Below are 55,140 nucleotides of genomic sequence, written 5' to 3' on the forward strand. Positions count from 1 at the left end.
ACATAGACTTTATTTGGTTACTTACACTGACGTATATTAGAGAAAGATGCGTAAGTAAAACTTCAAATACTATATAGCATGAGGGGTCTAGTTTTGTTCGTGAAAATCTTACAAACATAAATATGAAATCGGTTCGAGGTTAAATCTTCTAAGGGCATGTACAGTGGAGAGACACCAAAACGGTTCTCCAAGCACAAAAGACAACTAAGAGACTCTATTGTACAATGGAGTGTCTATAAACGTAGTCTATTAATAAATACAGAATTAAATGTATTTGTATAGCATTAGATCGATAGAACAGACGATAAATTCGTACAGTGGGAAGTGAGGCGTCTGTTGTTACTTGGTTTACGAGCCAGAGGCGTCTCTTCACGCAGAGACGGCTCTAAGATTATTTTGCAAATAACCCCCTAAAACACCTTAAGAGCCCCCACATTAAACACCACTGTGCATGCCCTAATTAGTAGATATAATGAAAAGGCGAACTAAAATGCTTCTTAGGATCCGTGCCACTGCATGTAAGCATGTTGCACGCGTTGGTATGCACCTCACGAGCGTGCGCATTCAATTTGGTCGTGCCCTTCGTTTTGCATCTGTTGTGTTTGCATGCGTTGATCCAGGAACCTGATGCAAATAATAACTCATACAAGCTTTTCATTGTGCAAAGTGTGTGCCATAAAAATGTGTGGATCACAGTGAAAGCGAATTAGGCTTACACCTATTTCCTAAACTAATTTTGGTGGTTGAATTGTCCAACACAAATATTTGGACTAATTAGTTTGCCCAAGTTTATAAGTTCTACAGGTACCAAAGGTCCACAATAAGCCAATAAAAAGACCAAGAAAAGAGTTCAACAAAAAGAGCAAAGGGACAACCGAAGGCACCCTGGTCTGGGGCACCGGACTGTCCGGTGCGCCACCGGACATGTCCGGTGCACCAGGATTCTCCACGCGCTGAACTCCTCGCCTTCGAGAAAACGCAGAGTCACTCCGCTATAATTCACCGGACAGTGTCCGGTGCTCCAGGGATGAAGCGACTCTGAACTCGCCAGCTTCGGGAATTCGCAACGGCTCTCCGCTATAATTCACCGGACATGTCCGGTGTACACCGGGCTGTCCGGTGTATCTGCAGAGCAACGGCTACTTCGGCGCCAACGGTCACCTGCAGGCGCATTTAATGCGTGCCAGAGCGCGCAGAAGTCAGGCACGCGCGAACAGGCGCACCGGACATTCTACAGTTCATGTCTGGTGCGCCACCGGTCATCCAGGCGGGCCCAGCGTCAGAGCTCCAACGGTCGGAACCCTCACGTTCGGGTGACGTGGCTGGCGCACCGGACATGTCCGGTGTGCACCGGACTGTCCGGTGCACCATTCGACAGACAGCCTCCACCCAAACGGCTAGTTTGGTGGTTGGGGCTATAAATACCCCAACCACCCCACATTCAAGTCATCCAAGTTTTCCACTTCTCAACCACTTATAAGAGCTAGGCATTCAATTCTAGACACACTCAAGTGATCAAATCCTCTCCATTTCCACACAAAGCTTTAGTGATTAGCGAGAGAGATTTGACGTGTTCTTTTGAGCTCTTGCGCTTGGATTGCTTCTTTCTTTCTCACTTGTTCTTGTGATCAAAACTCCATTGTAACCAAGGCAAGAGACACCAATTGTGTGGTGGTCCTTGCGGGGAAGTTTTGTTCCCAGTTTTGATTTGAGAAGAGAAGCTCACTCGGTCCGAGGGACCGTTTGAGAGAGGGTAAGGGTTGAAAGAGACCCGATCTTTGTGGCCTCCTCAACGGGGAGTAGGTTTGCGAGAACCGAACCTCGGTAAAACAAATCCGCGTGTCACACTCTTCATTCGCTTGCGATTTGTTTTCCGCCCTCTCTTTCGGACTCATTATTATTTCTAACGCTAACTCGACTCGCAGTTGTGTTTATATTTGTAAATTTCAGTTTCGCCCTATTCACCCCCCTCTAGGCGACTTTCAATTGGTATCAGAGCCCGGTGCTTCATTAGAGCCTAACCGCTCGAAGTGATGTCGGGAGATCACACCAAGAGGGAGATGGAGACCGGCGACAAGCCCACTACGAGTCACGGGAACACTTCATCGGAAGAGTCCCGCACCAAAAGGAAGGAGAAAAAGAAGGACTCCTCCAAAGGGAAGGGGAAGGAGAAGAAATCTTCTTCCCATAAGTCGCATCGGAGAGGCGACAAGCACAAGAGGATGAAGAAAGTGGTCTACTACGAGACCGACACTTCATCAACATCGACCTCCGACTCCGACGCACCGTCCGTTACTTCTAAGCGCCAAGAGCGCAAGAAGTATAGTAAGATCCCCCTACGCTACCCTCGCATTCCTAAACATACACCTTTACTTTCCGTCCCATTAGGCAAACCACCAACTTTTGATGGTGAAGATTATGCTAGGTGGAGTGATATGATGCGATATCACCTAACCTCACTCCACAAAAGTATATGGGATGTTGTTGAGTTTGGTGTACAGATACCATCCGTAGGGGATGAAGATTATGATGCGGACGAAGTGGCCCAAATCGAGCACTTCAACTCCCAAGCCACCACTATACTCCTCACCTCTCTAAGTCAAGAGGAGTATAACAAGGTGCAAGGGTTGAAGAGCGCCAAAGAGATTTGGGACGTGCTAAAGACCGCGCACAAAGGAGATGAGGTGACCAAGATCACCAAACGGGAAACGATCAAGGGGGAGCTCGGTCGCTTCCGTCTTCGCCAAGGGGAGGAGCCACAAGACATGTACAACCGGCTCAAAACCTTGGTGAACCAAGTGCGCAACCTCGGGAGCAAAAAGTGGGATGATCACGAAGTGGTTAAGGTTATTCTAAGATCACTTGTTTTCCTTAACCCTACTCAAGTTCAATTAATTCGTGGCAATCCTAGATATACACAAATGACCCCCGATGAAGTTATATGTAATTTTGTGAGCTTTGAGTTGATGATCAAAGGATCAAAGAAGATCAACGAGCTTGACGGCCCCTCCACGTCCGAAGCACAACCGGTCGCATTCAAGGCGATGGAGGAGAAGAAGGAGGAGTCCACCCCAAGTCGAACATCCATCGACGCCTCCAAGCTCGACAACGAGGAGATGGCGCTCATCATCAAGAGCTTCCGTCAAATCCTCAAGCAAAGGAGGGGGAAAGACTATAAGCCCCGCTCCAAGAAAGTGTGCTACAAGTGTGGTAAGCCCGGTCATTTTATAGCAAAATGTCCACTATCTAGTGACAGTGACAGGGGCGACGACAAGAAGGGCAAGAGAAGAGAAAAGAAGAGGTACTATAAGAAGAAGGGCGGCGATGCCCATGTTTGCTGGGAGTGGGACTCGGACGAGAGCTCCACCGACTCCTCCTCCGACGAGGACGCCGCCAACATCGCCGTCACCAAGGGCCTCCTCTTCCCCAACGTCGGCCACAAATGCCTCATGGCCAAGGATGGCAAAAGGAAGAAGGTAAAATCAAGATCCTCCACCAAATATAAAACATCTAGCGATGAGGACGATGCTAACAATGAGGAGGATAACTTACGTATTCTTTTTGCCAACCTAAACATGCAACAAAAAGAAAAATTAAATGAATTAATTAGCTCTATTCATGAGAAGGATGATCTCTTGGACTCTCAAGAAGACTATCTTATTAAAGAAAATAAGAAGCATGTTAAGGTTAAAAATGCTTACGCTCTAGAAGTTGAAAAATGTGAAAAATTGTCTAGTGAGCTAAGCACTTGCCATGAGACTATTAACAACCTTAGAAATGAAAATGCTAGATTAATTGCTAAGGTTGATTCTCATGTTTGTGATGTTTCAATTCCCAACCTTAGAAATGATAATGATGATTTGCTTGTTAATATTAAGGAATTGAATGAATCTCTTGCTAGCCTTAGAAATGAGAATGAACAATTAATTGCTAAGGCTAAAGATTTTGATGTTTGCAATGTTACAATTTCCGATCTTAGAGATAAAAATGACATATTACGTGCTAAGATTGTTGAACTTAATTCTTGCAAACCCTCTGCATCTACCGTTGAGCATGTTTCCATTTGCACTAGATGTAGAGATGTTGATATTGATGCTATTCATGATCATATGGTCTTAATTAAACAACAAAATGATTATATAGCAAAATTAGATGCTAAAATTGCCGAGCATAACTTGGAAAATGAAAAGTTTAAATTTGCTAGAAGTATGCTCTATAATGGGAGACGCCCGGGCATCAAAGATGGCATTGGCTTCCAAAGGGGAGACAATGTCAAACTTAGTGCCCCTCCTAAAAATTTGTCTAACTTTGTTAAGGGCAAGGCTCCCATGCCTCAGGATAACGAGGGTTACATTTTGTACCCTACCGGTTATACCGAGAGCAAAATTAGGAGAATTCATTCTAGGAAGTCTCACTCTGGCCCTAACCATGCTTTTATGTATAAGGGTGAGACATCTAGCTCTAGGCAACCAACCCGTGCTAAGTTGCCTAGAAAGAAAACTCCTAGTGCATCAAATGATCATAGCATTTCATTTAAAACTTTTGATGTATCTTATGTTTTAACTAACAAATCCGGCAAGGTAGTTGCCAAGTTTGTTGGGGGCAAACACAAGGGCTCCAAGACTTGTGTTTGGGTACCCAAAGTTTTTGTTTCTAATGCCAAAGGACCCAAAACCGTTTGGGTACCTAATGTCAAGAACTAAACTTGTTTTGTAGGTTTATGCATCCGGGGGCTCAAGTTGGATCATCGATAGCGGGTGCACAAACCACATGACGGGGGAGAAGAAGATGTTCTCCTCCTACGAGAAAAACCAAGATCCCCAACAAGCTATCACATTCGGGGATGGAAACCAAGGTTTGGTCAAAGGTTTGGGTAAAATAGCTATATCTCCTGACCATTCCATTTCCAATGTTTTTCTTGTAGATTCTTTAGACTACAATTTGCTTTTCGTATCTCAATTATGTCAAATGGGCTACAACTGTCTATTTACTGATGTAGGTGTTACTGTCTTTAGAAGAAGTGATGATTCAATAGCATTTAAGGGAGTGTTAGAGGGTCAGCTATACTTGGTAGATTTTGATAGAGCTGAACTCGACACTTGCTTAATTGCTAAGACTAACATGGGTTGGCTCTGGCACCGCCGACTAGCCCATGTTGGAATGAAGAATCTTCACAAGCTTCTAAAGGGTGAACACATTTTAGGACTAACAAATGTTCATTTTGAGAAAGACAGAGTTTGTAGCGCATGCCAAGCCGGGAAGCAAGTTGGCACTCATCATCCACACAAAAACATCATGACGAGTGACAGGAAACTGGAGCTCCTACACATGGATTTATTCGGCCCGATCGCTTACATAAGCATCGGCGGGAGTAAGTACTGTCTAGTTATTGTGGATGATTATTCTCGCTTCACTTGGGTGTTCTTTTGCAGGAAAAATCACAAACCCAAGAGACCTTAAAGGGATTCTTGAGACGGGCTCAAAATGAGTTCGCCTTGAGGATCAAGAAAATTAGAAGCGACAACGGGACGGAGTTCAAGAACTCACAAATAGAAGGCTTCCTTGAGGAGGAGGGCATCAAGCATGAGTTCTCTTCTCCCTACACCCCACAACAAAATGGTGTAGTGGAGTGGAAGAATCGAACCCTATTGGACATGGCAAGAACCATGCTTGATGAGTACAAGACACCGGATCGGTTTTGGGCCGAGGCGGTCAACACCGCTTGCTACGCCATCAACCGGTTATATCTACACCGAATCCTCAAGAAGACATCATATGAACTCCTAACCGGTAAAAAGCCCAATATTTCATATTTTAGAGTCTTTGGTAGCAAATGCTTTATTCTTGTTAAAACAGGTAGAAAATCTAAATTTGCTCCTAAGACTGTAGAAGGCTTTTTACTAGGATATGATTTAAACACAAGGGCATATAGAGTCTTTAACAAGTCCTCAGGACTAGTTGAAGTTTCTTGTGACGTTGTGTTTGATGAGACTAACGGCTCTCAAGTAGGGCAAGTTGATCTTGATGAGATAGGTGAAGAACAGGCTCCGTGCATCGCGCTAAAGAACATGTCCATTGGGGATGTGTGTCCTAAGGAATCCGAAGAGCCTCCACATGCACAAGATCAACCATCCTCCTCTACGCAAGCATCTCCACCAACTCAAAATGAGGACGAGGCTCAAGTTGATGAAGAAGAAAATCAAAATGATGAGCCACCTCAAGATGACGGCAATGATCAAGGGGGAGATGCAAATGATCAAGACAAGGAGGATGAAGAACCAAGGCCGCCACACCCAAGAGTCCACCAAGCAATCCAACGAAATCACCCCGTCGACACCATCCTCGGCGACATTCATAAGGGGGTAACCACTCGATCTCGTGTTGCACATTTTTGTGAGCATTACTCTTTTGTTTCCTCTATTGAGCCACACAGGGTAGAGGAAGCACTCCAAGATCCGGATTGGGTGATGGCGATGCAAGAGGAGCTCAACAACTTCACTAGGAACGAGGTATGGCATTTAGTTCCACGTCCTAACCAAAATGTTGTAGTAACCAAGTGGGTCTTCCGCAACAAGCAAGATGAGCATGGTGTGGTGACAAGGAACAAAGCTCGACTTGTGGCCAAGGGATACTCCCAAGTCGAAGGTTTGGATTTCGGTGAAACCTATGCACCCGTAGCTAGGCTTGAGTCCATTCGTATATTATTAGCCTATGCTACTTACCATGGCTTCAAGCTTTACTAAATGGACGTGAAGAGTGCCTTCCTCAATGGACCAATCAAGGAAGAGGTCTATGTCGAGCAACCTTCCGGCTTTGAAGACAGTGAGTACCCTAACCATGTCTATAGGCTCTCTAAGGCGCTTTATGGGCTCAAGCAAGCCCCAAGAGCATGGTATGAATGCCTAAGAGATTTCCTTGTTGCAAATGGCTTCAAAGTCGGCAAGGTCGATCCTACTTTATTCACTAAAACTCTTGACAATGATTTGTTTGTATGCCAAATTTATGTTGATGATATTATATTTGGGTCTACTAATGAATCTACTTGTGAAGAATTTAGTAGGATCATGACACAAAAATTCGAGATGTCTATGATGGGGGAGTTGAAGTATTTCTTAGGATTTCAAGTGAAGCAACTCCAAGAGGGCACCTTCATTAGCCAAACGAAGTGTACTCAAGACATTCTAACCAAGTTTGGAATAAAGGATGCCAAGCCCATCAAGACTCCCATGGGAACAAATGGGCATCTCGACCTCGACACGGGAGGTAAGTCCGTGGATCAAAAGGTATACCGGTCGATGATAGGTTCATTACTCTATTTATGTGCATCTCGACCGGACATTATGCTTTCCGTATGCATGTGTGCAAGATTCCAAGCCGACCCTAAGGAATCACACTTTACGGCCGTAAAACGAATCTTGAGATATTTGGCTTATACTCCTAAGTTTGGGCTTTGGTACCCTTGGGGATCCACATTTGATTTGATTGGTTATTCGGATGCCGATTGGGCGGAGTGTAAGATTAATAGAAAGAGCACATCGGGGACTTGCCAGTTCTTGGGAAGATCCTTGGTGTCTTGGGCTTCAAAGAAGCAAAATTCAGTCGCTCTCTCTACCGCCGAAGCCGAGTACATTGTCGCAGGCCATTGTTGCGCGCAATTGCTTTGGATGAGGCAAACCCTGCGGGACTATGGTTACAAATTAACCAAAGTTCCTCTTCTATGTGATAATGAGAGTGCAATCCGCATGGCGGATAATCCCGTTGAGCATAGCCGCACTAAACACAGCCATTCGGTATCATTTTCTTAGGGATCACCAACAAAAGGGGGATATCAAGATTGCATACATTAATACTATAGATCAATTAGCCGATATCTTTACCAAGCCACTAGATGAACAAACTTTTACCAAACTTAGGCATGAGCTCAATATTCTTGATTCTAGAAATTTCTTTTGCTAATTTGCACACATAGCTCATAAGTATACCTTTGATCATATCTCTTTTATATATGCTATGACTAATATGTTTTCAAGTGTATTTCAAACCAAGTCATAGGTATATTGAAAGGGAATTGGAGTCTTCGGCGAAGACAAAGGCTTCCACTCCACTCTACTACTCATCCTTCGCCGTCGCTCCGCTTCACTCTCCGTCTTTGGTATAATCTTCACTCATATGTTTTATTTGCCAAAGGGGAGAAAGTAGATAGACAAGGGCTTATATCTCACTCAAAGTATCCGTTTTTGGCGATTCATGCCAAAGGGGGAGAAAGTATGAGCCCAAAGCGAAAGGACCGCACCACCACCCTAATTTTAAAATGATTTTCAATTGATAAATTTTAGATTAGTATCTCTTTGTGTTCTAAAGGGGGAGAAAGTAGTACTTTCAAAATTGATATCTTAAAACCCTCTTGAACACTAAGAGGAGAATTTATTTGAGGGGGAGTTTTGTTTAGTCAAAGGAAAAGCATTTGGAACAAAGGGAGAAAATTTCAAAACTTGAAAATGCTTCGCAAAATCTTGTTCATTTACCTTTGACTATTTTGCAAAAAGACTTTGAAACGGTTTTACAAAAAGAATTTGCAAAAACAAAACATGTGGTGCAAGCGTGGTCCAAAATGTTAAAAATAAAGAAACAATCCATGCATATCTAGTAAGTGATATTTATTGGCTCAAAATTCAAGTAACCTTTGCACTTACATTCTGCAAACTAGTTCAATTATGCACTTCTATATTTGCTTTGGTTTGTGTTGGCATCAATCACCAAAAAGGGGGAGATTGAAAGGGAATTAGGCTTACACCTATTTCCTAAACTAATTTTGGTGGTTGAATTGTCCAACACAAATATTTGGACTAACTAGTTTGCCCAAGTTTATAAGTTCTACAGGTACCAAAGGTCCACAATAAGCCAATAAAAAGACCAAGAAAAGGGTTCAACAAAAAGAGCAAAGGGACAACCGAAGGCACCCTGGTCTGGGGCACCGGACTGTCCGGTGCGCCACCGGACATGTCCGGTGCACCAGGATTCTCCACGCGCTGAACTCCTCGCCCTTCGGGAAAACGCAGAGTCACTCCGCTATAATTCACCGGACTGTCCGGTGTACACCGGACAGTGTCCGGTGCTCCAGGGATGAAGCGACTCTGAACTCGCCAGCTTCGGGAATTCGCAACGGCTCTCCACTATAATTCACCGGACATGTCCGGTGTACACCGGACTGTCCGGTGTATCTGCAGAGCAACGGCTACTTCGGCGCCAACGGTCACATGCAGGCGCTCTGCTGGTGCATTTAATGCGTGCCAGAGCGCGCAGAAGTCAGGCACGCGCGAACAGGCGCACCGGACATTCTACAGTTCATGTCCGGTGCGCCACCGGTCATCCAGGCGGGCCCAGCGTCAGAGCTCCAACGGTCGGAACCCTAACGTTCGGGTGACGTGGCTGGCGCACCGGACATGTCCGGTGTGCACCGGACTGTCCGGTGCACCATTCAACAGACAGCCTTCACCCAAACGGCTAGTTTGGTGGTTGGGGCTATAAATACCCCCAACCACCCCACATTCAAGTCATCCAAGTTTTCCACTTCTCAACCACTTACAAGAGCTAGGCATTCAATTCTAGACACACTCAAGTGATCAAATCCTCTCCAATTCCACACAAAGCTTTAGTGATTAGCGAGAGAGATTTGCCGTGTTCTTTTGAGCTCTTGCGCTTGGATTGCTTCTTTCTTTCTCACTTGTTCTTGTGATCAAAACTCCATTGTAACCAAGGCAAGAGACACCAATTGTGTGGTGGTCCTTGCGGGGAAGTTTTGTTCCCAGTTTTGATTTGAGAAGAGAAGCTCACTCGGTCCGAGGGACCGTTTGAGAGAGGGTAAGGGTTGAAAGAGACCCGGCCTTTGTGGCCTCCTCAACGGGGAGTAGGTTTGCGAGAACCGAACCTCGGTAAAACAAATCCGCGTGTCACACTCTTCATTCGCTTGCGATTTGTTTTCCGCCCTCTCTTTCGGACTCATTATTATTTCTAACGCTAACCGACTCGTAGTTGTGTTTATATTTGTAAATTTCAGTTTCGCCCTATTCACCCCCCCTCTAGGCGACTTTCACACAATAACCTCTAGCCTTTTAATCGTCATCCTACTTAGTCTTGGGTCAGTTAAGACCACCAAATGAAAGAATCAGGATCCAATACCACTTATAGGGTGGAGATAACAGACTAGAGGGGGGGGGGTAAATAGTCGTTTCTAAAACTAATTATGTTGGTTGACTAAAATAAATGTGGAATTAAACTTATTTGGTTTAGCCAAGACTACACCCCTCTATCTATTACTAGCACATTACAAAAAGATACTAAATAAAGTGACTAAGGTGCCAAACTAGTGAGAGCTCTCCTACACAAGTCTAGTTAGTAAGGTCGCACACACTTATGCAATTAGTAATACTGGGAGCTCCTACACATACTAGTAAGCAAATCGCATAAAGCACAAGCACTAGTGGCACTACACTAGCACCACTTTAATAGTTGCACTATACAAGCACAATTAGAGAGAAATAACTACTTAGCTACACAAGCTAAGCTAAAAGGATTAGCTATACAAGTTAATAACAAGTGAGTGACTACTTTACAACATAAGTATGATTAATTATACAAGAGCAACAAATACTCACCAACATAAGTATATGAACAAGTAAATACAATCTAGTGAGGAGAATTTGAAACCAACGATATGATGATGACACTTTAAAACAATGATTTTTTTCGTGGTGTCGATGACTTGACGGTCACCCCTAGTCTACGTTGAGGTGGATTCAAAGCACCCAACTGCTCCTCTATCAAGTCTCCGCTTGATATATGATCCAGATTGGTCAACGAACCTTCCAAACCTCAATTCCACTAGAGTTGCTTTTCACCGCTTCGGTGAGGCAAGCACAATGCCTCTCATAATCACCACTGCGACTTCTTCACAATTTTCTTTGAAGAACTCTACATGGAACCACCAACAAAACGTCTAGGAGGCGTCAACCTCTAAGAGTAACAAGCCAACGACCTTGCTTGATGATCTCCATAGTGCCTCAAAACTCAACCAATTGATGCAATGCATTAGGTGGCTCTCAATCTCACTAGAATGCAATCCCAAGTAATATGAGTGAGAGAGAGAGAGGAGAGGGAGGACTCCAATATGCTCACAAGTGTTCCAGATAGCCTCCTTAAAGTGACCAACCTTGGACACCAAATATATAGCCCCACTCTAAAACTAGCCGTCACGGGACAATTCCCCCCTTTTCTACGCACTCGCGGACGGTCCACGACCGTAGCTCAAACGACGTGCCCAACTCATAACGGCTACCTTCCATTCAAAAAGCTGTCAGAGTTCTCCGACAAGATTCTCTGCCATGCACGAAATTGAGACACTCAGAAACCATGCAGTCCTAGAGTACAAAATTGTGCATCACACATAAATACAACATATCTGCACACATCTCTGGTAGCACCATGGACGGTCCGGCTACCTAGCCCGGATGGTCCATAGTACTCAATTCAGTCTCTTTTCAAAATCCGCTTTTCAATAAGTTTTTCTTTCATAACCCGAAGTGTTGTTAGCCCTCATGCAAATGCACCAACTATATAAGCAAAGAGGCATTAAAGACATGTCAATTAAGATAATTGTCCCCTCTTGATAGTACGATTATCTAGACTACTAACCCGATCAATTTTCAACCTCTAAGCACCTCTTGACCGGTAAAACAAAAACCTATCGTTATATCTTTGTCTTGTGCATTCCATTCCATCTCCTCGAATGCTGGTGCTTTGATTTTTGCACATTGCATGAGAGTCCTTTATTATCCTTCATCAAATGATGAACAATGATCATCCATAGAGTAGCCAACCATACTACCTTTGATCATTGTTCATAGCATAAAGTTCATCCATCATCCTTCATCAAGACATTTGATTAATAACCCAAATCAACACTTGCCTTGATTTGCCTTTAATGATATGATCCACTTCATATCGCTTTCTTGGTCCATCAATCTCAACTTAGGTTGCTCTTCACCATTGCATTTGGTCTATCGATGTTAAGTTCTTGCTCTTGCTACATCACCACATGATCCATCACACATAAGCCTCTGATTTACCATCCACATTAGCAATTTGGTCCATTGTGGCCAAACCATATCTCTTGATCTTCTCTATATAGCCATATAACACCATGTCATGTCTCATATGCAATGAGTTCCTTCATCATACTAGTTGAGCATATCAATATAATCAAGCCAATTTACCACCATGGCTCAATTAAGTCACACTAGTGAACATGTGGACTACTCCCCTGTGTATCTCAATATAAACACTTATTAGTCCACTAAGTTATCAATCAATTATCAAAACCAAACAAAATCCTTATAGACGGACACCAATTTCCTGAGATTGTCAATAAATAAATATATATGAACATATTTTATGTACAAAGACCGCATTCATGTACAACCTTGGATGAGATGCAATGCATTTTTTCAAATATATAACTGACACAATAGTGGAAGATGTTTTTTAAAAAACGTAAACCAAAGGTTGTTACACGAAGGATCTAGATTAAGTTTAGGGCCAATTCCCTGTATGCGGAAAATATAAGCGTTCCTTGTGTGCCACTGCCCCCACATGTCAGACACACAAAAATATACCTATATGTCATTTAGTGACACACAAGGAATGAATATAAAATCTGATGATATACCAGGATTTTTTCAAAAAAGTTGACGCTGTTGTATTAGAATATGTTGCATTTTTTTGCACTCGAAAAAAGGGTTCTATAACAAATAAAATAAAAGAAAAGAAAAGAACGAGAAGGCGCAAAGCCATAAAACCGCCAGGGTGACCACACGCCGGCGCGCACCGAGACCGAGAGAAAGGCAGACTGGGGGAGAGAGAGGAATCGAGAGACCACACGCCGGCGCCACGTAGCTTGATCTAGGCGATGGAGGTGGCGCTTGTGGAGCGGTTGGAGGCGGCGGTGGCGCGGCTCGAGGCCGCCGTGGCCTCCGGCGCCTCGCTCGCGTCGACGGCTCCGCGCGACTTCGACGCTCTGGAGGCCCGGTCGGATCCGGCCATCATGGCTTACGACGAGTTCGTCGCGGAGGCCGTCGGGCGGCTCACGGCCGCGGCGGAGAAGATCGGCGGGAAGGTGCTGGACGCGACCAAGGTGCTCGCCGAGGCATTTGCCGTCGCCAAGGACATGCTCGTACAGGCCAAGCAGCACCAGGTACCTGGCGGGCGCTCGCGCGATCTGGTCGATTTGCGTGTGCTCCGCTCGTAGATCTCCTTGTGTTTTGCCAATCCAATGCGTCATATCACGGGGAAATGACAGATTTTGTTCATCAAATCTAAGATCATTCTGCTGAAGTAGTTTTTTCTGCTGAAGTAGTTTCTCTAGTAGTAATTAGCTCCAGGATTGTTTTCCTATATGTTACGAATCGTGTAGGTATTGGTGGATCTAACTAAGCAATGCTTATTGAGTTATTGTTACCTCACTGAGCATTTCCCCCTTTTATGCTGTGCAGAAACCAGCATCAATGGCTGATGCGCAGGGCTTCGTTAAGCCCCTCAGTGATGTTATGGCAAAAGCAACTGCAATGACCGAAGGAAGGAGACCAGACTATTTCAACCATTTAAAGAGTGTTGCTGACAGTCTACCTGCTTTGGCTTGGGTGGCATTCTTAGGAAAGGACTGTGGTTAGTAAAGTCGTCCCACTTGGTTTAATCTTGTCAAACATACACAAGATATACCACTCATTTTGTTTTACCCCCTTCTTCTGTGTAAGGCATGAGTTTCCCAACGGCACATGTAGAGGAAAGCTGGCAGATGGCTGAGTTCTATAATAACAAGGTATGCTTCTCCTATGACCATTTTGTACTTTGTGCTCTACTTATATGTTGAGCATCTATAAATATAGTTGACATTGGATGCACAGTTTTTTAAAGCACTATCACACTTCTTTAAGATGGGTTCATCTTAGATGAGAGGGATGTAATGAGAAGATAAACAATACACATCAGCATATTTTGTTACTAGGGATTATACTGTTACTGTTTTTGTTACCTACTACCAAATGGCAGTCTGTTTATGTAACAAGAATCCAAAGATAACCAAGTAGATAAAATCCATGATCGTTTTTTTTTGAGAAAATGCATATTTGGCCTTAAATGGCATACCAACAAAAAATTTGGCCTGCTTCCAGCACAGACATTTGGTCGGAAGGAGCACATCGTAGAGAAGTAACAGTAAATATGCCACTTTCAAAACCCAGGAAAACATATTTGCTCCTCCATTAGTATTTTCATAAATTTGTTAATATTGGTTATATGAAAATTTATATTACTATTTTTTCCTTTCCTTCCATAAAAGACTTATCATAAATACAACTCTGAAAAAACCTTTATTCCTCCATTAATATGTTTAGAGTTACAATACCGACTATATGTGCGAAATGACCTCCAGCTGAATTGGTTAGATGGTCTGAGTAGCACTCATGTCCTGAGTTCGACTCCGCGTGATAGCAAATTCCAGTTTGGGTTAAAAAAAAATCCCCGACCTCAGTTGTGGTCATTCTCACATGGGTTACGGTGTCTCTATGGTGGTCATTCCACGACTTTTATCCCCCGTAGGTCGAGCTTTTTATACCTACTATACGAAGACTTCTCTTTAGAAATACTTTAACAAAAGTATGTTTTTATTTGTATACTACATGTATGGGTGGGGCAGGGGTTCGGTTTTTTTACGTATGTGAGAAGATCTTCTCTTCATAACAATGCATAGGGGCTGTCTTGCTCTTGCAGGTCGAGTTTTTTTTGATACCGACTATATGAAGACTTTTTCTAGAAATACCTAAACAAAAGTATGGTTTTATTTGTATACTACATATATGGTATATGGGTATAAATTTAGACAGCAGCGGTCAAAGTTGTCTTGAAGGTTACAAAAGGTCAGTATAGCTATCACCAAATAAGGAACCGAAAAATAACTGTATCCTTCTTAAAGTGCAACTCTAGAAACATATCTATTTAGACTTAACTGCTCTTGTATGCTTTGCTTGCTGATTAATTTGCTGTGATGCACTAAGATGGTCTTATTAATTCAAACTTTTGTTCTACTGCGAAGCAATTGCATCTTCACAAGTATGGTTTATGAAGCATATACTTCATTTTTTTCTTGCTCGTAGGTTCTTGTGGAGTACAGAAACAAAGACCCTGATCATGTTGAATGGGCTAAAGCATTGAAGGATCTATATATGCCTGGTTTGCGGGATTATGTTAAAAAGCACTACCCTCTTGGTCCTGTCTGGGGTCCTGCTGGAGGCGCTGTTGTTTCTCAACCAAAGGCTGCTGCTCCTACACCTAAAGCTCCAGCGGTTAAGGCTCCCCCTCCACCAGCTCCTCCTGCAGCGCCTCTGTTTAGCACAGAGAAGTCTCCAAAATCTTCAAAGCCTAAAGAAGGGATGTCTGCTGTCTTCCAAGAGATTAGTTCAAAACCTGTGACTGCAGGTATATGGAAACACTTGTTAGGATATGATGATTTCCTCTCCCAGACCTGATGAACAGACATATTAAACCACATTATTGCTGTGCAGGGTTGCGAAAGGTTACCGATGACATGAAGTCTAAAAACCGCGCTGATAGAAGCGGTGTTGTCAGCAGCACTGCTCCTGCTCCTGCTGCAGCTCCTGAAAAGACTTCCCGTGCAGGGTCCTTCTCTTTCAAATCTGGACCCCCTAAACTGGAACTTCAGATGGGACGCAAGTGAGTTTTTTTTGAACGTAATGGCAGGAGCTTTGCCTCAATTAAGAAGAAAGGATTTGACCCAGTTTTAAGGGAAACCGGGCCCAAAACCTGCACAGGGCATACAAACAACCCAGACAACAGCACCCCCCACACAATGTCCATCCCGAGTCATCGTTGCCGAGCTCAACACAAGTGACGAGCAACACCGACTCCCCAAGATGGGCATCACATGGCCAAAGGAAACATGACGACGACTACAAACACCGGCACAGGAGAAGGAAGACAGCGGCGCGCCGTCGTTGCCAAGCCACGAAACACCCCACTCGAGACAACTCTGATTGTTCACCAGCGAGACTTCCAAAACCTTGATTCTCTGCTCCCCCTCCACCAAATGCCTCACCTTCGAAGGAAACCAACCCACGAAGGGGGGGGGGGGGGTTCGCCCCACGTCATTGTTGCCGAGTCACATCCCTTGACTTAGCAGCTTTGACTTCACGATGCAAGCCTCCACCTCCACACGCAAACCGGGTCCCGAAAGCCAAAAGCAACCATCGAAGGCGACGATGTGGCCGAGACGAACTTCAGTAGCGATGACTTCAGGAAGGGAGTGACGTCGGGGACGCCACCGTCGCCGGTCCGAGATGGATCGAGTTTTCGCCCACGAAAGACAGTGATGGGGAACACGACGCCCTCAACAGGGGAAGTGGCGCCCAGGGTCGTCACTGTCGCCAAGGCTTTCGCCAAAGAAAACCCCCAGCACAACGCCAGACCAGGACCCTAGGACAAAGCAAGCCACCTCCCCGCCGCCACCCAGACAACCCACACAGACCCATCCAGAAGGCCATCGACGCGCTGGCTGCCACAACAGTCGCAAAGCTGCGTCGACCACCACCACCCTTCGGCTAGGCCCACGGTCCTGATCGAGCGGCTGCAGCACCTCCTGCCGACGCGCCAGATCCACTGGCACGCGCACCAACGTAGACACCGCTGGGGCCACTGCTGCCCACTTGCCGTCGCCACACAACGCCACCGGGGAGCCAGATTCGGCGGCCAAAGCCCCAGGCGAGGCCTCGTCGACCGCACGAGCAGGCCACAGCTCGCTGCACCTTCGTTCGCTCCTCACCGCCGCACCACCATGGGGAGCTCGCCCACCAGCACCAGCTGCCAGATCCAGGTCGACAAGGCCCAGATCAGCCAAACCCGGCGAGCTAGCGGAGACCCAGTCGGGCAAGGGTGAGGCCGGGGAGGCCACCGAACAATGGGGGGGGGGGGTGGCGCGCGAGCCCACTGTCGCCACGAGCAGGCCGCCGGCCAACCATGATGGCGCAGGCCGCGAGCAACCACGCAAGTGGGCGCGCAGGCCGAGCCACCGCAGCCGAGGGCGAGGCCAAGACCCGCGCGGTGTTGCCCTGCCCCTCGACGCAAAACGGCACACCATCTAGTATGCTATCTAAGAAACTGGAGCCGTTGGTTCACAGCTATATCTTGGGCTTAATAATTGGTAACCTGTAACAATGCCAACCTTGCTGAATGTTTTGCTGACCTGTTGTTTTGGATTTCTGTAGCTAGCTGGCACAAATGTGAGTATGTGGCTTGTGATCAAAAGAGGATTTTGGCCTCTGCACAATAGGAATTAAGCTAAAATTAAGCTATTGGTTCATTTTTCCAGAATTAAGATTATTATATGTAGGTAGAGTAGACATAGCTCACTTTGCGTTCTTTTAACCCCATACATCTTCCATTTGCATCACACATCCTGCCAACCCAAAGCCGTCTAATCGACTAATCATCATCTCAAGCATCCTTCACTTGCATTTCCAGATTGTGTGCTGAGTTTGAACCAAATGGACTTATCTCATTCCACAAAGGTTGGGCTTTTGCATTCAATCAATCACATGTTATCTGTCCACTTAATGCCAAACATGTGACAACTGTGTATCTTATAATCTTCTGGAATAATTATGCCATTCTTAAATATTTAAATTTTAATGATATAATGATGGCATAGAACTCTCTATATAGACAAAACAGTACATCACTCTATTTTAACTTCTGTCATGCTTGATCAAAACTATGTACTGACATGGTATCAAATGATGTCCATGTTTCAATATGTTCCATCCCTTGTGATTATTGACAGATGGGTGGTTGAGAATCAGGTTGGCAAGAAGACCCTTGCTATTGATGATTGTGATTCCAGACAATCTGTCTATGTGTATGGATGCAAGGATTCTGTCCTTCAAGTAAACGGTAGTGTATCTTAGTTTGATTGTATACCTTTCTATCCTTTGGTAACAAAAATCTTATAAAAAATTTACAGGCAAGGTTAACAATATCACTGTTGACAAATGCACTAAGTTTGGAATTGTATTCAAGGTTAGTTTAAATTGTTCGAGGCCAAGAGGTCCTCACCTATTTTGTCATATCATCCTGGCAACACATCTTTTAGCTACTATATGTTTCAGGATGTTGTAGCAGCTTTTGAGATTGTCAACTGCAATGGCGTTGAGGTCCAATGTCAGGTATTTTGTTTTATGTGTATGCATATTTATATTTTCCTTTTCACTATTTGGTATCTTTTCTCGCATTGTTTCCTCTGGATCTGCTCTTTTATCCTTTACAAGCAGGGCAGCATATCTAGTGTAAAAACCACTAAGTTGCTAACACGCTAACATCAAATCTTGTCCATCGGATCCACCATCTATGGCTAAGTGCAATCTCGCCACCTCTCAGACTATTTTCTAAAGAACCCCTATGTTTTCACATAATATGGCGTGCTATCCCCAGGTGGGATTGCACTCAGCCGTAGATGATGGATTTGATGGACAAGATTTGATGTTAGCATGTTGTCACTCTAATTATTTTTACACTAGATATGTCGCCTATAAGCAGATGTCTAGTCAGTCCATTGTATGTAAGGCCGACTCTAACAGTTTACCCAAAATTTACCCATAAGCACTGTTTTGCACTGTAGACTGCACTGTTCGTAGAGTGAAGTTTGAATATGGGTATGGGTAAGCCGTTAGAGATAGTCTAAAGTGCTTGATTTGATTGTTGACCGATTTATTGTCTTTAAAATAGCTCCTTGAGGTATGGTGTGATTTCTGTGTTTAATTATTAATTCTTCAAACCAGAGCACTCAAATGCTTTTATAATGTTGGTTATAATTTTATTCTGTTTTCTTTTAAACCTGTTATGTTTACAAATTTCAAGAATTTGAAATTGTCCAGAGTTTTATAATTCTCTTTGATATAACTGACATACTAACAAGGTCAGTATTTGAATGTACATTTTGTTACATTTTAAACTTGTATTTTGTCAAAAGTCCTGATTCCTTATCCTTTTCTCTCAGGGTACGTCACCGACAATATCAATCGACAACACATCTGGATGTCAATTATACTTAAGCAAAGATTCGCTGGGAGCTTCAATTACTTCTGCCAAATCTAGCGAAATCAATGTGATGGTTCCAAGTGGTGGCGCTGATGGTGATTGGGTAAGATCTGCACCTTACATTTGTACTTTCGGATGTATGAGAAAGCTTAACGTAGTAACAAAGGGTTGAAAGAAAAGAATTTTGGCAATATGTTACATTGTTACATTTTGCAGAGCTTTTAGGCCCATAGATGATTATATATCAATATACCACTGATATGCGAATACTGATTACTGATATATATTATCTTAACTTTCTAGTGTACACAGAAATAAAGTGGATTACTAAGGGGTTCTCTAGTTCAATCCAGAATCTCTTCCCATCTCAGATTTTTCATATTCTTATCATCCATTTTTTTCCCAAATATTATCCACCTGACATTGTTATAGTATCAAATCGTTTCTTTTCTATTAGAAGTCCCTTTTTCCGACTCGACTCTCACCTGATAGCACCTTCCTGCGGCGGCTAGGGTTGAACCGCCTCCCTGCGTCCAACTTTAGCGGTCGGTACGTGGCTCGGTCATCCCTAAATTGTCACAGCTCTTCCTCGTCGACCCTTCAACGCTTCCATCACCCAACATCCATGTCACCCGTCTGCATCTGACATTGCCCCTCTCAGTGCCGTCCTAGCCCTCACTTTGACGTTCGGTGATGGCGATGCTTCAGGCGATGACGCAACGTCTATCGCTTTTACATAACCTGTAGTTTTTACATTATTTATAGTTGACAGTTGTTTTAAACCAAACAATTTTCATCTTTTTCATAATTGTCAACTCACACCACAGCTGTAGCTGAACCAAATAGATCCTAAGTCTATTGCCTGAACCTGTTTGGATTATAGATCGATGCCATGCGAGATTTAAGATGCTAGAATATGACAATATGTTACCTCCCCCACCAGGCCACCACACAATTGTTCACATTCTTTGTCACTGCGGTACCAGTAGTTTTTTTTTGCATGTTATGTGAGGTGTTAGTACTTGTTATACGCACGCATAGCATTTAACTCGGCAATTTAATTAGCAATTTTGGTGTCAGGTTTTATCTTTTCTTTATTTAATTAGCATCCTAGACTTGTGAGTCAGTAACTCAGGATCGATTGGCACTGACGCTGACATATCTCTGTTTCTGTAACTATCAAACGCTCGCACGTAACTTGAGTTGTCGTATTATAGGTGGAGCATGCATTGCCTCAACAGTACATCCATAGTTTCAAGGATGGGCAGTTCACCACTTCACCAGTTTCACACTCAGGAGCGTGAATACAATTGTTACTGCTGTTGTTTTTGAGGTTTGTAAACAGTTTTGGGTCTTGCAGCACTGGACTCGGTCTGCGATTGTTGTTTTTTGTTGCCCTTGCTCAGTCCGCGGTGTGTATGTCCTGCATGCACGTGGTTCCTTTCTGTTGGTGTTTTTGTGTGCCAACAAACCACCAAACTTGGTTTGTATGTCTTTAGCTGATCATTCTTTGACACTGAATCTCATTATATTTGTATTCATTTGGACGCTTGCTTTTTTCGAGTCTCTTTTCAGATTCCTTTAACAAAGTGACAATGGCAAATGCTGTTATCGTACTTTAAATCTCGACGCTGTGCTTGGATCGTGAAACACGTACTAGAATACGAGAGGTGGCGCAATACATTAGGCAGAAAAAAGCATAAAGAAAAAAAAAGGTCATGTAAACATCAGCAAAGCTATGACCGGAAAACCGGCAATGATAGGGAGCATCGAGGAAGCGCGAGACGATTCAGCAGCACTAGGTTGGGCGCAAGCGGTAGTGGTCCCTCTCGACGTAGCCGTCCCTGGCCCCGGCCTGCAGATGCCGGAAGGCCCAGCTGCCGCCGTCGAGCCCTGCTGCGCTGGAGTCACCTGCACCGACGGAGGCACTCTTATCAGGAAGAAGCCAGTGAGCAAAAGACGAACCAGGAAGAAGCAGCTACATCACCATGTATCATACTGTAACCCCACCTGTGTCTGCTGCCCTGGCGTTGGCTTCAGCGTCGCGGCGGACGTGGTTGGCGCCGGAGCCGGCGCCGTGGCTGGTATCGGTCCGGCCGTGCCGTTCCTGAGCAACCCCGTCGGGTACGTCTCGGCGAGGCTGGTCTGGAACAGCCCGAAGTACCGCTCCGACGCCTTGCCGGGCTTGAGGTCCTCGTCGTACATGGCGAAGATGTACGTCTCCACCGACTTGCCGGGCGCGCGCGGCGTGCCGGACAGGGAGCGGAGGTGGGACACGAGGCCCGACACGAAGGCGCGCGCGTTCTCCACCGTGGCGCCGGCCTCGTCGGGGTCACCCTTGTGCGGCCAGCCGGTCTCGGCCACCACGATGTCCACGTCCTTGTACCCCTTGGCGTCCAGCGCGGCGCGCACGGCGTCGACCTGCGCGTCGAACATGTTGGTGTACGTGAGGCTCGACCCCGCGTCCGGGCGGCCGGCGTTGGGCTGGAACAGGCAGAAGGCCAGCGTCTCCGGGCGCGGGTCGCTGAGGTACGCGAAGTAGGGGTACGGGTTGATGAGGAACGGCGAGCCGGTCTTGCTCAGGAACGCCAGCAGCGGGTCGAGCGCCGCCGCGAGCTCCGGCTTGAACGCGCCGGAGGAGGGCGGGTCGGAGCTCGCCAGCACGTCCATGGCGTTCACGGTGGACACCTTGACGCTGGAGTTGGGCGGCAGCGCGTCGTGCAGGTTCTGCATGGCCGGGACGAGCTGCGACGCGAGCGAGGCGTCGGCAAAGAGGACCTCGTTGCCGACGGAGACGGTGGAGACGGCCGGCGACGAGGCCGGGAGGTGCGCGGCGACCCAGGCCGCCGCGGCCGCGGGCGAGGACGCGAGGTTGGCGATGTCGCCGTTGGTGGCGCCCAGGAGGAGGGAGACGCCCGTGCCGGAGAAGGCGGAGATGATGGCCGGGTCGGTCCCGTAGAGGCGCACCTTGGTGATGGTCGTGGACTGGACGAGGCGCGCGGTGGACGACGGCGGCGGGAGGTTGTCGGCCACTTCGCCGTAGTTGATGCCGATGAAGGACTGCGACGCTGCAAGCACACACGTGTCTCAGCTTAATCGTACTCATCAACCATTCAATGTACTGGGGGTATCATAAATAAAGCTAGACGTTTCTTCAAAAAATTCCCGCGCTGCAAAGACCTCCAATGAACACATAAGCCACTTCCAGCTCGAGTGCTCGACACGTCGAAGGCGAAGTCCGAGTCTAAACACGTGAATTAAAAAAAACTGTAGAATATGTAATTAGTTGATGGTGTCCCGTGTCGGTTTCACCGCACGCAGCTACATGTCGCCGTGGACTGATGGCATGTTGACACCTTGAGGGGACGGTGGGCGTGGATTCGTGTGGCTCAGAGAGCTCCAGAGAATGCAAACACGGCTCCTATTCCACACGGGCACTTATTCCTTTCGCTGTCAGACGAGACAACCAACGGAGGAAGCCGTCTGGAGGAGTCCAGACCAGACAGACAGCTGTAGTTTGATGAGGGGGAAAAGAATCGGCGTGTTCGCTGCGGCTGCAATCCGGCTGTGGCTGCGGCTTGTACAGTATTTTTCTCTCTATGGATTGCAGCTGCAGCAATCCAAACAGCTGCAACAGTGTCGGCTTGCAGCCAGCCGAACACGCCCAATAACGTAGAGCAACAGCTCAAGAAGAGATTCAGACTAAGAAGTTTGGACTGTGCCACTGTTTCTATCTTAACCGCCAGCTCGAGTGAAGCTAAATTTCTGTTTGAGACTGAATTTTGCAGCTGGCAACCATCATCGCGAATAGTAGTAGTTCAGTTCAAACTCCACAAGAAACAAAAAGAAAAAAAGAAGAGAAAAGTAGTACTATCAAGTGTTTCATTCAGCTAAGAACAGAGCTCTGACGAACTGACAAGACTCGATTACGAAACCGAAGACCCTCACCTGCGGAAGGTAGACGAAGAGCTAGCTGAAGGACTCCCAGGAGCGCAAGCAGCAGAAGCTCCCTTCTCCCCGTCATCTCCAGAGCCCCTCCCTCCCTCCCTCCTCTCTGACCCTCGCACGCACGCGTAATCAGACACACGGACAGACAGAGGGCACGATCTGATGAGACTCCCTCCGCGCCGGCCTCTCACAGTCACAGGCGGGCTGGGTGCTTCTTTATTCTAATAAATAACGCGGGCTTCCCGCGCCCTCGCCTTTGCCGGCAGGCTGCGCCCGGTTGCTTAGCGAGGAAGAGAAGGAGACCGAGGAACAGAGGTGTGGTGGCGCTCTCCCTCCTCGCGCTTTTGCGGAGCGATAACAGCAGCAGCAGCAGCTTAACAAGGCCGGCCCCGTGTAATTGTAAAGCTCTCGCTAAAACGGGTGGGATGGAAAAGCAAAGCGCTAAAGCCTACTAAAGCACCACGCCACCCTCCGCCTCTCGCGTCCAGGCTTTAATAAGAACGGCGAGCGAAGCCGCCCCGTTTGAACTGCGCGGCGACCAGCGGAGCGAGCGAGGGAGGCAACCTCTAGAACAGTAGAAAGGTGGCGATGGACCGCATTCCACAGGTGATTTGCAGCGACTCTGAGTCTCTGACGGTGTTTGTATAAGGCACATAGTTAGTAATACGGAATATAACCGAGAACACCGAAGGTTTGTTCGGTTTTTGATATTCCATACCGAAGATTAAGATATATTTTGACTTGCTATGGATTTAAATCGACTCAATCTCATCCAATCTATATGGATAAACACTAAAACGAATTACAAGCTCTAAACCATAAGACCGTCCACAACAGATCAAGTAAAATAAGAGATTTAGATTACACTGTTTACAAGTGAAATTTGAAATAGCGATTGAAACATTAGATGTCATAAAATAGCTGCCAGAGACAGCCTAACTTGCGTCTAAACGGGGATTAGCATTTTCTCAATGAAGTTAGCTGATTTTTATCGGAGCTGACTCTCGTCGATCTCCGTCGACGTATGACGACGAAAATTATTAACTTGTGTTGTCAGCTAGACGTAATTTTTGTCAACTTCAAATAACTAGTTAATTTTCGTCTGACTTCAGACAACTGGCGAAAATTACCTTTTATCGTGCTAATTTCTGCCGGCCAAAAACGAGCCGCCGACAAAGATTAGCTAACTTATGTAAGCTGATTGTTTAGTCGACGAAATTTATCTCTGGATGATTAACTTCCATCAGCCCACTACTTAACCAATGGAAATTAATAGTTTCACCAGCCACAACATATATCCATACTTCAGATCCATTCACATATCTTAAAATTGTCTAATCACACATCGCACAAAAAAAAATATCCATAACTCAAGTTAAATTACTATTCATACGCATTACATGGAACTGAATGTTACATAGCCATCAATTGGATAGTTTGAGTTTTGATTGCTCTAGAAGGGTCATCGAACATTGTATTCACAAATGCAGTTCCAACACCCCCTGTGCCCAACTATATAGACCAATATGGTATTAGTAACAATTAGACATTGATATATAAAAATTGAAAATTTACGAATACAACAAGGACTAAACACACATTTAGCTCTAGATGAAGAATTGTCGATGCGGGGAACTAAATGAAAGGTATGTTTAAAACGTTGTTCCCTTCATTGAGGTAGATGGTCTATATTTATGTGTAATAGGTATACAGTTTGATCAGATTACAACCAAGATAACTAACCTAGATACAAACTAGAATATCTAGCCTTAGATTCCTAGTTGGAGTCCTTAGAATACACGTCAAGCTCATGGCTTGTACTTATGTGAAGAGTAAGGCCTATATAATATAGTTTCCTTTCTAACATCCCCTCCCAATCAAAACTACACTAGTAAGTTAAGATTATTCTAAAAATTGCACATTGTGTAGATAAAGTCTCATTGAACCCATTAGTTATTTGATATTTTGAAGCAATTGCTCGAATCTCCAGCTATTTCCTTACTACTTTTTGTCAGACAAAATGATAATCGGTTTCAACATGTATACCTCGACCATGGAATGGATTTATAGCAAGAGATATTGATCCCAAATTATCACATTATAAACATGGCTTATCATCTCCATAAAGAATAATTTTTACCATCAAAATGTGGTGGTTTTTCAAGTGGAAACGATAGTAAGGGAGTAGTGGTGTTGTGACGAATGCGAGAATAATTGAAAGGGGTTTGAGAGTAATTTTGTTTAACCGTATTTTGTTGATGTCGATGCTTGTGGGAGGTGGACTCATTGCTACTAATGCTCGATGATGTTGATGTTGTGGCCTCATAGTATATCGCCTTCTTCATTATCTTCTTCTTGTTGTCCTTCTCCTTGTAGGACTTGGAATCCGAGCTAACGGATCCCTCGACCTTCTCCTTTTGCTTCTCTCTCGACAGCGTCTTGTTCTTTTGGGATGCACCCAACATCACTTTAGGTTGTTGGATAGTAATTGATGTCCTGAGCTCTGATACCAATTGAAAGTTGGCTAGAGAAGGGTGAATAGGCAAAACCTAAAATTTATCACTTAATAACAAAACTTGATCACAACTAGGCATTCGAGCATGATACAATTTAATCAGAGTAACGAGATAAGTTCTTCTTGCTTGTGTTGCTCTTATAAATGCATAATTAATTTTGAAGCAACACAAATGATTATAGTGAAGATCAACGCAGAAAACTTAGAGAGAGGGGGTAAAGTCAAATCGCAAACAAGCAAACACAAGACATGACGATTTTGATTTACCGGAGCTTTGTTCCAAATAAAACCTATGTTTCCGTTGAGGTGTCCTAAGTGACTAGGTCTCTTTCAACCCTCTCAAGTGATTCTGAAGATCAAACTTGAGTCTTCTTACTTTTCTCAACTCAATCGAAGAGACTAAAGTCTCCATAAGGCTCTCCACAAACTCGAAGTCTTTTGCTAGCCTTTACAATGAATGTGAGTCACAACTCCAAGATCAAGAGCTCAAGGACGCAACACGCAACACACTCTTCTTTATTGCACTACCACAACTCACACTAGAACGGCTACCACTTGCTCAATTCTCTCTAATGTGGCAATTAGGATATTTTTTATCAAATGGGAGTGTTGCTCTAGTGTATAGATTTGAATGCTCAACTCTTGTGTCTTGAAATGTGCCAGTTGAAGGTGTATTTATAGCCCACAACCACCTATATAGTCATTGTAGATAAACCCCCAGAACTGCATTTCATGTGGTTCAACAATGCTTGGTCCAGTGCACCACCCTCTGTTAGACTGTTGTTCCAGTGACCTTTCTGTTCATGGTGTTAGGCTATCAGATGCACCGGACTGGTCCGGTGCACCACGGAAATGCCACGTCAACACCATGTCATCCGATCATTGGGCGTATCTGTTTCGATCGTTGGGTGTATGGGAGGTCCAATGTAAATCGGACTTGGTTCAGTGCGCCAATTGGTTTCGTCTAGAAAACAACGTTTTTGTGCAACCAATCAGGTGCACAGTCTGCACACACTGGTGATCCGACTCGCCTGGTGTGCTAACCGTCAGAAACCCCAAAAATGTTCTTTGCACAATCGGTCTACTGACCCACCGGACTGGTCTGGTGCACCGCAGAGCAGCAGCCTTAAGTACTTTTTGAGGTTTTCTTCTTTTGTCTCTATTTAGCTTACTTCTTAAGTTTTCCTATGACTTAGACAAATACTCCATTCATCCCATAAAATAAGACGCATATTTTTTTGGCAAAGTCATTAGAGCAAAACTTTGACCATTAATTTCTTTTAAAATATGGAATTAACAAATACAAATTGAGCATCATATTAAAGTATTTTTGAATACAAATTCAAGTATGTAACATGAATACAATAAAAATATATGTTTTTTCTGAATTGTTGGTCAAAGTTTTAAAATGTTTACTTTCCTAAAAACATGTACGCCTTGTTTTATGGGATGAAGGGAGTATATCTAGAGACTGTCCAACCAATCTAAGTCATGGATCTTGACCATTTTGAGTTCTTTAACTCATATTCTCATTTTGGCTCAAACTTAGCTTCAAAATGCCAACTTCAAAATATGACCTTTCTTGCCTCTCTAGATTGTTCAAATATGATCTTAGGGACATTTAAAACTTATCTAAATGGTTGAACTACCATTAGTTTATCTTTTCCATAATATGTCCCTTTCTAGTTAGGTTTGAGTTATTTCTGACTTAGAATCTTCAATTATTAATCTTATGAACATGTGATCATACACTTAGTAAATTAGTTAGTCTATTATAATGTGATGGTCATCAAACACCTAAACTCATCTAAAAAATGGCTTAAAGCATGTTTTCCTTTCAATCCTGACTAAAACGAGAAGTGAAAACGGTAGGAAAAACACTCATACTGTTTCCGTCCTATTTTTACATTTTCAAATAAACAAGAATGGTCATAGTGTCCATAAATACGAATTTGAATAGGTCAATGTAGAAACCAGAGCAAAACAGAACGAGATATATTCTAATCGTTTTTACCCCTAATCTAGACGTGCAAGACACCATAGTCGATCTATCGAGTTGTCCCAAACTAATGATAGAGTTCTTTAGCACGAGGATGTAGTAGAAGTCGATGAGTAGTCGACGCTCGTCGGTCTTGGCGGTGAACACCATGGAGCTGACATTCTTTGAAAGCATCTAGGATCTTAGTGATTTTAATGATTAATAATGACACAAGATTATTATAACTAACATGTAGTTTATAGATGCAATTTAACACAATGATAGTGATTGTTTTTTGCAATCAATGGTTTTCATGCCCCCTAAGTATGAAATTTATTTTAGTTTTCAAAAGATGTATGACAAATTTAAGGATGTACTAGTTCTAAGTATCCATTGGAGTTGTTCGACAGCAAGAGTAGTATAGAACCTTTTTTCTTTGACCATATATAAACTAGTAGCTTGAACTAGATGATTCTAATAAGATTGGTGTGGTGTACACTATTTATCTTTACCTCTATATGGCTCGAATGAGGTCCAAAAATCATTTAGAACAAACCCCATGCATAAAGTTTTCGAATTGGAAGTGAGTTGGAAAGTTTAAGAGACATCATACCCTTAGAAAGGGTCAGCAGACCCATGCAAATGATCTGCCAGCTCCATGTAGAATGCCAGGGAAAGCATGATCATCATAACCTGTGAATAGGTTCGTCGGACTAATGCTCATGAGTCCGACAGTCTGCAAAAAATAAACCAGATCCAGATTGTGTTGGACTGGTCTAAAGGAAGCTGTCGAACCAAATATTATAAATGTAGTAGCTAGGATTCTTTCTGCAGAGCATCGGACCATTCAGACATTGCGACCATTGGACCATTAGGCAAGTAAACTTTGAGCAGATATATAGCATTCTATTTTAGTAAATTGAGCAGAAATAATCTTGCTAACGGTCAAGTGGGCTGTTCATTGTAGAGAAATGGAATTTTCCTATCTGATGGAATGTTTAAAACAGTTGTGGAGGTTTGGTGAATTTTCATAGAAGCAGTTATACAGACAATTGTACAATGTACTTTCTAAAAAATGCTACAACAAGCTGGCAGGTTTGAGTCTTTGGGGTATGCTTCTAAAAGAATGGGGTATAGATCACTGGGTGTCCGGAATCCGGAATTTCCTCAGCTGGTGGGCCGAGGCATTGCGTTTGGAGGCCTTACAGGAGGGTTGCCATACCCAGGTGGTAACCTGTTTCCGGCTACACCTGTCTGGTTTGGCCTAGACGGCAATGCGCCCATCCGAGCTGCAATAATCGCATTTCGTTCCTTCAGGAGCTTCTTTCTGGTCTTCTCGGTGTACTCTCTCGTTCGAAAGACCACCTGCTCAATCTCTGAAAACAATGACATCTTCACTTCTATTTTTTGGAACTGCACAAAAACAAGAATCACAAATAAGAATCGTAGATACTAGAACTACAGAACACACAACAGGAAGTAGGTACAGTTCCATAATTGGATTTTCATATTACCAGCTTTTCGATTACAAGTGCTGTCAGCCTTCGAATTTGATATTCCTCCTGATCACCGAGAAACCTAGCTTTCACAGCAGCTGCTGAAACAGCAGTAGCTGCTGCTCTTTTGAGCCTAGCTATGGAATCAGGTCGGTTGGCAGTCACTACAGAGCCCTTCTCTTCACCGACAACTACACTTTCAATGTTGTTAGGTTCTGCAAGATAGACAATATATAGAAAAAGAGAGTCAACTGAAAATGGATAAGGGGCAATGCAATTTATCACAAACACCTTTAGCAGGATTGAGGGAATACGTAACACAGAACATCAAAAATATTTACTCTCATGCTGGTGAGCTGGTCAATCAGGAAAAAAAACACACACGCGGTACTAGTGTAGCAACTAGCAAGGCTTAGGACATGTTTGGAAGCAGAGTATTTCAAACCACGGTTTTAGAATACTATGGTTTTAAAATATTATAGCACAACCATAGTATTTTTTACATCACACCAAATAACCAAATAATACTTGTTTGGAGACAAAGTATCTCAAATCATGGTATTTAGTATACATGTGCAAGAAGCTAGTCAGTCTCATAGACAAAAACTTCAGGTTGTAGTGGAGTTTTAAATACTCCAAAAAATTATAATTGTAACTACTAAACTATGGTATTCAAAACAGAGTTTTTTTTTACAAGATATCCAAACATCTCTTGGAAAAAATACTATAGTATTCTCCAATACCATGGTTTTATCTCAAACCTCTAAAATTACTTTCAAACACCCCCTTATTCTGAATATATCTACTTCCGCTTGGATGAAACTCAATCAAATGTCATGCTAGCAAATTGCAATAGATATATTGTAAAATAAGGAACCCTAGCCAGTAAATGTCAGCAATATGCCTAATTTGTGAATCAGTCACAGCTGTAAATGTAATTGAGTAAGCAAATAGTCACCTCCAGGTTAGGAATTAATAACTCCGCCCTTTCAATAAAAGCCAAGAGCTATAGAAAAGGCAGCAAACATAAAGAAGCTCTAATTGAAACCGAGTGAAAATGTGTGGTTACCCTTTATTGGTTTCATAATTCATATAGAGAGTTTTATGAGAGAAAAAAGCAGATGAAGTACCTTCCCTATCCCCATTTCCCAATGTTTGGCTGTGTTTCTGTTCCTGTACGGTAGCTGGTGTCGCCACTGCATCTTTAGTCTTATTGAGCTCATCCTTACCTTTTGAAGATGAATCATCAGGAGCCTCCACCTCAACACTTGGCAAGTCATTCACTTGTTCAGTATTACCTGCAACAACGTCGGGAGAAGCTAATAAAACCACATTCACTCGCATTATCTACAGGAAACTGAATCTTTCATGGAACTTATTGAACCTTTTGTAGTTTCGGTTGCACTCTTGTCCCCAATAGCAGTTGAATCACCTGACTCCTTAGCATTATTGGTTTTTGGCTCCACTAAGGAGCAATCATCACTTGAGACGCTCTTAATGCCTGATTCTTGGTGGTCATTTTGTGACATGGATGAATTGTTTTTCTTTTCCACAGATAAAGACTTACCTTCTTTCTCATTGATCTCTTTTTTCTCGGTATCAATTGAATTTTGAATCATATCCTCATCTTGTTTTTGATCACCATCTCTATTTTTCTTACTGCCAAGAGCACATTTCATTTATATCGTCAGAAAAACTTGTGAGCATTTCAATGCAAAATAGGTGCAAGCATTGCTTACCTTACACTAGCACAAATGTCTTTGAGTTCATCTGGCGGATCCTCAAGAATAAAACAGTGCCTACTTGATAATTGGAGTGCAGGAGACACATCAGATACAGATTTTAGTGAACTACGGAATGAAGTGGTGGTGTTATCATCTTCCACAAGACCAGCTAAATACGCTGCCTGCATAGACATACCTTAGGCCCTTGAGCGGTACATACTGTATGAATAACTTAAAATAACAATCAGTATGGTACTTACTAGTGCCATAACTGGATTTCCTGCATCCGCAAATGAACCTTCATATTCTGGGCTGTGACCAGTAGCCTCAAATGCAGATTTTAAGATATCAATAGCAACATTTGATAGTTTTTCACCAGAAGTATCTACATCTGCAGAATTTTCCTTTACTACAGGTTGCTCATCAGAAGATTGCTTTGGCTCTTCAGTGCTTGGAGATGCACCTGAATCTCTGCCATCTGAATTCTGAGTATCTTTATTTACAACAACACTGGCATTTTCAGTTTTTGTTTCTTCACAGTTTCCCTCTGTTTTCTCTGAGGCCTTTTCATCCACAGTACCTCTTCCTTCCACTTTATCTTCAACTTCCATTTTCTCAGATGTTTCAGCAATGGCTTTCTCAGTTGTGGCTTGATCTGTACTTACTGGGATGTTTTGATTAATATCTTTGCCATCATGGAAGCGGTCTTCAATTTGCATTTGAAGAAAGTGCAACATGCATTGTGCTTTTGTCTTAGTAGCAACATGTTCAGCAATCTCAGCCCATTTTCCACCAAAAATTTCCAAACCTTCTAATAGAAGTAATGTTTCCTCATCTGTCCAACTAGTACCACTAGCACCTGAAACTCCTGCAGAATCCATGAGGATGAAATCGGTTTTGGCCATGCCTGGATCAAATTTCCCTTCATTATAGCAATCACAACAGAGGTCAAAATCTGCCTGCATAAATGAAAGAAAAAAAAATTACCAATCGATGGATTCAAAACACAACTCTCCCTGTTTCTTAAACAATGGCAGTGTAAAAGGGCCTCTAGCCGAGTTGGTTAGGTGGTCTAAATAGCACTCCTTAGGTCCTGAGTTCGAATTTCAGGCTGTGGTTAAAAAAGGTCACTCGTTGGTTCCCCTGGTTGTGTGCACACGAGATGGACTGACCTATGGGGGGTGGATCCTCGTGTAGGGGCTGGGAGGGCTCAAAGCACGAGTAAAGATCTGGCCTATAGGGGACTATAGGGGACGGACCCTCATGTTTTATGGGGGACCAGCTTTCGTGAATCGTGACCTTTCTCGGTCGGGGCTTCGATTGAACTTCTTCTTAATTTAATATTGTGGGGGTGGTCTTTCCCCTACAGGCTGAGTTTTTAAACAATGGCAGTAACAAGAAAAGTTGACATCACAAAGATGAGGTAAGCAGTACAGGCCACAGAGAAGTATTTTGAAAAGATAAAGTCACATCAGATTGATGTTTATAGATCTCAGAATTCATAGATGGCAGGTTACTTGCACCCACATTCTATACCCAACACTGTAATAGTCGTTCTTTATGCAGTATAGGCGAAAGGGCCTCTAGCCTAGTGGTTAAGGGCTTCCGAGTAGCACCTCCAAGTCCTAGGTTCGATCCCCCTCGGGGGCGGATTTTCATGCTTGGTTAAAAAAAATCTACTCGTTGTGCCCCATCCGCTATCGGGTTACGATGTCCTGTGCGCCACCCTCTTGTTGCGCCGTTGCAGAGTTGACGGTTGACGTCGGTCCGTTAGTGATGGGGGCAGGGTTCGAGGATTTTCTCAGTCAGGACCATTGTTTCGGTCTCTTAATATAAGACCGAAGGGCGGTCTTTCCCTCCCCGGACGAGTTTTGTTTATGCAGTATAGACTGTGCCCAATCAATTTGGGAGGAGAAAACAACACTGAAAAAATGTATATACAAGAATCAAGTCTGCCTCCAAATAATACAGTGTGTATCTCCGCATACTGTAACATGTGACACTTATACTGAATCTGCATACATGCGCAGTATACATAAGCTGATGAAATATACAAGAAAATTTCAGAAGGGGCTACAGCACTGAATCAAAAAAAATCCAAACCTGGGTCCGACAATGATAGCGCTTCCGTGAGCAATCAACTGAACAGGAATTGCAGTGGTACTCAACAGAAGGCTCAGCTGCTGCAACCACATCTTGAATGAGTACAGATTCAGGAATCAAGCTAGGCAGAGGAGGCGGAGCTCTCACATCTTCTTTCATTGGTAAAGGCGTCATATATGATTGAACTGATTCAAACTTAAACAGTTGCTCGATCAAAGAAGCTTTCTCGTCATTAGAATTGTCTTGGGTCTCCTCTGGCTTACTCTCCTCATGTCCATCTGGTGGGAAAGGGTGGAAATTTATCAAGCCCCAGTGATCCAAGAATTCCAAGATTTCCTGCCGAGCATCGGTCTCCCCGATTGACAACTCAGCCAGGTCTTTGGACTCCAGCTGCAATTGAGGATTGGCATGAAATTTCATCATGATCGAATTTCTAACCGCCAAATATACCTCAGGTGTCCGCTTCTCAGATTTTCCATTAAAAAAAGAAGGCAAGGTCTGCTTCTCAACTGGGTGGATTTCTTTCCACGAAAACCATCCTGTGGAAGAAAGGGTTATTATTTGTATTTTAAATTCTGAGGCCCAATTTACCTTAAGCAATGAGTAGAAAAGAGAAACAAGATTCACGACTAATACAGTTGAATGTGAGACTTTGAAAGTCAACATGGATCACTGATTATTTGAATTCTTCACAGTATGCCTTGAGTAGACAATAACCACGAATTACAGATGAGACATTTAGCCCGATATTAATCCTAAATAAACGGTTGCTAATATGCCTTGAATAGTCAGAACTCAGAAGCTGTAGTGACTTACACTAGAAGAACTTAGGAGTTAGACAGTGATTAACACATTGAAAGCAGTCACTGGCCAACTGCAATCACACAACAGACAGGGAAATTACCATACTATCAGATTTACTATGGGTAGAGCAGGGTACTACCAGATTTACTGGCCTACTGCTTTAACTATTTTTAAAATCTCTAACCAGCCATCTTATTGCTTCCATCAGACAACACATTAAAATGACACATAGTAGATAGTGGCAACAGAGCAAAACTTTGAATAATGTCCCAAAATCAAACAATTGACACAAACAAAATGGCTGGAAGCTTGCATCAGTTATTCCAGTACATGCCACAAACCTTGACTTTGTCAAAGTTAGATAAGTAAGTATTCGTATTTACTGAGTGATAGACTGGACATACAGTAAAGCCATGGAGTGGACAACTCGACATAGATACAGGTATCACAAGGTGAGAAAAATGCAACATGGATAGGGATGAAAACGGTCGGAAACGGTATTTATTCGGTAGTCAGTTTTTTAGTTGTTTTTCTTTGATTGCGAATAAATAGGATATATAATCTACAATATAAATTTGTATTCTTGTTTTTAACATCCAGCTTGTAAAGATTCATAAAAGGAAAACCTCAAATTCATCCTATATTTTCTCAAATAATAGATATAAACTTCGGTATGAATTCGGAAATAAATTCGGTAATTTTTTCAACGTTTCGTGTTGTAGGGAGCAAATAATACATAAAACAATTTGTGTATTATTTTATTCATATGTGTACTAATGTGCTTGATAACATAAGAAAAGATCAACATTAAATTTTATGCATATCTATTTTAAAATATTAAATTTGTTCTAATAGTTCAGATTACCGCTTTCATCCCTAAACATGGATCAGTCCCCCTTCGTACAAGAAAACTCAAAAGCAAATTATTGCCATTTAAATTAACAGCATGAAGCTACATAACAAATTAACAGTTAAAGCAGCTAGATACTTCAATTAACAGCATGTTATAAAATTCTAGGTTCAGACAGTAAAGTACTTAAATTAAAGCATGCCGCTAAATAAAGCTATATACCAAAAACACCAGTAATCAACACATCATGAAGCAACTAAGCATACCAATTTGGCTGGTCTCCGATAACAAACTTCAAATTGCACAACGATAGGCTAAAAAGGGATGGTTCCCAGTAGGGATGAAAACGGTCGGAAACGGTATTTATTCGGTAGTCAGTTTTTTAGTTGTTTTTCTTTGATTGCGAATAAATAGGATATATAATCTACAATATAAATTTGTATTCTTGTTTTTAACATCCAGCTTGTAAAGATTCATAAAAGGAAAACCTCAAATTCATCCTATATTTTCTCAAATAATAGATATAAACTTCGGTATGAATTCGGAAATAAATTCGGTAATTTTTTCAACGTTTCGTGTTGTAGGGAGCAAATAATACATAAAACAATTTGTGTATTATTTTATTCATATGTGTACTAATGTGCTTGATAACATAAGAAAAGATCAACATTAAATTTTATGCATATCTATTTTAAAATATTAAATTTGTTCTAATAGTTCAGATTACCGCTTTCATCCCTAGTTCCCAGTGAACTAATCTAGAGAATGACTCTGCAGAACATCCCCAAACTAGTCACGAACATCCCCAATTCACACCCCAACCGAGAGATCACAGAAGTCTTCGTGGCGCAAAAGACTCACCAGCAAAGGTAGGGACCACATGGACGCCAGCGCCACGGGATCGGACGGCCTCGAACATCTCGTCTACCAGCGGCAGCTCCGGGGCCGGCGTTTCCTCTGTCTCGGGCCGGATCGCATCAACCACCGCCTGCCCGCCGCTCACCCCGTCCCCAGTTGCGGCCGCCGACGACGCTGGCACCGACTCCGACGGCGTGCCCGAGAGCTTGTGCGGCGACTGGCGCGCGGCGCGGGTGAGCGGCCCGCTGTGCAGAAGATGCGGGGGCACGTGGAAGGAAGCGTTCCGCTCCTTGGCCTGACGCTTCGACGGCGTGAACGAGGACCCGGCCGACTTGCGCTTGCCGCCGCCGCCACGGCGGCGGGGGGCCTCGACCGCTGGCGCGTCAGCATGCGCCGCCGAAGACGGCTTGGGCTCCATGCCGCGCCGGTGGCTTCGTTCCCCTTACTCCCGGCAAGACCAGCCGGGGAAGGGGACTGAGGGGAACGCGCCGCGCCTGCCGACTGCCCCTAGCACTGGCAGTGCTCTTCCTCCTCTCCTTACTCTCCTACCTCTGCTGTTCGTTGTGAAGTTGCGGGGACGTGGCGTCGGGTACCCATAGCCGCTCGTATGTCTCACTGATTGGTGGGGCATTTGCTGCCGGCGGCTAACTTTTTCCCAACCTCTGCCCGTCCGGTTTGCGTTTTGCTGCGCCTCTCGGCTCTCGCGAAGCATGACCCAGCAGGAAATGACGCGCGGTTTTTATCTCGACTTCTCGAGTCTGGTTTTACCAGATGGGTGTTTGATGAAAAAAAAACCTTACTTAGTGTTTGGATCCATTTATTTTAGAGGAATTAAAATTAACTTAATAAAGTAATTTATTTAGCTTAGAATTTAGCTTAGAATTTAGCATTTCATCACTTTTCAAAGTTCAGATATAAGCTTATTTTAAATTTATAGGCTGGAGGTGGATATAATTTTATGTATTATTAGAATATGATTCTACACTGCAATTTATAGGGCTTTCTTCGACTCACATCTCTATAATAAAAATGTAACACATAAGTATCTCCGATATCTTTCTAATAATAGTGTACAAATATATTTTGCATAAAACTGTATTAGCTTAATTGATATGTGCCTAAATTACTTTTATTAGAATGGAATTCAATTCCAAGGATCCAATTAAGTAAACGCGGAGGCATGTATCAATTAATAGGAGCGAGAGGCAACTCAAATTCATGGTAACGAGAGGAAAAGGGGAGACGGCGTGGACGCGTGGGGGCGCGGACGCGGGCCCCTGGGCCAAAATCGGCATGGGCCGAGCAGAAAAGGATTTGTCCTTTTCTTTTTTCCTCTATCTTTTTCCCTTTTTTTATATGTGTTTCTAGGTGTAGAATAAATCCCTACCATTTGCTAGCAAGATGAAAATAGCTATGTGTAGTGCTTATAACAATCACCATTCATGCACATATATAGTTTTTCCAAAAATAGGTGTGATGATGCTAGGGTTTTGGGATTATGCAACTAAGGTTTTCTTAACTAATCCCCTATTTGAAAATTGGGATGTTACACCGCTAAGCTTAGACACTAGCACAAGGTCGCCTAACCGCCTAGTCACCAGATGCTAGTGCACAAAGTTAGGATGCTTATGGCTCGTCGCCTAGTCCTAGCATCCCTCTACCACTGCTCTTATGGCCCGTCGCCTGGTCCTAGCATCCCTCTAACACTGCAGCTGGCGCCCGCTGTCTCCCAACTCCCGCCCTCCCCTTTGTGTCTACAATTTGTAAACCCTCTAGGCTCCAGCACAGCAATCCCCAATCCTTAAGGTTTGCCCTGCAATTTATAAACCCTAGGTGCTAGACATGTATCTCATTGTTGATCGTTGATGGTTGATCCACTATGATTTTTTTGTAGTGGCTAACATAAGAAGAAGCGGGGGGGGCATTGACTCTCTTTTTTCGTAACAATGCTACAAAGAAGCAGCAGTTTATTGTTTATTCGTCATCTCTAGATGCTACTTAAACGCAAACTCAAGAACAAGAGGAAGAGAGAGTAATTGAACATATTGTGAATCTTATGCCACCTCCATCGTCATCAGCACTGCCACTGCCATCATCGACACCACCGGTTTAAGATGTCAGTCACCTTCCACATGATCTAAGTGAAAGACAACCTGTTGCAAGTTATCATGCTAATGATCATGATGTAATCCAAAGAGCATATATTCTGAGATCTCCAATTCAACCATATGCACATGAATTCCCAAACAAGAAAGTTGGAGATCGCCATTTCAATTTTGTGTGGTTCCAAAATTTTCCTTAGATCTAATATAGTGTTGAGAAAGATGATGTATTTTGATTTGTGTGCTATTTATTAAAAAACAAAGCAAATATGAGCAAAGGGACTTCTACATTTACTTTGGATGGTTGGAATAAAGGTCTAAAGCACTTCTAAAACATGCAGATTCTATGGCACATAAGGCAGTTAAAGAGATAAATCTTGGCTTTGTGAATCTTGATGTAGCAATTGATAATAAAATTGAGAAGTAGAGTAATGATGATAATAATATTTATGTGATAAGGTTGGTGTATTCACTTCGATGTTTGAAGTTTCTTTTGCATCAAGGATGGTTAATCTATGGACATGATGAAAGTGAGGAATCTACCAATAGAGGGAACTTTTTTGAAATTTTGAAATTTTTTATTCAAATAGTGAAGAGGTGAACAAGTATATTCTAAATAATGCTCCAGGTAATTGCACTTTTGAAAGGGAAATGTGCCATTGGGCCATTTCTAAGTGTTTTGGTGATTTAGTGTCCAACACAAGTGCCTAAGTGTCAAATGGTGGACAAAGTACAAATCAAGTATAAATGTATGTTTCTCAGACTTAGTACATTGTTTTAGTGACTAATGTATTGTGTCTAAGTGCTGGAAACAGGAGAAATCGAATTGGAGAAGAGATGGCCTTGTTTAGCCAAAGCCAGTTCTGTCTAGGTGCACCGGACAGTGTCCGGTGGTGCACCGAACAGTGACCGGTGCGCCAGGCTGGCTCAGGCGAACTTGCTACTCTCGGGTAGAAATAAACGGCATACGACTATAATTCACTGGACTGTCCGGTGTGCACCGGACAGTGTCCGGTGAGCCAACGATCGCCGGGCCAACGGTCGGCCGCTTAATCCGGACGCGACGCGTGGCCGAGCCAACGGTTAGAAGGGGGCACCGGACTGTCCGGTGTGCACCGGACAGTGTCCGGTGCGCCAACGGCTCCAAGGCGCCAACGGTCGGCTTCGCCAAATAAGGAAAGAGATCCACACCGGACAGTGTCCGGTGGTGCACCGGACTGTCCGGTGCGCCAGGCGACAAAAGGCAAGAATTGCCTTCCCTGATTGCTCTCAACGGCTCCTAGCTGCCTTGGGGCTATAAAAGGGACCCCTAGGCGCATGGAGGAGGATACCAAGCATTCCTTGAGCACTCTTGATCACTCACACTCCATTCTTGCGCACTTGTTGGACATTCTAGTGATTTGAGCTCCGTTCTAGTGTGCTAGTCTCTTGAGCTTAAGTCTGGGTCTTGTGTGTGCGTATTTGCTGTGATCTTTGTGTCTTGTGTGAGTTGCTAATCCTTCCCTTACTCCGTGCTTCTTTGTGAACATCTTTGTAAGGGCGAGAGACTCCAAGTTGTGGAGATTCCTCGCGAACGGGATATAGAAAAGAAAAGCAAACACCATGGTATTCAAGTGGGTCTTTGGACCGCTTGAGAGGGGTTGATTGCAACCCTCGTCCGTTGGGATGCCACAACGTGGAGTAGGCAAGCGTTGGTCTTGGCCGAACCACGGGATAAACCATTGTGCCATCTCTGTGATTGATCTCTTGTGATTATTGTGTTTCGCTAAGATTCTTCTCTAGCCACTTGGCAATACTGTGCTAACGCTTAACCAAGTTTTTTGTGGCATTAAGTTCAAGTTTTACAGGATCACCTATTCACCCCCCTCTAGGTGCTCTCAATTGGTATCAGAGCCATTCTCTTCAAGAAAAGGACTAACCGTCCGAAGAGATGGATCCTAAGGGCAAGGAGATTGTGATCAATGACAAAGAGAAGGAGTCATTCGTCAACGAGCCCAAGGATGACATGCCTACCGACTCAGGCTCGGGCCACAAACGCAAAGATGGGAAGAAGAAGAAGACAAGACGCATCAAGGAGATCGTCTACTACGACGACAGTGATGAGTCCACTTCTTCCCAAAAGAACAACGACGACAACGACTACGAGAGAAGGAAACTAGTTAACTCGAACTTTTCTTTTGACTACTCTCGTATTCCGCAAAGTACAAATGCTCATTTGCTCTCCATTCCACTTGGCAAACCTCCTCACTTTGATGGAGAGGACTACGGATTTTGGAGCCACAAAATGCGTAGTCACCTGTTCTCTCTCCATCCGAGCATATGGGAGATTGTGGAAAGTGGAATGAAATTTGATAGCTCGGATAGTCCTATGTTTATCAATGAACAGATTCATAGAAATGCACAAGCTACTACTGTGTTGTTAGCCTCTTTGTGCAGGGACGAGTATCATAAGGTAAGTGGCTTGGACAATGCCAAGCAGATCTGGGACACCCTCAGGATCTCACATGAGGGGAACGACGTCACCTTACTCACCAAAATAGAGTTGGTGGAGGGCGAGCTTGGAAGATTCGCAATGATCAGGGGAGAGGAGCCAACCCAAACATACAACCGGCTCAAGACCCTCATCAACAAGATAAGGAGCTACGGAAGCACACGATGGACGGACCACGACGTCGTTCGTCTAATGCTAAGGTCCTTTATTGTACTTGATCCACATTTGGTGAACAATATCCGTGAAAATCCTAGGTACACCAAGATGTCGCCCGAAGAAGTTCTTGGGAAATTTGTAAGCGGGCGAATGATGATCAAGGAGGCGAGATATGTCGACGACGCGTTGAACGGTCCAAACCATGAGCCTCAACCCATTGCTCTCAAGGCAACGAGGAGCAAGGAGGCGCTACCTAGCAAGGTGGCGCAAGTTGAGGTGGCCGGGCTCAATGATGAAGAAATGGCCCTCATCATCAAGCGCTTCAAGACGGCGCTAAAGGGTCGCAAGGGGCAACCAAGCAAGACCAAGACAAAGGGGAAGCGCTCATGCTTCAAATGTGGTAAGGTTGGTCATTTTATTGCTAATTGCCCCGACAATGATAATGACCAGGAACAAGGGAACAAGAGGGAGAAGAAGAAGAACTATAAGAAGGGAAAAGGCGAGGCACATCTTGGCAAGGAGTGGGACTCGGATTGTTCGTCGTCCGACTTCGACAACGAAGGACTCGCCGCCACTGCCTTCAACAAGTCATCCCTCTTCCCCAACGAGCATCACACTTGCCTCATGGCAAGGGAAAAGAAGGTAAGCACTCGTAACACTAGTACTTATGCTTCTTCAAGTGAGGATGAGTCTAGTGATGATGATGAAATAGATTATTCATGTTTATTTAAGGGTCTAGATAGAACCAAGGTGGATAAAATAAATGAATTGATTGACGCTTTGAATGATAAGAATAGATTGCTAGAAAAGCAAGAAGATCTCTTATATGATGAACATGATAAGTTTGTAGAAGCTCAAAAATCCCTTGCTTTAGAAATAAAGAGGAATGAAATGCTTTCTTGTGAATTGTCTACATGCCATGACTCTATTTCTAGTTTAAAATGCATAAACGATGACTTGAATGCTAAGTTAGAAATAGCTAATAAATCCACATCTTGTGTAGAACATGTTGTGATTTGCACTAGGTGTAAAGATTTTAATGTTGATGCTTGTAGTGAACACCTAGTGTCAATTTCTAAATTGAATGATGAAGTGGCTAGTCTTAATGCTCAACTTAAGACTAACAAAAGTGAATTTGATAAATTAAAATTTGCGAGGGATGCCTACACGATTGGTAGACACCCCTCAATTAAGGATGGACTTGGGTTCAAGAGGGAAGCCAAGAACTTGACAAGCCATAAAGCTCCCATCTCCGCCAAGGAGAAAGGGAAGGCCCCTATGGCTAGTAGTGCTAAAAGGAACCATGCTTTTATGTACCATGATAGAAGACAGTCTTATAAGAGTTGTAATGCCTATGATGCTTTTGACTCTCATGTCATGTTTGCTTCTAGTTCTTCCTATATGCATGGTAAAGATATGTCTAGGAGATATTTTGTTCATATGCCTAGGAGAAATGATGTTAATGTTCCTAGGAAAGTTAATGAACCTTCTACAATATATCATGCTTTAAATGCTTCCTTTGCTATTTGTAGAAAGGATAGGAAGATAGTTGCTAGAAAATTAGGGGCAAAATGCAAGGGAGACAAAACTTGCATTTGGGTCCCTAAGACAATTGTGACTAACCTTGTAGGACCCAACAAGAGTTGGGTACCTAAGACCCAAGCCTAAATTTGCCTTGCAGGTTTATGCATCCGAGGGTTCAAGCTGGATTATCGATAGCGGATGCACAAACATATGATGGGGGAGAAGAAGATGTTCACCTCCTACGTCAAAAACAAGGATTCCCAAGATTCAATAATATTCGATGATGGGAATCAAGGCAAGGTAAAAGGGTTAGGTAAAATTGCTATTTCATGCGAGCACTCTATATCCAATGTGTTTTTAGTTGAGTCTCTTGGATATAATTTGTTATCTGTTAGTCAATTATGCAATATGGGATATAATTGTCTATTTACAAATGTAGATGTGTCTGTCTTTAGAAGAAGCGATGGTTCATTAGCTTTTAAGGGTGTATTAGACGACAAACTGTATTTAGTTGATTTTGCAAAAGAGGAGGCCGGTCTAGATGCATGCTTAATTGCTAAGACTAGCATGGGCTGGCTGTGGCATCGCCGCTTAGCACATGTGGGGATGAAGAACCTTCACAAGCTTCTAAAGGGAGAACACGTGATAGGTCTAACCAATGTTACTTTCGAAAAAGATAGACCTTGTGCAGCTTGTCAAGCAGGTAAACAAGTGGGAGGAGCACATCACAACAAGAATGTGATGACCACGTCAAGACCTCTGGAGCTGCTACATATGGACCTCTTCGGACCCGTCGCCTATCTAAGCATAGGAGGAAGTAAGTATGGACTAGTTATTGTAGATGACTTTTCCCGCTTCACTTGGGTATTCTTTTTGCAGGATAAATCTGAAACCCAAGGGACCCTCAAACGCTTCCTAAGGAGAGTTCAAAACGAGTTTGAGCTCAAGGTGAAAAAGATAAGGAGAGACAATGGGTCCGAGTTCAAGAACCTTCAAGTGGAGGAGTACCTTGAGGAGGAAGGGATCAAGCACGAGTTCTCCGCTCCCTACACACCACAGCAAAATAGTGTGGTAGAGAGGAAGAACAGGACGCTTATAGACATGGCGAGGACGATGCTTGGAGAGTTCAAGACCCCCGAGCGTTTTTGGTCGGAAGCCGTGAACACGGCTTGCCACGCAATCAACCGGGTCTACCTTCACCGCCTCCTCAAGAAGACTTCGTACGAGCTTCTAACCGGTAACAAACCCAATGTATCCTACTTTCGTGTATTTGGGAGCAAATGCTACATTCTAGTGAAGAAGGGTAGGAATTCCAAATTTGCTCCCAAAGCCGTAGAAGGGTTTCTGTTAGGTTATGACTCAAATACAAAGGCGTATAGAGTCTTCAACAAATCATCGGGTTTGGTTGAAGTCTCTAGCGACGTTGTATTTGATGAGACTAATGACTCTCCAAGAGAGCAAGTTGTTGATTTTGATGATGTAGATGAAGAAGAAGTTCCAACAGCCGCAATACGCACCATGGCGACTGGAGATGTGCGGCCACAGGAACAAAGTGAACAAGATCAACCTTCTTCCTCAACATTTGTGCATTCCCCAACTCAAGATGATGAACAGGAGGCGTGTGATCAAGGGGGAGCACAAGATGATCATGTAATGGAGGAAGAAGCACAACCGGCACCTCCAACCCAAGTTCGAGCAATGATCCAAAGGGATCATCCCGTCGACCAAATTTTGGGTGATATCAGCAAGGGAGTAACTACTCGATCTCGATTAGTTAATTTTTGTGAGCATTACTCCTTTGTCTCTTCTATTGAGCCTTTCAGGGTAGAAGAGGCCTTGCTAGATCCGGACTGGGTGTTGGCTATGCAGGAGGAGCTCAACAACTTCAAGAGGAATGAAGTTTGGACACTGGTGCCTCGTCCTAAGCAAAATGTTGTGGGAACCAAGTGGGTGTTCCGCAACAAACAAGACGAGCACGGGGTGGTGACAAGGAACAAGGCTCGACTTGTGGCAAAAGGTTATGCCCAAATCGCAGGTTTGGACTTTGAGGAGACTTTTGCTCCTGTGGCTAGGCTAGAGTCCATTCGTATTTTGCTAGCATATGCCGCTCACCATTCTTTCAGGTTGTTCCAAACGGATGTGAAGAGCGCTTTCCTCAATGGGCCAATTAAGGAAGAGGTGTACGTGGAGCAACCCCCTGGCTTCGAGGATGAACGGTACCCCGACCACGTGTGTAAGCTCTCTAAGGCGCTCTATGGACTTAAGCAAGCCCCAAGAGCATGGTATGAATGCCTTAGAGACTTTTTAATTGCTAATGCTTTCAAGGTTGGGAAAGCCGATCCAACTCTTTTTACTAAGACTTGTGATGGTGATTTTTTTGTGTGCCAAATCTATGTCGATGACATAATCTTTGGTTCTACTAACCAAAAGTCTTGTGAAGAGTTTAGCAGGGTAATGACTCAGAAATTCGAGATGTCGATGATGGGCGAGCTAAGCTACTTCCTTGGGTTCCAAGTGAGGCAACTCAAGGATGGAACCTTCATCTCCCAAACGAAGTACACACAAGATTTGATCAAGAGGTTTGGGATGAAGGACGCCAAGCCCGCAAAGACTCCGATGGGAACCGACGGACATACCGACCTCAACAAAGGAGGTAAGTCCGTTGATCAAAAAGCATACCGGTCTATGATAGGGTCTTTACTTTATTTATGTGCTAGTAGACCAGATATTATGCTTAGTGTATGCATGTGTGCTAGATTTCAATCCGATCCTAAGGAATGTCACTTAGTGGCTGTGAAGCGAATTCTTAGATATTTAGTCGCTACGCCTTGACTCCGACTATGCTGGATGTAAGGTCGATAGGAAGAGTACATCGGGGACATGCCAATTCTTAGGAAGGTCCCTGGTGTCCTGGAGTTCTAAGAAACAAACCTCCGTTGCCCTATCCACCGCTGAGGCCGAGTACGTTGCCGCAAGACAGTGTTGCGCGCAACTAGTTTGGATGAGGCAAACCCTCAGGGACTTTGGCTACAATTTGAGCAAAGTCCCACTCCTATGTGATAATGAGAGTGCTATCCGCATGGCGGATAATCCTGTTGAACACAGCCGCACAAAGCACATAGACATCCAGCATCACTTTTTGAGAGACCACCAGCAAAAGGGAGATATCGAAGTGTTTCATGTTAGCTCCGAGAACCAGCTAGCCGATATCTTTACCAAGCCTTTAGATGAGTAGACCTTTTGCAAGTTGCGTAGTGAGCTAAATGTCTTAGATTCGCGGAACTTGGATTGATTTATAGCATACATGTGTTTATGCCTTTGATCATGTTCCTTATGCATTTTGTTGTTTACTTATGGTGCTCAAGTTGTACAAGCACTCCCCGGACCTCACAAGTCCTTTGCAAGTGATGCACAAATTTAGGGGGAGATGTGCTACAACTTGACCCTTTGAGACTAACCGTGTGCTTGAGTCTGCTTATTTTAGTCTCAAAGGAGGTTTGAAAGGGAAAAGGTGGACTTGGACCATGCAAGACTTCCACTGCACTCCAATAAAAGAGTAACTTTTCCAAGTTCATCTTTGTACTCTTATTGCCTTTTTACTCTTAGTTGAAGATTTTGGTGAGGCAATGGGGTTAAGGGGCCAAAATTGATCCCGTTTTGGTGTTTGATGCCAAAGGGGGAGAAAATAAGGCCAAAGCAATAAATGGATCAGCTACCACTTGAGAATATTGAAAAAGTAGAGTTAGAGTTTTTGTTTGTCAAAATACTCTTGTTTGCTTCTTATTATCAAAAGTTAGTCTCTTGTGGGGAGAATGGTGGATTATGAGAAATAGGGGGAGTTTTTGATACTGTGATCAATTTCTATTGGAACAACTCTCTTTATGTCTCTACAAGTGTGTTTGACTTAGAGATAGGAAATTGAGTTTGATTTGCAAAAACAAACCAAGTGGTGGCAAAGAATGATCCATATATGCCAAATTTGATTCAAAACAAATTTGAGTTCTTATTTGAATTGATTTTGTACTTGTTCTACTTGCTTTATGTTGTGTTGGCATTAATCACCAAAAAGGGGGAGATTGAAAGGGAAATGTGCCATTGGGCCATTTCTAAGTGTTTTGGTGATTTAGTGTCCAACACAAGTGTCTAAGTGTCAAATGGTGGACAAAGTACAAATCAAGTATAAAGGTATGTTTCTCAGACTTAGTACATTGTTTTAGTGACTAATGTATTGTGTCTAAGTGCTGGAAACAGGAGAAATCGAATTGGAGAAGAGATGGCCTTGTTTAGCCAAAGCCAGTTCTGTCTGGGTGCACCGGACAGTGATCGGTGCGCAGGCTGGCTCAGGCGAACTTGCTACTCTCGGGTAGAAATAAACGGCGTACGGCTATAATTCACCGGACTGTCCGGTGTGCACCGGACAGTGTCCGGTGAGCCAACGGTCGCCGGGCCAACGGTCGGCCGCTTAATCCGGGCGCGACGCGTGTGAAAGGGAAATGTGTCTTTGGGCCATTTCTAAGTATTTTGGTGATTAAGTGCCAACACAAGTGCTTAAATGTAAATCAATGCCCATAGATGAACAAAGTGCAAATCTTCAACAAAGGTATGTTTCTAAGTCTTAGTACATTGGTTTTGTGTACTAATATATTTGTCTAAGTGTTAGAAACAGAAAGAAGAAGAGAAGAGAAGACTTGGCTGTGTGCAGCCAAGGGGCTGCTTCGGTCTAGGGCACCGGACTGTCCGGTGGTGCACCGGACAGTGTCCGGTGGTGCACCGGACAGTGTCCGGTGCGCCAGGCCGCCTCGGCCGAAGAGGCCGCTCTCGGGTTTTTCTCCGGCGACTTCGGCTAAAATTCACCGGACTGTCCGGTGTGCACCGGACTGTCCGGTGAGCCAACGGTCGGCCGGGCCAACGGTCGGCCGCGCGATCGGCGCGCGACACGTGGCCATGCCAACGGTCGGAAGGAAGCACCGGACTGTCCGGTGTGCACCGGACTGTCCGGTGCGCCAGATCTGCAACGGTCGGCAACGGTCGGCTTCGCCAATTAAGGAAAGGAATCGGGCACCGGACACTGTCCGGTGTGCACCGGACTGTCCGGTGCGCCCGACGACAGAAGGCAAGGATAGCCTTCCAGATGTGCTCTCAACGGCTCCTAGCTGCCTTGGGGCTATAAAAGGGACCCCTAGGCGCATGGAGGAGACAACCAAGCATTCTTTGAGCACTCTTGATCACTCACACATCAATCTCGCGCACTTGTTCGACATTCTAGTGATTTGAGCTCTGTTCTAGTGTGCTAGTCTTTAGAGCTCAAGTCTGGGTCTTGTGTGTGCGTATTCGCTGTGATCTTTGTGTCGTGTGTGAGTTGCTAATCCCTTCCTTGCTCCGTGATTCTCTGTGAACATCTTTTGTAAGGGCGAGAGGCTCCAAATTGTGGAGATTCCTCGCAAGCGGGATTGAGAAAAGAAAAGCAAGAACACCGTGGTATTCAAGTTGATCATTGGATCACTTGAGAGGAGTTGAGTGCAACTCTCGTCCGTTGGGACGCCACAACGTGGAGTAGGCAAGTTTTGTACTTGGCCAAACCACGGGATAACCACCGTGTCATCTCTGTGATTGATTTCTTGTGGTTATTGTGTTTTGACTCCTCTCTAGCCACTTGGCCATAATTGTGCTAACACTTAACAAGTTTTTGTGGCTTAAGTTTTGAAGTTTTACAGGATCACCTATTCACCCCCCCCCCCTCTAGGTGCTCTCAATTGGTATCAGAGCCGTTCTCTTCAAGAAAGGGACTAACCGCCCGAAGAGATGGATCCTAAGGGGAAGGGAATTGTGATCAACGACAAGGAAAAGGAGTCCTTCGTCAACGAGCCAAGGGATGACAAGTCCAATGACTCGGGCTCAGGCCACAAGCGAAAAGATGGGAAGAAGAAGAAGACAAGGCGCATCAAGGAGATCATCTACTACGACGATAGTGATGAATCTACTTCTTCCCAAAAGGATGGTGACAACGACTACAAAAAGACGGTCAATTCGAACTTTTCATTTGATTATTCTCGTATTCAACATAGTTCGAATTCGCATTTGCTTTCCATTCCTCTTGGCAAACCCCCACACTTTGATGGGGAGGACTACGGATTTTGGAGTCACAAAATGCGTAGTCACTTATTCTCTCTCCATCCAAGCATATGGGAGATTGTGGAGAATGGAATGAAATTTGATAGCTCGGATAGTCCTATGCTTATAAATGAACAAATTCATAGAAATGCACAAGCTACTACTGTTCTCTTAGCATCTTTGTGCAGGGAAGAGTACAATAAGGTGAGCGGCTTGGACAATGCCAAGCAAATATGGGACACCCTCAAGATCTCTCACGAGGGGAACGACATCACCATGCTCACCAAGATGGAGTTGGTGGAGGGCGAGCTTGGACGATTCGCTATGATAAGGGGAGAGGAGCCAACTCAAACTTACAACCGGCTCAAGACCCTTATCAACAAAATAAGGAGCTACGGAAGCACGCGTTGGACGGACCACGACGTCGTCCGCCTACTACTCAGGTCCTTTACCGTTCTTGATCCTCATCTCGTGAACAATATTCGTGAGAATCCCAGGTACACGATGATGACGCCCGAGGAAGTACTTGGAAAATTCGTGAGCGGGCGAATGATGATCAAGGAGGCAAGGTACGTCGATGACGCGTTGAACGGTCCAATCCACGAGCCTCAACCCATTGCTCTCAAGGCATCGAGAAGCAAGGAGGCACTACCAAGCAAGGTGGCGCAAATTGAGGCGGCCGGGCTTAATGATGAAGAAATGGCTCTCATCATTAAGCGCTTCAAGACGGCGTTAAGGGGTCGCAAGGAGCATCCCAACAAGACCAAGACGAAGGGGAAGCGCTCATGCTTCAAGTGTGGTAAGATTGGTCACTTTATCGCTAATTGTCCCGATAATGATAGTGACCAGGAAAAGAAGAGTGGAAAATGGGAAAAGAAGAAGAATTACAAGAAGGCAAAGGGCGAGGCTCATATTGGAAAGGAGTGGGATTCGGATTGCTCCTCGTCCGACTCCGACAACGAAGGACTCGCCGCCACCGCCTTCAACAAGTCATCCCTCTTTCCCAACGAACATCACACTTGCCTCATGGCAAGGGAAAAGAAGGTAATCACTCGTAATGCTAATACTTATGATTCTTCTAGTGATGATGAATCTAGTGAGGATGAAGTAGATTATTCATGTTTATTCAAGGGCTTAGATAGATCTAAGATAGACAAAATTAATGAATTAATTGATGCCTTGAATGAAAAGAATATACTTTTAGAAAAGCAAGAGGATTTGTTGTATGAAGAACATGATAAGTTTGTAGAGGCTCAAAAATCCCTTGCATTAGAAATTAAGAGGAATGAAATGCTTGCTTGTGAAGTGTCATCATGCCATGATTCTATTGCTAACTTAAAGAGCATAAATGATGATTTAAATGCTAAACTCGTAGAAGCAAATAAATCCAACTCCTGTGGTGAAACTGTTGTTATTTGCAATAGATGTAAAGACTTTGATATTGATGCTTGTAGTAAACACATAGCTTCTATTGCAAAGTTAAATAATGAAGTGGCTAGTCTTAATGCCCAATTTAAGACTAGCAAAAGTGAATTTGATAAACTAAAATTTGCAAGGGATGCCTACACTATTGGTAGACACCCCTCAATTAAGGATGGACTTGGCTTCAAGAGGGAAGTCAAGAACTTAACAAGCCATAAGACTCCCATTCCCACTAAGGAGAAAGGGAAGGCTCCTATGGCTACTAGTGCTAAAAAGAACCATGCCTTTTTATATCATGATAGGAGATATTCTAGAAATGCTTTTAAAGGTCATGATGTTTTTGGTTCACATGCTTATGACTCTTATGCTATGACTGCTTCTAGTTCTCATGTTATGCCTGGTAGAAATGTGCTTAGAAGAAATGTTGTTCATCAAATGCCTAGGAGAAATGATGCTCATAGTGCTCCTAGGAAAGTAGTAAATGAATCTTCTACAATTTATTGTGCTTTAAATGCTTCCTTTGCTATTTATAGAAAGGATAAGAAAATTGTTGCTAGGAAGATAGGGGCAAAATGCAAGGGAGACAAAACTTGCATTTGGGTCCCTAAGGATATTTGCACTAACCTTGTAGGACCCAACATGAGTTGGGTACCTAAGTCCCAAGCCTAAATTTGCCTTGCAGGTTTATGCATCCGGGGGTTCAAGCTGGATTATAGACAGCGGATGCACAAACCATATGACGGGGGAGAAGAAGATGTTCACCTCCTACGTCAAGAATAAGGATTCCCAAGATTCAATTATATTCGGTGATGGGAATCAAGGCAAGGTAAAAGGGCTAGGTAAAATTGCAATTTCTAATGAGCACTCTATATCTAATGTGTTTTTAGTAGAGTCTCTTGGTTATAATTTGCTATCTGTTAGTCAATTATGCAACATGGGGTATAACTGTCTATTTACAAATGTAGATGTGTCTGTCTTTAGAAGAAGTGATGGTTCACTAGCTTTTAAGGGTGTATTAGACGGCAAACTTTATTTAGTTGATTTTGCAAAAGAAGAGGCCGGTCTAGATGCATGCTTAATAGCTAAGACTAGCATGGGCTGGCTGTGGCATCGCCGCTTAGCACATGTGGGGATGAAGAACCTTCACAAGCTTCTAAAGGGAGAACACGTGATAGGTCTAACTAATGTTCAATTCGAAAAAGATAGACCTTGTGCAGCTTGTCAAGCAGGAAAACAGGTGGGAGGCTCTCATCACACCAAAAATGTGATGACGACATCAAGACCCTTGAAGATGCTGCATATGGACCTTTTTGGACCCGTCGCCTATCTGAGCATAGGAGGAAGTAAGTATGGTTTAGTTATTGTTGATGACTTTTCCCGCTTCACTTGGGTGTTCTTTTTGCAGGAAAAGTCCGAAACCCAAGGGACCCTCAAACGCTTCCTCAGGAGATCTCAAAATGAGTTTGAGCTCAAAGTGAAGAAGATAAGGAGCGACAACGGGTCCGAATTCAAGAATCTTCAAGTGGAGGAATTCCTTGAAGAAGAAGGGATCAAGCATGAGTTCTCCGCTCCCTACACACCACAGCAAAATGGTGTGGTAGAGCGGAAGAACAGGACGCTCATCGACATGGCGAGGACTATGCTTGGAGAGTTCAAGACCCCCGAGCGTTTTTGGTCGGAAGCCGTGAACACGGCTTGCCACGCCATCAACAGGGTCTACCTTCATCGCCTCCTCAAGAAGACGTCGTATGAGCTACTAACCGGTAACAAACCCAATGTATCTTACTTTCGTGTATTTGGGAGCAAGTGCTACATTCTAGTGAAGAAGGGTAGAAATTCCAAGTTTGCTCCCAAAGCTGTAGAAGGGTTTTTGTTAGGTTATGACTCAAATACAAAGGCGTATAGAGTCTTCAACAAATCATCGGGTTTGGTTGAAGTCTCTAGCGACGTTGTATTTGATGAGACTAATGGCTCTCCAAGAGAGCAAGTTGTTGATTGTGATGATGTAGATGAAGAAGATGTTCCAACGGCCGCTATGCGCACCATGGCGATTGGTGATGTGCGACCACAGGAACACTTGGAGCAAGATCAGCCTTCTTCCTCAACCATAGTGCATCCCCCAACCCAAGATGACGAACAGGTACCTCAAGTGGAGGCGGGTGATCAAGAGGGAGCACAAGATGATCATGTAATGGAGGAAAAAGCGCAACCGGCACCTCCAACCCAAGTTCGAGCAATGATTCAAAGGGATCATCCCGTCGACCAAATTCTGGGTGACATCAGCAAGGGAGTAACTACTCGTTCTCGATTAGTTAATTTCTGTGAGCATTACTCTTTTGTCTCCTCTATTGAGCCTTTCAGGGTAGAGGAGGCCTTGCTAGATCCGGACTGGGTGTTGGCCATGCAGGAGGAGCTCAACAACTTCAAGAGAAATGAAGTTTGGACGCTGGTGCCTCGTCCGAAGCAAAATGTTGTGGGAACCAAGTGGGTGTTCCGCAACAAACAGGATGAGCACGGGGTGGTGACGAGAAACAAGGCTCGACTTGTGGCAAAAGGTTATGCCCAAGTCGCAGGTTTGGATTTTGAGGAGACTTTTGCTCCTGTGGCTAGGCTAGAGTCAATTCGAATCTTGCTAGCATATGCCGCTCACCATTCTTTCAGGTTGTACCAAATGGATGTGAAGAGCGCTTTCCTCAACGGGCCAATCAAGGAGGAGGTGTACGTGGAGCAACCCCCTGGCTTCGAGGATGAACGGTACCCCGACCACGTGTGTAAGCTCTCTAAGGCGCTCTATGGACTTAAGCAAGCCCCAAGAGCATGGTATGAATGCCTTAGAGATTTCTTAATTGCTAATGCTTTCAAGGTTGGGAAAGCCGATCCAACTCTTTTCACTAAGACATGTGATGGTGATTTGTTCGTGTGCCAAATTTATGTCGATGACATAATATTTGGTTCTACTAACCAAAAGTCTTGTGAAGAGTTTAGCAGGGTGATGACGCAAAAATTCGAGATGTCGATGATGGGCGAGTTGAACTACTTCCTTGGGTTCCAAGTGAAGCAACTCAAGGACGGCACCTTCATCTCCCAAACGAAGTACACGCAAGATCTGCTAAAGCGGTTTGGGATGAAGGACGCCAAGCCCGCAAAGACTCCGATGGGGACCGACGGACACACCGACCTCAACAAAGGAGGTAAGTCCGTTGATCAAAAAGCATACCGGTCAATGATAGGGTCATTACTTTATTTATGTGCTAGTAGACCGGATATTATGCTTAGCGTATGCATGTGTGCTAGATTTCAATCCGATCCTAAGGAATGTCACTTAGTGGCGGTGAAGCGGATTCTTAGATACTTGGTTGCTACGCCTTGCTTCGGGCTCTGGTATCCAAAGGGGTCTACCTTGGACTTGGTTGGATACTCAGACTCCGACTATGCTGGATGTAAGGTCGATAGGAAGAGTACATCGGGGACGTGCCAATTCTTAGGAAGGTCCCTGGTGTCATGGAACTCTAAGAAACAAACATCTGTTGCCCTATCCACCGCTGAGGCCGAGTATGTTGCCGCAGGACAGTGTTGCGCGCAACTACTTTGGATGAGGCAAACCCTCAGGGACTTTGGCTACAATCTGAGCAAAGTCCCACTCCTATGTGATAATGAGAGTGCTATCCGCATGGCGGAGAATCCTGTTGAGCACAGCCGCACAAAGCACATAGACATCCGGCATCACTTTTTGAGAGACCACCAGCAAAAGGGAGATATCGAAGTGTTTCATGTTAGCACCGAGAACCAGCTAGCCGATATCTTCACTAAGCCTCTAGATGAGAAGACTTTTTGCAGGTTGCGTAGTGAGCTAAATGTCTTAGATTCGCGGAACCTGGATTGAATTGTAGCATACATGTATTTATGCTTTTGATCATGTTCCTTTTTGCATTTTGTTGCTTATTGTGGTGCTCAAGTTGTACAAACACTCCCTGGACCTCACAAGTCCGTTGCAAAGTGATGCACATGTTAAGGGGGAGATGTGTTACAACTTGACCCTTTGAGACTAACCATGTGTTTGAGTTTGATGATTTAGTCTCAAAGGAGGCTTGAAAGGGAAAAGGTGGACTTGGACCATGAAAGACTTCCACTGCACTCCGATGAGAGGGTAACTTATTCCAAGTCCATCTCATGAATTCTTATTGCCATTTGCTCTTAATTGAAGATTTTGGTGAGGCAATGGGGTTGAAGGGCCAAGATTGATCCCGTTTTGGTGCTTGATGCCAAAGGGGGAGAAAATAAAGGCCAAAGTGATAAATGGATCAGCTACCACTTGAGAGATTTTGAAAATAGTAGAATAAAGTTTTTGTTTTGTCAAAACTCTCTTATTATCTCTTTTGTGAAAAGTTGGCTTCTTGTGGGGAGAAGTAGTGATTATGGGAAAAAGGGGGAGTTTTTGAAATCTTTGATCAATCTCTTTTGGAATGACTCTCTTTATGCGTCAACATGTGTGGTTGACATAGAAATAGAGATTTGAGTTTGATTTGCAAAAACAAACCAAGTGGTGGCAAAGGATGATCCATATATGCCAAAATTGAATCAAAACCAATTTGAGTTTTTATTTGAAGTGATTTTGCACTTGTTCTAGTTGCCTTATGAGGTGTTGGCATAAATCACCAAAAAGGGGGAGATTGAAAGGGAAATGTGTCTTTGGGCCATTTCTAAGTATTTTGGTGATTAAGTGCCAACACAAGTGCTTAAATGTAAATCAATGCCCATAGATGAACAAAGTGCAAATCTTCAACAAAGGTATGTTTCTAAGTCTTAGTACATTGGTTTTGTGTACTAATATATTTGTCTAAGTGTTAGAAACAGAAAGAAGAAGAGAAGAGAAGACTTGGCTGTGTGCAGCCAAGGGGCTGCTTCGGTCTAGGGCACCGGACTGTCCGGTGGTGCACCGGACAGTGTCCGGTGCGCCAGGCCGCCTCGGCCGAAGAGGCCGCTCTCGGGTTTTTCTCCGGCGACTTCGGCTAAAATTCACCGGACTGTCCGGTGTGCACCGGACTGTCCGGTGAGCCAACGGTCGGCCGGGCCAACGGTCGGCCGCGCGATCGGCGCGCGACACGTGGCCATGCCAACGGTCGGAAGGAAGCACCGGACTGTCCGGTGTGCACCGGACTGTCCGGTGCGCCAGATCTGCAACGGTCGGCAACGGTCGGCTTCGCCAATTAAGGAAAGGAATCGGGCACCGGACACTGTCCGGTGTGCACCGGACTGTCCGGTGCGCCCGACGACAGAAGGCAAGGATAGCCTTCCAGATGTGCTCTCAACGGCTCCTAGCTGCCTTGGGGCTATAAAAGGGACCCCTAGGCGCATGGAGGAGACAACCAAGCATTCTTTGAGCACTCTTGATCACTCACACATCAATCTCGCGCACTTGTTCGACATTCTAGTGATTTGAGCTCCGTTCTAGTGTGCTAGTCTTTTGAGCTCAAGTCTGGGTCTTGTGTGTGCGTATTCGCTGTGATCTTTGTGTCGTGTGTGAGTTGCTAATCCCTTCCTTGCTCCGTGATTCTCTGTGAACATCTTTTGTAAGGGCGAGAGGCTCCAAATTGTGGAGATTCCTCGCAAGCGGGATTGAGAAAAGAAAAGCAAGAACACCGTGGTATTCAAGTTGATCATTGGATCACTTGAGAGGAGTTGAGTGCAACTCTCGTCCGTTGGGACGCCACAACGTGGAGTAGGCAAGTTTTGTACTTGGCCAAACCACGGGATAACCACCGTGTCATCTCTGTGATTGATTTCTTGTGGTTATTGTGTTTTGACTCCTCTCTAGCCACTTGGCCATAATTGTGCTAACACTTAACAAGTTTTTGTGGCTTAAGTTTTGAAGTTTTACAGGATCACCTATTCACCCCCCC

General features: G+C 44.1%; 3 protein-coding genes across 3 annotated transcripts; 1 reads left to right on the forward strand and 2 right to left on the reverse strand.

Annotated features, from left to right (window-relative positions):
* The first annotated feature begins 12,860 nt into the window (after positions 1-12,860).
* LOC100279338 (adenylyl cyclase-associated protein) lies at positions 12,861-20,770 on the forward strand. The gene is made up of 10 exons (NM_001412940.1): positions 12,861-13,249; positions 13,548-13,719; positions 13,809-13,873; positions 15,207-15,528; positions 15,615-15,783; positions 17,906-18,015; positions 18,086-18,141; positions 18,231-18,287; positions 19,118-19,261; positions 20,376-20,770. Exons 1-10 carry the CDS (start codon positions 12,965-12,967, stop codon positions 20,460-20,462), a joined length of 1,467 nt encoding a protein of 488 aa, NP_001399869.1. The 5' UTR covers positions 12,861-12,964; the 3' UTR covers positions 20,463-20,770.
* On the reverse strand, positions 20,685-23,584 carry LOC100284486 (glucan endo-1,3-beta-glucosidase 7). Its single transcript, NM_001412941.1, has 3 exons — positions 23,107-23,584; positions 21,169-22,226; positions 20,685-21,069 (listed from the first exon to the last, which is right to left on the reverse strand). The coding sequence occupies exons 1-3, from the start codon at positions 23,180-23,182 to the stop codon at positions 20,875-20,877; spliced, it is 1,329 nt and encodes a 442-aa protein (NP_001399870.1). The 5' UTR covers positions 23,183-23,584; the 3' UTR covers positions 20,685-20,874.
* Positions 23,585-28,484: 4,900 nt separating this feature from the next.
* On the reverse strand, positions 28,485-36,123 carry LOC103625928 (SWI/SNF complex subunit SWI3D). The gene is given in 9 exon segments (XM_020537882.2): positions 28,485-29,012; positions 29,114-29,310; positions 30,226-30,421; positions 30,423-30,450; positions 30,452-30,754; positions 30,835-31,001; positions 31,080-31,778; positions 32,923-33,461; positions 35,438-36,123. Coding segments are annotated over 9 exon segments (2,790 nt in total). The 5' UTR covers positions 35,853-36,123; the 3' UTR covers positions 28,485-28,766.
* Positions 36,124-55,140: the final 19,017 nt, after the last annotated feature.

This window comes from Zea mays, chromosome 5, assembly GCF_902167145.1.
Source record: "Zea mays cultivar B73 chromosome 5, Zm-B73-REFERENCE-NAM-5.0, whole genome shotgun sequence".
In the NCBI taxonomy this organism is placed as follows: Eukaryota; Viridiplantae; Streptophyta; class Magnoliopsida; order Poales; family Poaceae; genus Zea; species Zea mays.

Excerpts from the sequence above, each read along its gene's own strand:
- LOC100284486 (NM_001412941.1), bottom strand. The coding sequence starts at position 23,182 with ATGACGGGGAGAAGGGAGCTTCTGCTGCTTGCGCTCCTGGGAGTCCTT. Across the intron at positions 22,227-23,106 it reads TCTTCGTCTACCTTCCGCAG|CGTCGCAGTCCTTCATCGGC; the intron begins GTGAGGGTCTTC and ends GTGTGCTTGCAG. Across the intron at positions 21,070-21,168 it reads CGCCAGGGCAGCAGACACAG|GTGACTCCAGCGCAGCAGGG; the intron begins GTGGGGTTACAG and ends CCGTCGGTGCAG.
- LOC100279338 (NM_001412940.1), top strand. The coding sequence starts at position 12,965 with ATGGAGGTGGCGCTTGTGGAGCGGTTGGAGGCGGCGGTGGCGCGGCTC. Across the intron at positions 13,250-13,547 it reads TACAGGCCAAGCAGCACCAG|AAACCAGCATCAATGGCTGA; the intron begins GTACCTGGCGGG and ends TATGCTGTGCAG. Across the intron at positions 18,288-19,117 it reads GCGTTGAGGTCCAATGTCAG|GGTACGTCACCGACAATATC; the intron begins GTATTTTGTTTT and ends CTTTTCTCTCAG.